The sequence below is a fragment of the Manacus vitellinus genome, unplaced genomic scaffold (assembly GCF_001715985.3).
Source record: "Manacus vitellinus isolate BGI_N305 unplaced genomic scaffold, ASM171598v3 scaffold_4_pilon, whole genome shotgun sequence".
Classification (NCBI taxonomy): Eukaryota; Metazoa; Chordata; class Aves; order Passeriformes; family Pipridae; genus Manacus; species Manacus vitellinus.
Genome location: NW_021940604.1, coordinates 24410845 through 24482933, shown reverse-complemented (window position 1 = coordinate 24482933; position 72089 = coordinate 24410845). Strand labels below are relative to the sequence as shown.

Here is a 72089-nt window from a genome sequence, read left to right as displayed (position 1 = left end):
GTCATACACAAGAAGTTACTGTTTCACATTTCTTAATGACAGTTCTTCACAGGAAATTTTCTCACTAAATGGGATGGTTATATAAAATCAGCACTTAAAGTTAGTAGTACTGTGATGCTGAAAGGTAGACCTAAGTGTCAGTGACTTTGTAAAATTCAGTATACAAACCACTCAGTGTTGTGTTTTCCAGGCTTCCAAAAAAAGGAAAACATATATTCCCTGATATTTCCAGATATGCATGTTTTTCTAGTCTTTTCTAGGAATCAGTGAGTTTTTAAAGCATTCATAAATGCTGATCAAGTATAAAAGTAAGTTATAAAATTATTTTGCAATGTCGAGATAGCAAATTAGTTTTACTGCAGATCTTTCAATCACCCTCAATTACCAAGAAAATTAAACAGGTGTCATAAAAAAACAAACAAATAGTCAGTTCATTTTTAAGATATTAATTTATGGTAAAGCTCTACAGTGATATTAATGTTATTCAGTGTTCCTTTTGTACACAGTGTGGTACTGGCAACTAAAGTCCTGATTTATTGATGACTTCCCTTTATATAAGATGGCTTATGGTTTTCTTCTTATCGTCATCATTGGAGGAAAGTTACTAGCTGAACTAATTAATCCTACAAGGCTTCATAGGACAAATAATTTTGCAGCTATTTTTTCTAACTGATACATATGTGATTTAAACTGGTGGCAAGAGGCAGGGTAAGGTATGGAAATGCAGACAGCTGCCTCTGAAAGAAACAAAGCTTCAAGGAAGCTTAACATGCTGAAATCAAGGGGGGCGTATAATCTCCATCCTAGGGTGCTAAAGTACTGAGCGTCACATCAGTCCAGGGTTATTAACAGCTTTTACTTTGGGATATGGACTTAGGACTAAAGAATGCTCATGAAAAAAGGACATAAGAACTGCAGGCAATGGCAATCAATCCAGTCCAATCTCAAAATATGTATGACAGCCTTGTATCCTGGGAAGACATGGGAAAATTATAAGAAGCGCAATGTTAGTTTATCAGTTGCAAATTGTGCTTTATTTTTATTATTTTACCTTGTATGATATTTTATTAATTAGATTATTTTCTTAGATGATGGAAATGTACTAAAAGTAGTCTTATCTTCAAAAAGGATCTGTTACAATGTGCAAGGAAAATTTATCAGTTAAAAGAAGGTCTACCACATGAACTCTGAAATTGGTAAAAAATAGTTTACTGAGCCCAAGAGCTTCACTTGGTTTTAACCTCCCCATGCTCCCCTATAATTTGTTATTTGGAATTAGAAATGTTTTTAACAACACAGTGAGTATAAAAGTGCTGTGCCTTGTGCAGCGTCTCCCACTGAACCACCTCATACCATCTAGGCAGTCTTTAAGGACAACCAAATTAAAGAAATATTCAAGTTAAAAATAACTTTCCTATGTTGCATCCTACTGTTTATGTAAAAAATAAAAGGGTGATGGACAGAATTTAAACTTTTGACATTTGTGGGGGAAAGCAGAGATTATCATGTCCTACCTTTCCTATTGGTATATCTGCTGTGGTCCCCCTTGGTCATTGGGGAACATTTGGGTTGATTGGTCTTCCCCTTTTGCAGCCAGCCATGGTTGCCCCAAAGCTTTTCTGTCAGACGTAGGAACCCCAGGAAGGCGTTTGACTGGCACTTTTCTGAGTTTGGGGATCATGTAGGATGGTGGAAGCTGCTCTTCCTGACAGATCTAGAGCACTCTGGGGAAAGAAGATAACAGAAACTGTCAGGTCCTTGACACCTTACTCCAGTTTGTGCTAGAGCAGGCTCAGTGCTGCTAAGCTTTAGATGCTTGATGACTTCTCTTTTAAAGGCGCACAAACCAGCTGGGAATGGCAGGGATATAATATATTTCAATAAGTAGCATGTCGGATCTGGTAGTGGGATTTCCTCCCCTTCCTCACTCAGCCAGTGTAGTGCAAAAGCAAGTCACTTTGAACAGGTCAGGGAATTTGCTCTAAAGTATTGATTATGGCTTCTAAACTCTTTTAATAGCCTGATCAGCCTCAGTGTTGCAAAAACCTCTGCGTAGTTTCAGTAACAACAAGTAACTGTTTGCAGCACCCCCCTAATACCATTACGAGTTATGCTACTGCACTGTTTTCAGGAGCCAGTATGTCAAAGTTCTCTGGCAAAGAGAGAGACACACTGTTTGGTGCTTGATGGTACAATTCAGTAATTTCTGGCTGCAGCCTCCTTTTTTTTGAGGTGCGGTTTGGTTTCCTGATGGCTGGCCCATTGGAGAGGAAGGGCTGGAAGGATAGCTTTGTGCTTTTCTCATCCTGTTCAGAACAGCACGTACCACAACTGGAGTAGACCGGGAGAACAGCACTCTCCTCTCCCAAAATTACAATATCTTGCACCACAACTGGAACGATGCTGCATCATGGCACAGGCAGTGTGAGGCATCATCTGCTACATCACAAGCACGGTACAAATGGGTCTTGGAGTGTAACAACTTGCAAACATCCCATTATTTCTCTGTCTGAGTCCTGTCCTGTGGCCTGTCTTTACTGAAACTCCTCTTGCTTCCATTTTCATCCTAAGGGCACTAAAGGGGTCAAGACAGGGAAATTTGATCAAATTTTCAGAAGACAATGATCGTGAAGAAAAATTATGCAGTCACATGTTACCTGGCTTTGGTAGGAAAGAAATTATAACCTGAGTATTGATAAAGTCAGTGATGATTATATGTGTGACTAAGAACTGCTGGGGCAGGGTCTGAGGCTGTAAGAGAGGGAGAATCAGACTTTTGGTGAATATTTGGGGCAGTGAACCTGAGGTAATGTATGATCTGCTACATAGGTCAGAGTTAGGTTTGGTTTCCCTCAAGAACCGACAGATCAGGATTTTAAGAAGGGCACGGGGAGAATAGGGGAGTAGAATGGACCTGCTGCTGCTGCTAACAACCATTAAAAAATACAAAGCCAGCTGCTCTCAGAGCAGAGCTTGATCCTTTCAATGCCTTCAACGGCACAGTATATATTCAGAGGAGAGGAATTCATGAGGCCCTACAGACCTACACCATGGCATTACACAAAAATGCAAACCCGAACAATGGGTGGCCTCAGCAGTTCCATCTGGCTCGCCATTAACAAGGTTAAAGTAAAGTGGGTTTCCTTGGCTGTGTCACACACAATTTACACTTCAGATGCTTTAACTTTGGAGCCAGACTGAAGGGAGCACCACTCTAAACGCATGCGTCAAGGGTTGCCTAAGATCTGTGGTAAGCACATTTGGTATTGATGTTCTTTGAAAGATACAGAGGAGTAGCATTTAGATATTTTTGGCTAAATAATTTAGAAGAAAAAATCCTAATGGCAAATTAGAATTGCAGTCAAGTATTGTTTGCTCAAAATAATCTAAAGACACAATAATATTAGCAGCTAGAAGCAGCTAACAGCAGAAGTTATTAGAGACCTGGGAAATGTTGCCACCAGCATTTCTGGTATGGTAACCTCAAAACTCCAATACGCTTTTAAGCTAAAGAGGATATTGATACATGTAAATGTATTCTGTTGTAAAGCATTCTGCTTTCAGAGCCACCAAAATACTTAGATAGTTAACCATGGCAAATAATGACCTTTAAAACACTGCTGTAGAGAGAGAGTGGTATATCAACAGGTATGTTGGTCTGTTAATTTCTGTGCCATTGATTCATACAAGGCATTGGATTATCACAGCATTTTGCAGAAATCATGTTCTTTGTCTTGGCTTTGAGATGTTTCAAGGGAACCCAAGAGTCCTATAGGGTGTCCCATTCTTGAAGAAAAATTAAATTGTTACTGAATGAGTATCAGGGTTGATAATTCAATTGTGACACTGCTTTATGATCTATAAGCCACACATTTGAGCAGTTAAATCTGTGATAAAAATCTAAGGTGATTTACAGAGAGAGGATATACCTATTGTTACCGCAGAGGTATTCAAGGCATTCCTCGGAGCAGGACAAGTGTTGCCCTGGATGACGAATCCTACAAGAAACCTAGCCATCCTGGTTGCCTTTGACCATAAATTGTAAGTTCAGTAGCAGAGCAGAACTTCATACTCCTCCTAAAGTTAAAGAATTAAACTTGCATACCATAAAACCAGCAGACATTGTTGACTTGCAGTTATCCTAGCAACGTCAGTAGTCTTGTGTAGGAAGGCCTTTAGCAAGCATAATGCCATGCTGAACTTCTTCCTTGGTGAGCTGTGCAGTACTGCTGTGATGGGACACACTTCCTCTTCAGCATGCTCTCAGAAGGTTAGCATCAGTCTCACCAGTGTTGAACAGCCCTGCAGTTGCTTTGTGCCTCCCAGGGTTTTCTGGCAAGTGAGCCAGTGTCTCTGATGATGGTCTCTGTTACGTGCCATTAATATGGGAGTTGGTGTGGATGGCTCTGTGCTTGTTTATGCCTCTTTTTACTCTGTTGTCCAGCTCTCTAACCCATCCTCATGGCCCCTCGGTGCTACCTTTTCATCTCTCTGACAAAAATAGAAATATCCTTAAACATGACACCTTAGTTTCTGACTGTATGCAGCAGTCCCGTAATCATAACCATGATTATTCTAAGATGCCATTTGACAGGAATGTCAAATTTCCTGAGCTCTTCTCAAAGACTTCCTGCCCACTGCATCTGAGGTAACTACAGGCAAAATAAATGGAGCTGAGAAGTCATCTCATTAATAATTAGTGACAAACCATTGACATTCCCTTCTCCTTTTCATTTTTAGCTACCAGTCTGCTCTCCTTTGATGAGCAGCAGCTTTTGACTCAAGCCCTACCTTAACAATAGCCTCAGATAAGTCAGAGAGCTATTCTTGCTGAGCCCTGACAGGTGTAATGCTTCCACACCAAGCATTGCAGTGGCAGGAAGATGAAGAATAATTCAGCAAGGCAGAACCCGTGAAGGAGGTGGAAGGGAAATTGTCCAGCTGCATGTATGAGCATATGTCCAACTGCAACTTGCATGAGCATAAACTGAGAAATGCCCCAGCTATGCTGTGTGTTCATAGCATAGGGAGGGAAAGTTCACAAAAAAAGCATTAGTTAACCTGAAACAGGGATGGTTGATTTATGGGGAATGTGTAAAAGAATGGTGTAAAAACATATTTCTTTAGAGTAGGGATATTATGCATCTCATGTGCTATATTTAGCGTGTATTTAACTCAAAGCACACAACTCAGCTACTTTTTGTCAGTTAAGTTCTTTTCCAGCTCATTGTCTCTAATTGAAGGGGAATTCAGCCAAAGCCACACAAAACTAAGTTCAACATCTGCATCTTGTGCCTGGACTTGGAATGCCTGGACTTCATCCACCCTTCACATATACACACCTACTGGTGCAGATCAGGCAAATGGAATATTATGATTGACAAATTCATGAAACCAGGTAGAAATCTGGTATGGATCTGTGTGAAGGCCACATATATGCTGTGACCAGGGGTAAGTGCCAGACACAGTGTGCCACTCCACACTGTAGTTCCTCTGGTAAGAGCATTTGAGGACAGTGGGAATTTCACTGCTTAATCTACTCCCTCCCACTTCCTGATAGTGTTTATCACACCCACAGTTGTGCCAATGCAATGATTTATGATTTTGCCTCAAAACTTGAGATGTGATATGAATCAAGCTAAACAAATGCTACAAATTGAAAAAAAAAAAGTAAATTAATTAACTGAAATATTTTCCTTTGAGAATTAGCTAGCATTTTAGTTACTGCACGGATCATCAAATGAATCATCCTTAGGAGTTTTTGAAGGCAGATCATATGCCTTTTGAAGTATTGTCCGTGGAAAGGGGGCTGTTTACTTTGTAATTATCTTCCATTTATTTTTACATTACCCAAGGAAAAGCTATGAATGAAATGTAAAATAGTTGAGCTGGAGTCCTGGTCACTGCTTAGGGTTCTGGATGGGTTGCAACATTCGAGCAGGATCCCTGACAGTTCACTGCATTCTGCCTGGCACAGCATACTGTTGCTGGCTTGTTTCACAGTACGGAGTATGAAAACAGAAGGGCACCCCAGAAGCTGTCTCTGATGCTGCCAAGACAGCAAGCAGCTGTGGTGCTCACTGTGCAAAGTTCTGCAGGAAACTGGAATGAAAGCTAAGCACGATAGTTTATTGAGTACATTCTAATTCAGATTTTTGCATCACATAGAAGGTGTGTGTTTTCTTCATCTCATTCTCAAATTTGTGCTTCCTGCCAACAGGAAATGAAAAGTACACGGGGAGGGCTTTTCGGCATTTATGTGAAGTCCAATTAAGCTCACGATAGCCCTCATTTTCTCTGTAATGTTTGGATTGTGGATGTAATTGAAATTACTTTTCACAACTTGTCTGTGACTTTTCGTGCCAATAGTTGAATAGCAGTGAAAGAACTATAACAAAGAAATCAGTTTCAAAATCAGGTATTTTATGCATTGTCCAGGATGTGCTTGATTCCTGCACTATTTCAGTGAATGGCAGTTTGTGGCCTGATCACCATATGGTTATACTCTGTTGTAAATTGTTTTTTGTTTCCTTGGTTTACCAGATATAATCTCGAGGGGCACAGACTCGGATCCTCAGAGTTATGAGGACCTTGCTTGCCTCTGAAGTCAGTGGGAGTTATGTATTTAAATACCTGTAAACCTTTGATTACACCTAACAGAGTTACACAGGCTGCCTGTGACAGAGAAAGAAGGTAATGCCACACTCTGCATCACCAGCTTCTGAGCCTGGGTAGGATGAGACTTTTTGTGAGGGAAATTTGTGTCTCCTGGGTGGGGGACACAGTCTCCCTCTACTCTGTGGTTATGTGGAATAGTGTATTTCTAGGTATTTTGGATATTTATAATAGGAGGTTCATAAGGAGGAGGGCCAAAGGGATCTTGATTTTAGGAGCAAAGCTTTCTGTCCTTTCAGGTTTTCAAGAGTGAGGTTCATTTAATAAACAAACAATTGGTTTGTTTCTGGAAGTATACAGGAATAGTTTAGGAAGTGACAGACTTCTAAAAGTCTAGTCCCTTGTCTGCTATGGCTAAAAGTGTTCAGGTATGACTATTTACAACCTCACAGAAGGCATTTGGTTCATAGATTTGATGTTTAGGTGCTGCCAACAACCTCAACCCCCAAATTTTACTTGCTGTCTGTGTTTTGTGTCAGCTGGGAATTTATACTGGACAGCCAGCAACTCAGTGCTCTGACTTACAGCTGAGCTCCTCAAGAATTACCAGGTTGGCTCCTGTGTTCACCACTCCTCTACCCTGGCTATAATTCTTCAGTTTTCTTTTTTAAACTTTGTGATTTATGCTGTATTCTGCTTTCAAATGTTACATCAACCAGCAAACACAGATTTCCAGGTGGAACTGAGTAGCTTCAGCCTGCACTGCTGGGTTGCCTCACAGCTTGTATCAGCCTGACCTGTGCAACCAGCCTTGGCTACTGCAGTGTGACTTTTCTGTATTCATACACAGTGGGAAATTCTTTTCTCTGTTACACCATTAAAGTTAACAGAAAATAAGCTCAGTGAAGTCATCAAAATTGCTCTGGATGTATACCCATGTGATCAGAACATTCAGATGCTCTGTTTCTGGGAACATGCAATATTTTAAAAAACTTCTGTTGACCTCATTGTTATAATTTTACTGGAGTAATATCTTTTAATCTACATAATTCCAGCCAAGAGGGTTAAAGTGATCTTGTTAACCACACATGGGGAAACTTTTTCAGTTATGTTCTGTTATTTTTAATTCTACACAGAATTAATAGAATTCAGAGAAATAAGTATTAAACCTGTGCATAAGATTTGCTGTCCTGAGGCCAAACTAAGAAAAAGGAAATGCCAAATTTTCAGTTAACAGTGTTTTTATATGCACAGATGTGCTTTTAATTTTTATGTACACAATTATAGCAAGAATTAATAATGTGGATAAATCTGGTGGTGAGACAGGGCAGAATAGTAGAAAATGGCATTAATTCTCTTATAATTCGCAGGGATCAGGCAGTGTGGGACAACAGAAATACCTGCCTCAGGTGGGAATTAAAAGCTTTAACATATAAGGCTTAATCCTGTCGCAGCCGGAATCCTCTTTTCACGCTTTACTGTTGCTTCTGCATGTTGATGTGAAAAGTTTCAAAATAATTTTTTCTTTTAAGATGTTGAAAGCCTCTTAAAAATGTGTTACAGAAAATGCTTAGCACAACCATTTAGTAATAATGTCAATATATGAAGCTAGTCCATTTTAGGCATCTTAAGATGCCAATTCAGAAAACTGAATTAGGAAGTGACTGCTTTCTTTCTCAGTCAGTGCATCGGAGTGATGCAGATTTTCCTTACCAGTAAAATGTGGCTACAGAGCATCTGAATGATTTAATTGTTCTTGCGGGTATTGAATGTGTGAACTTATAGGTGCTATTTCACGGGAAACCAACCACCACATTTGATGTCCTTTTGTTACACAGTTGGGAAAGGAAGCCCTCCGTGTAATTCATGTGACATGACTTTATCAATGTCATGAGCTTTGGGAGGAACCCCTATAGAGATAGCTGGCATGGCCTCCTCATAGAGAGTGTGTCAGACAGTAACCATCCCTTTATTTCCGAAGACTTAAATGAAAATGTGAGCTTCTGGTCAAATCCTGCAATCCTTAACACTTGTGAAGCCTATATTCATGCAAGTCATCTAATTCAGTGAATGTAATGGGAGAATCCATTTCAAGGCTATGATCTAAGTCACTCCATGCTCCTGTCACCAGATATTTCTGAGACCTTGTGAATGATACTGACTTATATGTGATACCTAAAGTCATATGACTCTCAGCTGGTATTTGGGGAAGAAGAATATGTTTTGAGCTTCCAGAGTAGCCTTCCTCCTCCTCTTCTTTCTTTACCACTACTTGCTTCAGTGCTCCAGCCTACTGCCAGGATGCCATTTGCTGTTTCCAGCTGTTGAGAGGAGTTGGCATTCCTTGTATTTGCTGCTGATGTTAGTGATAAAATAAGGACCAAAAGGGAAATGGCAGTTTTTAACAACTGATTCCCAGTTACCTACTGCCCTTTTATCTCATCTGTGGATTAACTGATCAGTGGATGTAGAAGCCCTGGAACCAGCTCTGCTGAGAGGCAGATAAGGTCAGGCATGCCTCTTAGCTCATGAACAGCACCTCACTGACCCAGAAAGAGTTGAGCCGGTTTTATGCAGCGTGCATCCTTATCCACATGGCCAGGAGGCTCAAGCCACCTCTGTGAAGGCTTCTAGTGTTACTGAACTATGCTTCTGTAAACAGGGGCACCGAACAGTGCTTTCAGACACAGGCAGACAAGGTCTGCTTAGTTCTGGCCACTCCCACACCTGCCCAGCCCTGCACCCCAGCTGACTCTGGCAGTAGGCTGCAGATGTGGGTACACATTGGAGCAATACCCAGAGCAGACCTTGGGCAGCCTTTCCACCAACATGAAATATGGAAAATACTTACTTTTAAAAAAACTATTGCATAAAGAGCTGTTTTAATTTAAAAACCATTTTCTATTATTATTCCCACAGAAACTGAGGCTTACAAGGAAAATTTGTAGTTGAGAATATTTGTGTGTGTGTTTTTATTGTGCAAAAAGATTACAGTAGTAGACTCACTTGAAATCATGGTATAACCTTTCATGTTGGAAATGCATGATATATGACAGTTTAAAACATAACTTCCTTAACCCGTTGCTGATCTTTATCTGGATGGGTTAAAGCCATTAAAATATACGCATTCTTTCTATACTTTATTAGAGCAAAACCATCTTTCATGTTATTTACGAAAAAAGACTTCACTTTGTAAATTGTTAATTCTGGAGGTTTTAGCTCTTAATACAAAGAAAACCCTTTTGTTGTAATAAATGAAAGTACATCCAAAGCATTCCTCTGTGAGGATGCATTTCCTAATTTGTGAAAAATAATTTTCCTCCATGCCTATAAAGAAGGCTGAGTGGATAGTAGAGGTAAGTTTTGTGGAAAGGAAGAAAGAATGGAAACGACATTGTTGAAGTTATTTTATTAAGCGGTGCTGTCTATTGTAGTCCTTTCCATTTTTATGGAGAAAAAAGACTGCATTTTGTGCATTTTGAACCACCTCTCTGTTTCATTGTTGTTCTTGGTTCTAAAAAAGAAAAACAAAAAGCCAAGAAAAACACCCACCTTCCAGTAAAATTGTATTAGCAGATTTTAAACAATTTTATTTCCTCACAAACTGAAGCTAAATTGCATCCTGACAGGCCTGATTTATCAGGCAAATGCCCCATGTTGTTTGTCAGCTTCTTTGTTGGGGGGGAGGGGGAGGGGAAACGCAAGCAACAAAAGACCGTAACCTATTGATATTACTTCTGCCATACACTGGGGGAAATAGATTGATTTAGAACTATCCACAGAAAACTAGTCGATCTGATGAGTTTACAACAGACCATTTTTATTTATTTATTTGTAACAAGAGTAAACATCATCAATATTCCACCGCGTGTCATTGGAAGCCTTGCAGACCGTGAGTTTGTGTCAGCGTGCTGGGGCTATCTGTAAGATGAAAGAAGGCAAGCTTAAAAAATGGAGGGACCTTGTTTTTCTCACAAAATTGAGAGTCTTGGACCTCTGGTACATTATCATGAGTTGTAAGATTTGCAGGATAAATAGATGAGCATTTTTAATTTAGTTCATCTTTATTTCTTTAGGAGATCAACTTTTTTTAAATTATATTTCTGTTATATATCTCAAAAAGCTAGTAAAGCACAGGAAATTTTCTAACTGAATTTTACTGAAGAACACCAGCCTGCAATTAACTTTCCCAGCATGTCGCCTCTGCACAGTGTTTTTGCATGACGGAGGGGTAAAGAGTAGCAACTACTCACAGGACCAGCACAAATCTAAATGTGGCACTGAAGTGCCATTTTCTGAATTGGTAATACTCCGTTTTACAACATTCTTGGATAAAAATAATTGCAATTTTAAAATTAAACTGATCTTTTTTTTCACCCATGGAATGGTAAATGTGAGGGTATTAGTGAAGTCTTCTGCCTTGATGTGAGCCTGCTTGGTGGACACACCATAAATGCTCTGATGAAGATGGTAAATGTTCCATTCTCTAGTTTATTTAACAAGATAGTTTCACTTGATCTTAAATGATTTTTCAGTAGTATTTCAGTATTCACTGTTTTGAATACCAATACCTTATTAAAGTGTTTTCAAAGTTACTTGTATTCTCTCCTGCATTCAGCTACAGCTTAAGAATTAAAGGTTGATAAACAGAATGCTGTAAACCCTGGCTATGTGCATGTAAGCAGGGTATGAATCTCCCAAAACAATACCTGCAAGGGAATCCCCCAGTAAAAGTGGTGAATGAAGTAGTGAAGTGTCAGCAATGCCCAGTGCAGGGGTCACAACATCTCCCCTGTTCTTCCCCTGCTAGGGGCTCCTGCAGCTAACTGCCCTAGCAACTGACCAAACCTTTTTTATTTTCCAAGAGCAGTTGTTGCTTGATTTTAAGTTGCAGTGACTGCAGCCACGTTTCGTTTCAGCATTTCTTGCTCTAAAAGGATGATGTCTGTGCACTGTTTTAAGGCCTAAGGGTAATGGCCTTTTCTAAAAAATATTCAAACTGTTTGGCTTTTTTTCACTTTTAAGTGTAGGCTTCTCAACAAGGAGGATTTTCATATTATACCTGTATTAAGTAAAAGTGCTTATTCTTTTTATAATACAGTAATATACGAGAGGTGCCTGTTCAGCAGCAATCACCTGTGATCCTGTCAGTCTTTGGGTGCTGCTGCGACAGATTTGATATCCAAGATATGGTTACTGGAATATTTAAGTAATCCATTAAAATGTATTTGTCATAGAATCATAAAATAGTTTGGGTTGGAAGAAATCTTAAGGACCCTCTTGTTCCAACCCTCCTGCCCTGGGCAGGGACACCTTCCACTTAGACCAGGTTGCTCAGAGGTCCCATCTGACCTGGTCTTTCAAGTTGTCTCAAAAGCCATCTTGAAGTTAGCAGATCCTCAGAGTCTCAAAGACCCCTTGAGTCCTGCTGAGGTTGGAGGTCTTTCTCACTCATCCCAGGTGGTGACTGAGCAAGCACATTCCGCCCTTAGCTTTTCTAAGTGTTCACATCCAGTAGCAAGAAACGTCCCCTTACACTGCCTCATGGCCTGATCTTCGAGACAAGTCACTGAAGCTCTTGAAGAGTGAAATAGTTATGTCTAAGAGTCATATTTCTGTTAGATCATGGATATTATAACCTCCCTCTAGAGCCCTTTAGAGGAGTTGAAGTGATCTGCTGCATTTTCCATCTGCCTTTCTTTAAGTATGTTGTGAAAGTAATGGCTAAAAAAGACAGCACATATAAGTACAAGTTTAAACATTTCCTTTATGCTTTAACTTCATAGTTGGCATTCAGTGAATTGTAACAGCATCTCACATGCACACGTGCCATTTTTCAAGGCATTAATGTTGCTAGATGGAGTATTGTCAGCCAAGAAGCACTTTTTTTGTTTTCTGATAACATTCAGAAAGGAAAAATAGACAAGGAATTGGTGTGGGGTATATCCTGATGAATTATTTTAGTCTTCCTCTGACTATACCCCCTTTACTCCCTTTCTTATCCCTGTTAGATGTTGACCCTTCATTCCCTGCTCCCCCACCCCTAAAATGAGTCATCCAGGTAATTTTAGAGCTTTTTCTCTCAACAGATAATAGTGTGGAGCCACACATATTATTCTCTACTTGTCATATGTATTGGATTATCATCTAAATTACATTATAAAACAGGACGAAGCAAGCAGTTGTGTTTGCCCTACCTACTCCTTAGCTCAGCTGAGCTGATAAGTTAATGTGGTGAACATATCTGCAAGGTGGAGGTATTGTTTAAAAAAGTCTGGAGCTGGGGTTTATTTCCTAGGTAGGAGTTGAGTGCTGGGATGGGGAAAAAAGCTGAAAACTAGAGAGTATTTTATTTTGCATTTGCATTTGGTTGTGAAATTGAGTACTTCTAATGAATTTCCATCATCAGCTTATTGCAATTAATACAATATAGCTTATGTTGAAATCTATAAACTTTTTGCTCGATCATGTTTCTTTTAATATGTATAGTTCTGAGCAATCACAAATCCATAATGAAAGAGAATTTAGGAGTGTTTCTTTAATCTTGCTACATGCTCTCTTCTTTCTTTGTTAGTAGGTATTAATGTTACAGTTTTTTTGAGAGTATTGAAATACAATGCTGGACAGGTTCCTCAATGTGTTCCTTTATTAAAATGTTCATCTTTTTTATATAAAAAAATCATTCTGATTCACCGTCCTGTCAGTGCTGTAGTGAAGAAAGGATTCCCTGTTAGGATAATTGCCATCTCATTATTTTTTTGAGCCTGAAGCTACCTAGTAAATCATGGAAGCCTACTGTGAGAAAGACAGTCCTATTTTAACAAATCCTTCTTGCTTTTGCTTCTTTGTAAGAGTTGCTTCTATTAAAATTGCACTTTTAAGAGCTTCTTGTGCTTTATTCACCTCATGATGTAATTTACATATAAACTTTTGTGTTGTATTTAAGCTAACATACATTTTTTCTGTGGTGCTTCTGAAGTGAAGAAATACTTGCTATGGTTGTACTAGTCTAGAGTTTCTAAGAACACAGTCAAATGAAAATTCACTAGTTTTCTTCGCAGGAGTCAGTTTGTATATTGTTCTATATATTTATGTATATAGAGATGTGAATGTATAAGCTCCTATGTGCATATCGGGTTTCATTATGTTGTAACATAAGTACACGCAGCAGAGAGGAGCAAAGAGCTGAAGTGTTTGGGACAGAAGGGTTAATACCATACCTTAATGCGTGTGGATGATGCCATTTGTGAGTTCTGAGGTGTCTGACCACTTCCATTTTGGTGTAAATCCCTTGAAAGGGAAAGCATTTCAGAGTGAGGTGTGATCTGTTCTCCTGGTAGGAATGATTGACAAGGAATGAATAAACAGTTAAAAGAACTGAATAAATACCACCCTCTTGTTTAAGTCCAGGCACACCCTGGCTGGCACATATATATTCTAATGCGACACTTCAGCCAGGTGCTTTAGTTGTTTGGTAGCAAAAAACATTCCCAAAAAGCCAAATCATAGTTCAATCTTAACTTCTTCTGATAAGAGTTTTCTTTTATAGTAGCATTTTAGTGGTGATTTGAATAAATACAGGGAATTACAGTATTTTGCAAATAGGATGTGTTGATATATATATATGCAAGGCGATGGAGACCTCTTGAGTGAAAGCAGGGGCTTTGACTGCAGGTTCTTGGTCAATTGGTGAGGTGAAATGGTTCACTGAATTGGATAACACAGTGCATACACAGTGACTGATTAAATTGATTTGTCCATGGCTACTGCCTACCCTGCTACAGAGGCCCTTTAACCTATTTTCAAACTTTTTCTTTTTTAAACCATTCTAAATACATGTGATATTAAGGGGAAAAAAGAAAGTGAAAATGCATTCACAGCTATAAAATTCTATATTCTGAATTAAGGTAAAATACACAATTTCCAGAATGTCTGCACACTCCCATGTTACACCATATTATACTATACTTATCCCAGGGACAAGTACACTGCTAGAAACCAATGATAAAGATAATAATAAACATCATTCTAAATTGCAATCAATACTACATTTGTGAATTCTTAGATGTATTTATTGAAATGGGAGAAAGTAAAACACTTAGGGTTTTTTTGTTGATGGTCTTCTTTTGTTTCTCTAACTGCAAGTTTTACTTGCTTCCTTATTATTTTATCCAGAAGGTGTTTAGAATGCTTGTAGTGAAAACATAGCAGAATGCCAGTTAAGAAGACCGAATGCTACTGTTAAATGTGGGGTACCTAACTGAAAATATCTGCAATGATTTGGGGAAAAGTAGTCAGATAGATATTGTTTAATAACTTGCAAATTACTTTTTTAACTATAGAAGAGAAAAGCTTGGTATTTTGGTCTTAGATCAGTATGCTTGTATTTTACAACATATTTAGCATGTCATTTCCCTTCCTATGCTAGGGAAATCAATACTAAGTGATAACGGGGCTTGTACATGCTATTTTCTTTGTGATTCAAGGGGAGCTTTATATTGTGTGTCTCTTCCTGGGTTAGTCTGTAGTATACGCAGACAGACAAATTCCGTTGAAAAATCACATCAAACTTCAGTGCAATGGTGACATGGAAGCAGTTCACCTAAAATAATGTTATCACCGTTGTAGAAGTGCAGAGTTCTTTGTACTGGATTTGGTTTCTTGTTTCGTGTTTCTTGCTCATTTTTAGGGAAGATAGAGCAATGTAATTACAATAATTTCTGAAAGGATAATGAAGTTCTATTCATCATTTAACCTGTTTAAATTATAGATCAGTCTTGTAGGACATGACAGCATACATACAGCATGCCATGAGTAACTCGTGCTGTATTTTCATTTGTCTGTTGAAATAAAGATACAGTTAGCATCTTGCTACTAGTAATGAAGAGATAAGAAGAGGTAGGTGCCAGGGATTGTTTCTTGGAGTGGATTTGCAAATGTTAACAGCCATTTTGCAGTCTTTTTTAAAATCATGCAGGTTTTATCAATAGCATTTCTTTACAAGGTAAAGTTCAGTAGGTAAGACTGGCTGTACATACGGCTTTGCATGGACTAAACTTCTTGATTTTGGATAAACTAGTAGTGACCACTTCATACTAGGTGAAGTAGTGAAACAGTGCATTGTAACTTCCTGGGAATCTGAAAATTTGAAATATTTTTATGTGGGCTGGAGCCAGAACATGCTGCATTATTTTGTACATATAGTTAGTTATAGTTACAGTCTTTTTTTTTAATCCTTAAATTGACTCCACAGCCTAAATCTATGTGCAGTCGGATTTTTTTAAATTAGTTGATTAAGGGAAAGCAAAAAAAATTATCTATTTGTTTAGTTCTTTCCAGTAGCATGTTAGATTATTATAAATCAAATGTCTATGCATTCAGTGCAAGTTTTATAAAACAAAGAAACAGAAACCATACAAAAATAGCCAAAATAGCTCAGTGGTGCACGTAAGGTCACCGTGCCAAAGGCGTGTAATTATTTCTTTGTATCTTGTGTTAGAATAATGTAATCCAATAACTGGCGTTCCTGGTGCGTGTTACAAAGGATTCAATAAGGAATAGCTGGAGATTTCTTCAGGACTCCCCTGCCTTACAAGGTTAATAGAAGAGTCTTTGTGGGTTTCAGCCATGTTTGAGAAGTGCGGCTGAAGGAGGCTCTGCACCCCTCGGCTCCTGGGCAGCGCATCCCCTGGAAAATTGGCACCCCGGGTCACAACCGTGTGGCTTGGGAGTTTTGAGAGAAAACAAACAAACGCTGTTTTATGACTCTTGCCAGGGCTTTGCTGATTTTGTTTTGAATTGAAACCGTAAATGCCATTACAGACCCCCTGCCCCCGACTGTAAAGTTTTGGGCCAGAGCCTCGCCTGGCCGTGCCTTGGCTGAGCCAGAGGAGGCGAGGTGCCGGGCCCTCGGACAGAGCCAGAGCCGGGCTCGTGGCAGGGCCACCGCGGCCCTCCTCTAGTTTGGGATCCTGCCGCAAAGCGACCGTGTCCATCGGAGCGCCGACATCTCCGCGCCGGCGGCCGTTTCGCTGCGGCGCGGTCCCGCGCGTCGGGGTGGGCGCTGGTGCCGCCGCTCCGCGTCGCCTCCGCGGCCCCGCGGCGTTCGCATCCGCGCCCGCGGCGTTCGCTTCCCGCGCCCCGCGGCGTTCGCTCCGCCGCCCCGCGGCGTTTCGCTCCGCGCCCCGGCGCGCTTCGCTCCGCGCCCGCCGCGGCGTTCGCATCCGCGCCCCGCGCGTTCGCTCCGCGCCCCGCCGGCGTTCGCTCCGCGCCCCGCGGCGTTCGCTCCGCGCCCCGCGGCGTTCGCTCCGGCAGCGCTGGAACACCGAACTCGCCGCCCCTCGGTGCTGCAAGCACCGCGGCGAGCAGGGACAGTGGGGCGGCGATGGCTGGAGATCTGGTGCCCTCTAGTGGGGCCGGAGCCTACTCCCGTAGAAAACCTTCCCGCTTGACGCTGCGTTGCATAACTCTCTCTCTCTCTCTCTTTCATTTTAGATGCTACAACTGTGGTGGCCTCGACCACCACGCTAAAGAATGTAGTCTACCTCCGCAGCCAAAGAAGTGCCATTACTGTCAGAGCATCATGCACATGGTGGCTAACTGCCCCCATAAAACTGTCTCACAGCAGCCCACTAGTTCTCAGGGAAGACACGAAGCTGAACCGCAGCCTTCCACTTCTGCCTTCCTGAGAGAAGGGGGAGGAATGCACGGCTACTCGTCTCCATCATACTCTCAGGAAGGCAGGTTGGAGGTCTTGGAGCGCTCAGGCAGGTCACCACAGGAAGCTTCATCAAGTAAGTTGTCTGCATCACCTGAAGAACCAAACAGAAAGGGGCCTTCTGTTCAGAAAAGGAAAAAAACTTAATACATTTGTCATAATGTTCCATTTTCTTTACCCTCTTGGGATGTCTACCTCATGCAAGTACAGGGGAAATAATTACATTATCGGTAGCTGACCTGGAATTTTAACTACTGTTGAGTAACTGTGAATATTTTTTTTTCTTTAATAGACAAATCACTCCAAGCAAAATACATTTGAGCAGGGTGCATTATGTTTTACCGTCTGTATGTGTGTATGAGTGTGCATGTGCGTGTATGTATGTGTACATACCTATAAATATATATTTTTCCATCAGACCATTCTCCAACTCCCACAGGACATTACTGTGAAGCAATAGGCACAGTATCCACAAACGTTCCTGAACTCATTCCTAGAACCTGTTTCCAAACATGTTCAAAAAACAAACAAGAAAACCCAAAAAAATCTCACTCAGAAATAAACCAAACCTGATAAACCACACCCAGAACTGAGACTGAGACTGTTACTTCTCTTGTAAATGAAAGGATACTTTCATATTTTAAAGCTGCCATATGGTACTAAAGATACTAAGACATCCCCCATGCCATCAATTTGAGTTATTTTCTTTTTATCTCCACAAAGCATCAAAACCCCTCTCCATGCCGGTGCAGGGCAGTGTCATGACTCAACATGGCTCTCATTGCCACCACCGGTTGTTGGTGAGGGGTTTAAAGCTCCAGAAGAGACAATGAATGTGTAGTTTCTGTGCTGGTTTCTCAAAACGTTTTGTTAAGTTAATGTGGTTGTAACTGTAATTTAGATGTCTGTTGTGTAGGGGAGAATGTATAAGTTGTTACCAAACAGACCCTTTTGAGTGGTATCAGGATACCATCCTGTTTAGCCCTTTGTATTCTGTGAACATTTAGGGGACCTTGGTGGCAGTAGTAGCAGCAGCAGCAGCAATTTCTCTTGATCCCAAGTAGTACCCCTCAGCTTGAAGGGTCTTCTCCCTTGTTTTTTGCTGAAATGCCATGGAGAGACCTCCCTAGGGATTTTTGTTGTTGTTGTCTGTTTGAGTTTTAAACAAAACAAAATACAAAGTTAATGAGATCCTGGGCTAAATAGTTTCTTAAGAAGAAAGGTTGATGGGTACTTAGATCAGGATGTTTGGGATTGCTCGGTCAGCCTTCCTTGCTGATGATACAGCATGTGTGCAGACCAGGCTGAGTGAAGGGACCTGCACATTTTTCAGAAGCCCTGGGCATCATCTGCTTCTTGTGAACTGGAGGCTGTTGTTGACCAGCCTTTGTCCACAGTGCACTAGGACCACACACTTCTGTGTTAAAGAGGAGAAAGATTGGTGGCCTTAGAGTGAGACTCCCTGGGCTGCAGGCCTTGCTCGGGGTTAATAGAATTGGAGCCTATCAAAACTTCAAGTCGCTTTCCATTTGTAACTTCTGAATTACCAAGTCATACGTAAGATAACGTACTCTGACAAATCCCATTGTGGATGTAAGTTAATTAGAGAAACCTGTATAATCCTTAACATTGGCAATAAACACAGGCTGTTAAAGCTTGAAAGTGTCGGGTAGGTTTAAGCTCGGATAATCAAACTAAAGAAACAGCCTGCATGAAAGGCTGCAGTGAGCCAAAGTCCCACCCGTGGTAACTCTTTTGCAGCCGATAGTTACAACAGGTATGCAGCTGGCTCATTACGTGGCCTTCCCCTTCCCACTTGTCCTGCCAGATGAGACTTTTACTGGTGCTGCTGCTGCTTCAGTAAAGAGGTAGTAATCAAACGCCTCAGTGAAGGGCACAATTTCAAGAGAATTATTTTGTGTGAATTCCTTGCCAGTGTTTGTGAGAATCTTGAGGTTTATACTGAAGTTCTCAGTATGCTAATGCAAAGCTTACCTTTGACGATATTGAATGTGATATATCTATAGAGAACTTCCTTGCCTTACGTAAGGATAGTAAACTTATTTAAATTATGTAGACAAATCAAAGTGGCATTGCTTAACCTTCTAGTTGGTGTAAAAACCAGGTTAAACAGCAAAGATGCAAAACTTAGGTCACTTTGAAATTCTAAACCAAAGTTCCTTATAGAAATAGGCAGTTGTGGATTTGAAAACTGGTCATTCCCTGTTTATATGTAAGAAGTTCAGAGCTGTGATAAGGAAATATTTTCAACATGCAGATTGTTATTGGTGCTGTTTAAAATCACTGTGCACACCAAAGTCAGACTGAACTGCTAAGAGCACATACCAAACCCTATCTTATTATTAAAAGCTTGAGGTTTTATTTTTATATATTAAAATGTTATCACTGTTACATAACATACTCAGGACAAAGAACTTTGCTCAGGGAATATACCATGTAATATTGTTTTTTCTTTACAGAATAGTCTACAGACCTGCTTACTCAGAACAAACCAAATAGTCTTATACTTTTTTATCTCTATATAAGTATTATGTACTGATATTAGTAACTACCTCTGAGTTGACATAGACCTACGTTTCTGATAATCAGATCTCAACATTTTGTATTATAAGTTCCTGTGAAATGATAAAGTGGTATTCTGTACTGGTTGTTTATGTGAGCATCTGTGTCTTTACATTCACAGGGTCTGAGTTTTCAGATATGCCGGGCAACCACAGCTCCCACTGACTTTCAGTCGGAGTTACTGGTGCTTAGCTTTCTAGGAGGGGAGGGATGTAGGACGGAGGGGTGGAGGGGGAAGAATAAAAACACTGAAACATCAAACCTACTTATTTACATAGGTGACAATAAAATTATTTTTCTGTTTACAGCAAAAGGCTACCTCATATTTACTGCATAAACACACCTTTGTGCTGCTCTAGCCTTAAAGGTGGCTGTTGATCTATGGTACATACTTTTTATCTGTACTAAATATGTAACTGTTAGTTCACCACTGCAGACATTATGGCAAATACTTGTTTAAGATGAAGCATCCATTTGAAATTATGAGACGTTTCCAAACATTTCTTTGGCAGTTTTTATTTTTCTATCTAGAGGATTATGGGCACTGTTCACAAAAATAAATATAGCTCCAGAAGAGACAAAAATGTACATGCGTTAAGTTAAACATATATAGCAGCATAAGCTGCAGCAGGGAACTACTTAGCACTGGGCTGCAGTAGGAAAAAATCTAGTTATACTCCTTCAATAGGCTGATCCAAATAAGCAAAAAACCTTTTAAAGGAGGAGGAACAGACTAAGTTTAGGGTTCTTCCTTCATGTCTAAGGACAAAATTAATATTCTGCAGCGTTTGCTCAGGCTAGATTTCCCCCTATTCACCAGCTTGTCCTTGCCAGAATGCTTCACAATAAAACTCGTTAGAGTAGAAATAGTTCAAATATCTGCTTAGAGAGATGTATTTTTCTCCTAACAATAGTGGAGATAAGGTTAAACCCGGAGCAAGAATCTCTCTCCCTCCCATTTCCCCACCCCAGAGTACTCAATTTAATTGTAAGAGACACTGTGAGGTATTTTTTACTCTTCCCCAAGGAAAGGTCATGATATTTAATTACATGCTACGAAAGTTAGGCCATGAGGAAGACTTATATTTGGAGAAAGAGCCAAATAACTTTTTGCTGCAATTAATGGTAAATCTGGCATTGTAATACCATTTGCAATATTTTGCTTTTAGCCAGCTTTCAGGGAGTGCCAAACACCACATTTGGATCCTACAGCTTCCCTTTGCAGGCCACCTTTTTCAGCCATTTTATTCTATACCAGTGTTATCCTGGAGTTCCTTATTGGTCATACTTAGTTTTGTTAATAGAGCCCCATAAAAAAAATGTGCTTATAGATCTTGTAACATTCTTTGTAAGAAGAATTATAAAAGAACATGGGAAATCTCATTGAGTCTTAAATTTAATTTAATTAATTTATCTGTAAGAAATGTTTATCATAAAAAATATATATGTATTCCCCGGTGTTAGATATAAAAGTAATTGGGAAGATATGTACATGTGCAGATGCACTGATTTTAATTTTCTAGAAGTCTTAATGAGATTTGAGTATTGCTTTAGGAACAAGAAGAGCCTTGTTAAATGCATCGGTCTTATTTTGCTTAGTATATCAACAGCCTCTTCTTTAAGATCCGGTGGTTGTGTTACCCCTGTTACAACTGTAGAGGTTGATCTATGAACACATGCTTCTTTTTTTCTGTATAAACCGGAGCTGTATATTAGCAGCTGTGGCAGTGTTTTTCTGAGAATGTTGAAGAGTAGCAAGGTATTTGCTACCATTGTCGTTGAACGAAATGCATGAGCAACCATCTTTACAAAGGATAATGGTTTTGACTACCTCTTGAATTACTAAGTTAAGCAACAACTGTCTGACAAACATCACCAGACTGGCTTAAACTAGTATGTGTTGCTTGTGGTAATAATAAAAATAACCATACTAGAGACCAAAGTGAACACTGATTTCTGTATGTCTTTAATACTGTGTCTTATCTAGTGTTTTTAAATTATCTTCTGTAGTATAGATTACCTCATTGTCCATTTTGACTTGTATGTTGTTTACAAGGTGAAATAAAAGAAAAATCACTTGAATTTTGTGTTTTAAGAAAAAGACCGCAAGTTGAAGTTTTGAAGATCATTTCACCTGTTTACTGTCTTGAGGGACTAAAGCACTGATTGCCTTTCTACATATCATGTATTTTATATTCTCATTTCATGCCTAATGTCTTTTTTTTCCTGTCAGTCATGGATATTGTGAGGTTTAAAAGATTTACTTGATTAAAAATAAAACATATAACGTTGGCATTTACAATGAGCCTTTGAGATTTGCTTTATTTGCATGGTAAAAACGCACTGCACAGCCACTGGGCAATTTTCATTTGCACCTATGCTCACTTAGTTTTGGGATATTGCCTTCAGAAAATATAATTTTAGTTACATAAGCTATTGTTGGGAGGAGGGAGGAATAAATGATTAATGCATATGTGGATCATACTAACAGTGCTGCAGCAATTGCACCCCAGACTCCATTCAGCTATCGAAGTTAAACTGCAAAATTATAGCTTTTGGTACTATGAGAATACACTGGTCATTAAAGTTATCAGGCATTTGGCTTATTCTCTGGGATGAAAAGCTTCTGGTGTTTTAAGCCTCATCCCATTTTAATTACTTCTTCCATAATCTGTAAGCTTGTACATACCTATTTCATGCTAATTTAAAATGAATTGGTGTTTCTTTTTTAGATAGGAAAGTGCTGTCGTTTTTCATTATCTGGAAATTCCTTCTCTAAATTACATAAAGTCTATTAGTGAGTTGGATAGCAATAGCTCATCATTTTGTATTAAAATATTTAATGGCTTGTGTATGCCAGCTCCAGTGCTTCTGTTTCTACACATGTAGGTGATTAATAGCAAAATTTAACAGTCTCTGCTAAATACAGGGCAGAAAATATTTTTTTCTATTTGTGCAAACACCTGCATGAAAGGGTTACCATCTACTACTCTTCTAGTCATGAAACACTTCCATTTACTTCTGCTCACCTCACCCCTCTAATTCTTGGCCCTAAAAAAGAGTGAGCTGTGAAGATGTGTCCAATCACATCCAGTCATGTCTGCACACACCCCCCCCAACCTGTGGCCAAATGGTTTCGTCACTTTCCTGGAATGTGGGAAGAGGTAATTCAATCCCCTTGGTTAAGATCCCCCACGTGACCCACTTCTTGAGTCAGTCACGAGCAGCGAGGCTATCTTTAAAACATCTGATGAGTGTGTTCTCTGAAGAACACAGTTCACACCATGTTGTTACATGTGCTCCTGGCCGGCCTGACCCCGGTGCTTCAGGGAATGGGAAGGGACTCCTTATGCATGCCACCATCCCACTCCTAGAGCACCCTACAAGATGACACAGGCAGGAGCAAGCCACCTCGGGGAGCAGTGAGCAGCTCTGGCCATGCTCAGATGTAAGAAGCCCTTGGTACAATGAAATGGAGAAACTTCCTCTCCAGCAATATCTAATGCTGACTGAAACCAAAGCACCTGGAAGAGCAGCAACACCTAGTTCTTCCCACGTGTGCAGGCCTCCCTCCCAGAGCCACTAGAAGTCAGCAGTCTTTATTCTTTCAGCAGCTCCCCCAGGACAGTTCAGAATACTGTCTTCATGTTATAGCCAGGAAGTATTGTCCTGTGCATTAGGCAAAGGCAGATCAGCAGCAGTACCTAAATCCACTGCTACAAGCCAAGGCCTCCTAACCTTGCAGAGAAGTTGTCACTGCCATGTGGCATTAACAACAACATTGATTCATGCCAACAAGAAAAAATCCTTGGGTTGAAACTTCCAAATGAGTCAACAGAGTAACATCAGAATCACAGCAGCCTTTTGAAATAGTAATAAAAGCAGTGTGTTCATTTTCAGGGTCTTGGGATGCATGCTTCCAAGCTGTTTCCAGCCTTTCTGTAACCCTAAGTGCCAAAACAAATGCAGCCATTTTTGGAAGAATTGTTTTTTGCAATCTGTTTGGACCAGGAGCCGTTTACACAAACCAGTCATTTCAAAATTACTCATAATTTATGAAAGACTCTGTACCTATCTCTTTCGCTCCACACCAGTCCACTTTTCCCTGATAATAAAAATATCCCAGATGCAAATAATTTCGCGTACTTTCAAGTTGTTTACATAATTAGCACTCTCATTTCCTGAATAGTTACATAGGAAGACACTCTGTGGTGGAGAGGATGTTCATTCTATGGATGTCCTCCTCTTGTTTACTAGTATAATCTAGATGATGCCCTCATTAATTAAACACCTTTTCAGCAAAGCGCTCTGCTGTTCCCAGTGTCATCTGCTGCCTGCAATGCTGTTGACCTCCAGGACAACCAGTCCCCTCAAGAGCAGGTTACCCTGCACCGGTTATTATTTTTTTACAAGCATTGCCCACTGTATGATTGCAGAAGAGTTGCCACAAGCCCCAGGCACCTTTTCGGGCTGCTGATGCTCAGTTAACATGCAGCTGGTCAATTTTTGTTTGCTGGCTGTTCAATATTTAGCCCCAGGCTTTACTTGCTGCACAACACTTAGCCTAAATACTCAGAGCTGGAGCAGCCAGACAGTTCAAAAAACAACAAAATGGACTGGTGGTGTTACTCCTGCTGTAGCAGCCAGGAGAAGGTGGACTAGGCAGAAAGAATAACAAGTACTGACCTTAGGTATCCATCCAGGTTTAGATGCTTACAACTCATTTATTTCTAAATAATCCAGAATTCAAAGTGAGGAAGTACCAGTTGTTTATCTAGTTTGACCTGCTGCGTGGCACAGGCTATTAAATTCAGTGCAGTTACTATAGCATTGAATTTTAGCACTCAGCTTTAACTGGAGCCGTGTTTGCTTGGGTGCTTTAGAGCATATTTTCCACTTGGGCTTCAGATCAGGCCTGACTGCTTTTGAGAAAATAAGAGATGCTCTGCTCCATGACAGCTTGGTTTAATCACCTGCTGCTAACAAGTAGTGCCTATTTTCCAGTTCCACTGGCCTCAACTTCCAGCTCTTTGTCCACTATAGTAAAAAGTCCTATGTGCACCAGTAAGAAAATTCAACCCTCTTTTTTTTTTTCTTTTTAAAATTATAGACAAGACATATTTTTTTTTTGAGCAGGGGAGGAGGGACTGGGGATTTGGTTTTTTGTTTTTTAATGTGGAGCTACCTCCTCATCATAATTTTGAGAAACTCTCTACTTGCCTCCTTCACAATTCTTCTTTATGCTGGAATAACACATCAGCACTGGCTTTAAAATCATCCTTGTTGCACTGTCACACTCTTGGTCTTCAGTATCCTATATCCTAGAAAACTAGTTCTTTTGTCTTTTTTCCCTTTTAGAAATGTGCTGGATTATCATGCACTAGCTTCTTTAAAGCAATTAGCCAAAAACACCCCACCAAAACCAAACCAAACAAAATAGTAATTAAAAAAGAAAACCAAAACCACTTCACTTTGAGCATCCAAAATGTTTGCAGCAACTAGAAAAAAGTATAGAATATCAGAATAATGTATAAGTAAAATTTGGAAGTATTTTGGGAGCTGCCTACGAAAGAAAGCCGAAATGCCGTTTCTCCCCCAAGGCAGCACAGCAAGGGTGGGGGCTTGAAGCACAGCAAGTTCCTTTCCATTCACTCCCCATTTCTTTCATCTCTCCTTGACCTACACTGACAGCTGTGACAAAAAGTCACAGTCAAGCCTGCTGAACCGTAACTTCTTTGGAGTTTCAAGCCTGAGAGTTTCTGAAAAGCAGCTGTCTTGCACAAAGCTGCACAGAGAGGAGCAGAGGCTGCCCCCACAGAGACTCTCTGCTCGGCAGCCACAGCGTGGGAGGGTGAAGGGGACAGGCACAAGCGCCACTCCAGCAGTCCCTGAGCCCTACGATCTGTGCCTCTGTCAGTGAAAGCTAAGGGGAATTAAAGTAAAAAGAACTGCAGGAACAGACATATGGTTTCAGCACCAGGTGATTAAAAAAAAAAAAAAAAAGAAAAAAAGAAAATTAAAGAAAAAAAAAAGAGGGCAAGGTTTTCTAGCCCCTCTGACCCAAGAATATGGAAAATATAGGATTACTGGCAGCTCCTGGAGTTTGAGGATAGCCTATCAGGAGGCTTCAAGGAGCAGCAATAGGCTCAAATCCCCTTCCATCTGTTTCAGTAATGCTCCATTTTCAGACCAGAGACTGCAGTTTGCTTCTCCAAATGGCTCATGAAGAAGTGATAGCCCTGAGTCGACCTGAATACTAAAAGCTACAGCCTTTCTCCCCTGCCAGTACTGGGTTTGCGTGGCAAGGTTTAGGTTGGGGGTGGTAAGGGAGCAGTTTACACAGGTGGCTTCTGTGAGGAACTGCTAGAAGCTTCCCCCATGACTGACAGAGCCAAGGTCAGTGAAAAAGGAGGGGGAGGAGGTGGTCCAGGCACCAGAGATTCACCTACAGCCCATGGTGAAGACCACAGTGAGGCAGGCTGTGCCCTTACAGGAGGTCCATGGTGGAGCAGAGATCTACCTGCAGCCCATGGAGGACCCCATGCCAAAGCAGGTGGATTCCCAAGGGAGGCTGTGACCCCATGAGAAGCCCACACTGGAGAAGGCTTCTGGCAGGACCTGTGATCCTGTGGAGAGAGGAGCCAACTCTGGAGCAGATTTGCTGGCAGGAATTGTGACCTCGTGGGGGACCCAGGCTGGAGCAGTCTGTTCCTGAAGTTTGCATGCCATGGAAGGGATGCACACTGGAGCAGTTCATGAAAAACTGCAGCCTGTGGGAACGACTCATTTCACTGGAGAAGTTTGTGAAGGACTCTCTCCTGTGGGAGAGACCCATGCTGGAGCAGGGGAAGAGTGTGAGGATTCCTCCCCCCGAGGAGGAAGAGCAGCAGAAACAACCTGTGATGAACTGACCACAGTCCCCATTCCCCATCCCCCTGCATCACTGGTGGGGAAGAGGTAGAGATTTTGGGGAAAAAATTAAGCCCAGAAAAAGGGGTGGGGGGAAGGTGTTTTTAGGATTTAGTTTTATTTCTTACGAACCTACTGTGATTTGACTGGCAATAAATTACACTACTTTCCCCAAGCTTAGTCCGTTTTGCCTGTGACAGTGACTGGTGAGTGATCTCTCCCTGTCCTTACCTTGAACCACAAGCCTTTCATTACATTCTCCCTCCCCTGTCCAGCTGAGGAGGGGAGTGGGAGAGCAGCTTTGGTGGGCACCTGGCATCTAGCTAGGGTCAGCCCACGACACTGCCCAAAGTCAAGAGAGGCTAAGAACATTTCACCTTGAGCCAGTACTACTGAGAAACAGCCACCTCTACAGAATACTCCTCCTCTGGGTGCTGCACTCTACGTAAGAGCTCACCAGCTGGATGAAGGCCATACATTGCAAAGAGAAAGGTAAAAACTTGTTCCTAAAACCTCACACAGATTCCAGAAAACAGCAAGGGAGGGGCTGAAAATCCAGCTGCTAGACCAGATAGCAGCATCTTTACAGGCAGTGATGTAAAACCTCTCTTACTTTGTCTGCTCACAATTTCCTGCTGTGCAAGTTGACAAAGTAGCAAAGGTAGGCCTAGGGATCTTTGCAATTTGGCTGCAAGATCACATTTTCTGAGCATTCTGGCAACTGGTAAGTTTTTGGGGCTTGGAATGACAATACGCTGACCTATCTCTGAGACTTAAAAAGGTATTTTTCTCCGCAAGCACAAGAAGTTTTTCAATTCAACATCACTGACAGGGCTTTCCACGGCAGGAATTAGAACTGATTTCCAGGCAAAATTTTTCAGAGAAAAAAGCCTATCTGCCTCTTTTTTCATGGTTACATGGATTTGAAGCACTACAGCAAGGCATAGACACAACAGGAACAGGGAAGGTAATGAAAGAAAACACACCAATCGGCACAGATCTTGAGCCCTTTAGTAGCACAAGGCATTTATTAGCTTGCAGCTAAGACCTATGAGCAGTTGCTAGAAAAACCTTGTCACCTTCATGAGTCACACAGGGACATGCTACACTCACTCAAAATCAAAACAAAATCATCCATTTCCCGGAACACTACCAGCACAAAGCATAAGTGAAGTGACAGGATACAAGAAGAAAGGGCTGATGGAAGAATAAAGAAGGTCAAGAGTCTCTTTCAATTGGTTTCCTCTGGCTACAGAGAGATTTTGGCAGGTCCCAAGAGCCATAGGGCTCCTGGGGTCACCCGGAGCCCCCAGCAGAGCTTCCAAGGCCCGTGCCAGCACCGCCAGAATCCACCCGCACTCATCACCCGGCGTCTCTTAAGTGTCCATCTAACCTATTGCTTATGAGCCTGGCTTTGTCCCCACTGAGTCAAAGGGGGAAGGATTTGGGTCACTGTGAGCTTTTGTTGGAAAGGTTCCCTAAATTAGCTCCTCTATTTGAGATAAAAGAAAGAAAGAGGTCCATCTTTATTTTCCCCATTCACTCACCGTAATTACTCCATCTCATCCCTGTCTGCTATTCACTAGCTCTCAGCAAGGCCCCGGCAGCCAGGTCACAGGTCAGCGTGGAGGACAAGTCCCTGCTTCCCTGAAAAGGATTGAAATGTCTTAAGCACAGCTCCAGCAGCTTCCAGAATGTGCCAATCCCTTCTGAAAGAGCAGGCTTGGTGAACCACACCAGCAGTGACATGGTGAGGAGACCACAGGTCTGGAAATCACTGTTCCTGCACTTAATTCTCTGGTCATCACGTGGTTTGCTCAGGGACTCAGGAGAACAGTTAATATACCCCAGGTCTCTTTATAGCGCGTTGCTTTATTTCTCCAGATTATATAGCAAAGCTATATATAATGTGAATTTTCAGATGTACTCATCTGCCTTGTTTGTATCTTTATTTTTAATTCAATGCCTAATTTTGCTGTTGTTGTTATTAATGGCCAAAGGGCAACTTTTCCTTTTTCTCTAAGGCCTGGGAGAAGATCTTACCTGTACATTTAATATTAGAGCTAGTACTTGACACGTGCACAGATGTCTAACAGCCATTCTTCTTATGACACTCTTCTTATGACACAAGTTCTTCTATTTTGAGTCTTTTACATAGAAAGGATTTCCTGAAACAATTAACTTTAACAATTATAAAAACACTTCGAGTTCCCATATAGCAATAGCTGCACCAGAAGCCAAACCCCAGATTACACTCAGCCAACCAAAAGAATCGTGATTTATTATTCCTGCATTGAGTCACCACCTCTGCATTCTGATACCTGCTATGAAGAACTAGGAAAACCAGATTAGCCATAGGAAGTATTTGTAACAAACTATTGCCAGTTTGGACACAAGTTTGGACACATCAGACTGCTCTCCAGGCCCACAAGTTTGGACACATCAGACTGCTCTCCAGGCCTGTGTTTGCTGAGGCACCACAGGGTCAAGGCTAACGTCCCTGTAGGATGAGCTCTTACTTTTTACTTCCACACTTCACTTATATTCCAACACAGGCACTGTACTATTTTTCTCTTCTTTCTACTATGTTGTCAGCTTTATCCCTGATGGAAATTGGCGATAGATAAAACAGGATAACTGGTGTTGTTATTACAAGACATGTATTTTTGTATCACTCTTCCAGACAGCTCCTCTCCTGAACCACATCCAGAGAGATATTCTCCATTTCAGTTGAAGCTCAGGATGGGATTTGCATTCAGCAGTGAAAATGCCCTAATGAGGCTAAATCTCACCTCTGGTACTTACATCAGTGACCTTCCTCCTCTGAAAGGGAGTCTAAAGCCTCAGTCATGGGTCCAGCCCTGTTCCCCACTCTCAGTACTGATGGGAGGATGGAAAGTGCCCTCAGATGGCATGAAGCTAAAAGGGATGGCTGCAGGCACTTTAGAAGATAGGATTAGAGTAAGAACATATGCATTTAGCAGGGTGGATTTCAATAGTGGCAAGCAGGGTTCAGTACCTTTCCAGAGGACACAGTGTACCTGCAGATAATTTGGTAGCACTGGGATAAAAAAATAGAAAAATTGTGATGGGTCAGCTACTGCATGTGTACCTACAACACGTTTCTGAAAGAAGTTTGTTTGAGAAGACACACATCAAAACATCATAGAAGACAATCTGAGGGAATTCTGGCATCAGTGCCAAGAACCCAGCTGGAGCAGCTTTTCTAGTTGAAGGTACCACACCATAAGGTGACAGCCTCAGATACAACAAATAAATGCAAAATAATGCAGCTGTGGGTATAGGCTGAAAAAAGCAGATGTTGTTGTCTTTCTTTTAACAGCTTCCTTTAGCAGGGAAGGCTGGCTCAAAGGGACTAACAAACAGTTGTTCTGCAAGTCCAAAGAAGAGTGAAAAAAAAACAAACACAAAACCCAGTTTCCTTAGCAGCACTTTTAAGCAGGTCAGCAGCAGGTGAGCACTGAACACCCACCTCTCTGACCTTATGAGGGGATTCCTGGGTTGGGCCAGAGAAGCCCAGGAGAAGGAGATTCATCTTTCCCTGCCCCATTCTGAAGGGATAGGGGCCACTGGGGAAGAGAAGAGCTAGATGGAATCTTGAATGCCTTAGGAGTGCCACAGCATTACCTGCCAAAAATGAATCTGCTACCTCGATGCTAGGCTGCACAGTGTACCAAAACCCTAACAAGACAGGTTTTGATGAGAAATATACCATTTACCTGGCCATGAAAGCAACACTCTGCAAGAGCTCCTCTGCAGACGCTGAAAATTTCTTTAATAACAGCTCAGTAGATATTATCTTTTCCTCTTCACAGTACAAGCCAGAGCTGGGCTTTGATATTAGTGCATTACAGCTACTATACATAGAATTCAGTCAACAGAGCTGGTAAGAAAAACAAAGAGATTGTGAGAAAACACATAAGAAGGTATGTGCATAAGAGGGTTTGATTTTTCAAACTGAAGTTTAGTTTAGTTTAGTGCTGGAAAGTGCCAGATGACAATGTAAATTCTCCAGAAACATTTCTCCCTTTGGAAAAGAAGAATCATTTTTTTTCCTCACTGCAAGAGCCATTAAAACATTTCCCATACTGCTTGTATACATCGTCTCCTTCTTTTTCAGATTGACTCTGTTGGGAATTTCCATTAATTTCAGCAGTCAGCACTTTTTAGTACTTCTAAATGCACTGTATAGCACGATAAATACGATGCTGGACAAGAGCAGAACTCAGATTAGCTGCTTCAAGACGCAAATAGCTGAGTGATCATTCTTTCCATGACATGATTAAGTGACTGCACAATTGATTTTTTGCCTTGTCTTTCCTCAGGAGGCACCTACCTCAGAGAGGCAGAGAAAGCATCTCCAAGCGGAAGACAAGAGTTGAGAAGAGAGATGGGAGATTTAGTTGTGCTGTTGCCTGTGGTACACTGTTGTAGCTATAGGCTTCTCTAATGGGAAGATCTGTCTGGGGAAGTTGTGCAGGGGCACCTTACAGATCTACCACATAACAGCACAGTTCTGTTCACTTTAGTAGTTTTCCCCAAAAGTCTGTGATCAAAACTATACTTAGGCACCCCAGCCTAGAGCAATGTTGTCTCAATTGCTTACTTTGGGCACCAGGAGACATATCCTAAGCTCATCTGGCTCATCACCAAGCCTGAAGCTTGCGTGGGCTTCCACAGTCTTTGCCATATCAATGTATTTCCAACTGTAATTTTTTTCTTTTTTGCTTCCCCACTGATATCAACAGCATTTGCAAAAAGCATGGGAGGTTTCTCCCCAGCAGAGGCTGCTGTTTGTCTGCATTCTTTAATATGAGCAATTTTTAAGATTGTTTTCCTCTGATGAGCAAAACTGCACAAATTCCAGGGTGCTCTCTCACATAACTTGTCTCTGTTATGTTGACTGACAGTCAATCAGAGCTCATCTGTATTCATACCATCAGGCTGCGCTGGAAGAAACACTTGTGCTGGCTGAGTGCACTCTGGAAGCAGTTTAGGGACAGATTTGGCCTTAATGCAACCTCCAGGTTTACCTTCCCTGACCCTGACAAGGTACCTGTAGCAGAGAAAAGTTTCCAATTCAGTTCTCCTTGTTTCTTCCATTTTTAGGGCAACATTCAGAAAGCAATCAGTTTTTTGAGAGGTTTATGATGAGTGGAGATAACATTTAAAAGCGGTTTCCATCCATTACAATAGTCAACGTAAAAATGAACTGGTTTGAGTGTGTGTGATGTAAAAAATTGTGGACAAAGTGTAATTAACTCCAACTGACAGAAAAATGGGGAAATGTCCACAAAACAATAATGCTGTGATCTTAACATTTACTAATGCCTAAAAAGATGTCTCTAAAGTTCTGCCTCTCAGCAGTACAAAGGATTTCTATCTTCCTCCCCGGAAAGTGACAGCATGCCTCATGCCTCCACACTCATCCCAAGGCCCTTAGGGGTCAGGATAATACCACCTTCAGATCCAATTTAGCCAGGAGCAGGTGTGCTACGCGCCCTTTCTAAGGCTTAAGCCAGAAACTGAGCCAAAGACTAGTGTCACTTGCCAGATCTCCTGAGTATGCCTGCGTGGAGAAGCAGCCTAAGAGACCAGGTTGTGAACTTGACTGGAAAATCAAATTTGCAGTCTTTTGAAAGGGATTCCCTCCTCCCTTATCTCTTTGTGGACCCATGACAGCTTTTGAAAAATTAAACAATGCGGAAATGGAGAGAAAAACATAGATTATTGTTTGGTTCTCTAAGTAAGCCATAGTCCCCATAAAGTGTTCCTTGAAAGCCTAACTTGCAGACGTAAGTGATGAAACCCTGGAAATTTTTAGCCATAAAAAGTTTTTATAGAAAAAGTTTTTCATAAAGATTTGGAGAGAAGTCCGAGTACACTGAAAGATAAAAAAAAGCACAAAGTAAAACTCCAGAGCGTTTTTGCACGATAAGGGAAGTAATTTTTAAAAAACTGCAGGAGAACACGCTTTCTTCAGCATTTAAAAGCTCAGAAGATTCATATTTTTTTACAGTATTTTGGCAGACAACATCTATACTATTAACAAATGCCTTAGTTTACTGGAAAAGAACGCTGAGTGACAGCAAACACAACAGTATTGATGGAATAGCATACAACTGGATGCAGATAAAGAGGCCTTGCCTTTGATCTGTTCTTTGCTACGAAGGATGACAGGGAGTTGTTATCCCAAAAGCACTTTGCACAGGAAATAGGATGTGGCTGTAACAGATATTAATCTCCCAGGAGAAAGCTAAGGAGGAATTCAAGCATGGTAAATTGCAGTGACTGAACAGTATTCGGCTACAGTAGGTGTCTGGAGATTGTAATACTACTTACACTCATCCCTGTGCAAAGCCCTAATTTCTACTTTACCTCTGACTTAGGGGTCTTAAAGAGCTTCCTGGAAAAGAAAGCTCTCAAGGCTTCTAGAGGTACTTAGCAAACACATAGGCATAGCATGGCACAGCTGTATCTTAGATTTGTAACTTATTTTATGTGCATTAAGTGCTAAGTAGAAATTCTTGTGAACTAAAATGCAACTAATATTTAAGTTCACTGAAAATGCTTTATTTTACCAGTAGCCATAACATCATCAACTGAAAAGCAGTTTGTTCTGTTCAAAGGCCCAACAAGAGCCCATCAACTTTTGCAGTGCTGTTGAGCCACTCCATGGTGCTCTCCTTACTGAAAAAAAAAGAGTACAGAGACCATATTGCAATCAATATCAAGTGATTCCAGAACTTTTGCCTTTGTACTGCATCTCTGCACTCGCTAATGACTTTCATATTATCATCAGCATGGTCTCAGGAAGTTTACATGCCAGGGCTAATTAACTAGGATGGTTTGTCTTCTCTTATTAATCCCCTAAGTACTGAAAACCCATTCCCCTTTAAGCAGAAGCAGCTGTGACCAACATGGCATCAGAGATGCAAACCCAACATTTTACTGGGAAGTACTTGCTACCACATTTCCGAGAGAATAATTAAAGTAACTGTTGCTGTAATTCCAGTAATAAGGTTAAAATATGTCGCTACAGTTTCGCTTCCCGAAACCCCATTCAAATGATTTGTGAATGTACCTGTGGCAGCCTTTCACGCCCAATGTTGCTCTAGAAATTGCTGCCTTCCACATGTGAAGATACTTTCCAAGTCTAAAATTTGCAATAGGCTCTACCTAGATGCCAAAAATTTTCTGAAGAACCAAGCCGTTGGCTTCTAACTGTATAACTGTATCAGTATTGCTGCTCTTTTATTTTTTTTGTTTACTGAAACATTTCTTTTGTTAGATCTTTGTTTTGCTTACTAAAGCAAATGTAAAGTAAAGTAGCCTATTTTCCATAGGGAGATTATAATTCAGTTATTCTTATTTCTTGAAGGGAAATAGTATAGGGAAAAAAAAAACAAACCAAAACAAAGAGGCATTTAATGTTTGCATACCAGTTCAACACATTTTTATTTTTTTTTTAAATTTGTAATTTTGGCTTGCTTGTAAAATGACCATTTCAAAACCAGGGTTATCTAAACTACATTCATATTATTGAAATAGTTTTGATTGTTGAATTAACCTGTTCTACACTTGCTGTTTACTGCAAATATCCCTCATGGACTAGAACCTGACAGCTGGTTTTCAGCCTGTGAAACATCATGTGGTCACAGCTAGTGTGTTTCTTCACATTAATTGAGGTCTAGTAGTTCACCAGCTACATCACTGAAGCATTTTTTACATACATGACTTCCTGAGCCCTGGGCCACAGCTGATTTTCTGAATCCTCTCTAAATGCCCAGATTAATCTTTTGAAGCTTTGGCCAATTTCTTCGAAGCGGATTTACCTCCTGGGGTAGGAGCACACAAGCTCTTGTGGGTGTGAGTTACAGCTCAGACAGCTCCACATGAGGTTCATTCCACACAATTTAAGAGTGAGGCAAACAGTGCTTTGCTGTGAGTGGGACAGATCCTTAAGTGTATCTCTAAGACAATTCTTAATAGAGCTAATTGATATCATTTAATTCAGTCTCTCTGACAAATGTGGTACTCAAGATGCATTTTTTTATATATATAAATTCGTTGAAATCACAGAATTCTTTAAGAACAATACAGAACATTTTAGTGAAGTACCTTCCACTTTTTTCCCACAGGCATTCTGATCAGCAAAAACAACTGTTTGCTAGTATAATTCACATCTGCTGCACAGTTACAATTATGACCAACAGAACATGAAGTTCTGATTTAAAAACATATATTTTATGTCTGATTTACTAATCAGACCTTGAAATGAGCTAACAGTTGGTTGACAGCCCATCCTCTACCCCTGCACACAAACACTCATCTTTTAAATCTGAATAATTACAGGGTGTTTTTCCTTAACTTCTGCAAAAGCAATGGAAAGAGGTACCTCATTCAATACAGAAAATCAGTCTATAGTCCATTTTAACTTCTGTTGTCTGAGAAAAACTCTATTTGAAACAGCAGGGATAGAAGTAAACAGACTCTGCACGTTATGTTTATCAAGTGAAGTTACTTCCTATTAATTTTACCCATTTATCAAGAATTTTAAATTTCCATTTATATATTTTCAGGTAATAAAATGTATCACTTCTGATAAGCTAACACAGCTATCATACTTTGCCATGTTACTGCTGTAGCAATCCTTAGCACGTGTGATGCTCTGAGGGCATAAAGATAACTTCGTTCTTGTTCCCAGGCAGCAGACAAAGGTTCCTGCTCCTGAGCCAGGGAGACACAATGGGTACACAGAGCCCAGCTCCTGCAGGGCCTCCCTTAGTATTAAGACAAATTCTGTTCAGGAGATGCAGTCTCTCCAGGCACTGTATATTAACTGAATTGATAAAAATACATGAGAAACAGTTCTGGTGGAGAAGGAAGAAGTAGGAACTGCTATTTTTACATCAGTCAGTCTGGGTTTTCTGGTTATTGCTAAACTGCATGAGCTCTATTCTACCAGCCTGGTTTTCCTCTTTGAAGGGGTGTCACAACTAGCAGAAGTTTGGGAAAATTACATCAGGACAAGAACATGGCTCCCTCTATCTCCTCATAAGTAAAATAATTCCCATTTCCTCTCTTACTCTCCCACTAGCCAAAAGACAACCTCAGAGATATGGCCACTGTCCCTGAGATATTGAACTAACAATGCTCTTTACTACAGCACCTCCAACAGAAGTCACTGTGCTGTCTTTTGCATATGTGTAGTCTACAGCTATTTTACATATATTTTCACAGATTAGTAAGTACATCTCAGCTCTGTGTGCCATGTTTAATAACACAAAACTGACACAACCACAAGACATAATGATGTAATATTCAACACTAGATTTAAATTCACAGAAGCAGGAATGGCGACAACATAGTTCAAACTTCCAATTGCTTAATGTGCATTTTGATATTGCATGAGCTTTTAAGGAGGGAATACGTGGGTTATATATATTGGATGCAGGCTGTTTCAAAGATGCTCTGTCAGGATAAACTTTAGAACTAAAATGGAATGACACAAACCAGAAAAATCCAGACTCTGACACTTCTAATTGCTGGAGAGTTCACACCAAACTTCTATTATTCTACTTATGAGGTTTGGGCAATTCAATAATTGGAACAGTAGCTATTTTCTGTTATATTTAGTTAAAATATACTATTTGTTGCATAATAATTTTCAAGAATTGTCAAAGCAAAGTAGTACAGCTATCATCTACATGTCTCCACCTATCACAGACAGGACTGCTACAAGTGCCTCTTATAAAAGCTTCCCCACGCCTCCCTTTATAAGACTGTGTTTGACTGTACTTGCAGCTACCCAGTTTTGAGGTTCAAATGGAATTTCCTACATCAAGTATCATTTATGCGTCACTTTGTGGGAAGGTTAATTCAGAATAGCTCAATCAGTCCATGGATAAGACTAAGGGAAAGCATGGATTTCAGTGTAATACAGTTGTCTAAAGAAGAAGTTGTTAAGCTTGAAAAGGCAACATTAAATTTAAATCTTTAGCCAAGAAAAACTAAAATTGAAGTCATTATTACAAGTATTACAATTGTAGAGTCAATTATACAGTCAAACAGTCAGGTTGGGAAACACTAGAATTAAAAGCTAATATTTACCAAAAAATTTAGAGGCAGAAGACAGTGTGTAGTTTTCATGAGACTGTCACAACAATGATGACAGGTAACAGCAAATGGCTTTGTAAACAGAGTTTCAAAATATCTCACCGAAAACAGTAAGATACAGGCTTCGAAGAAACTTAGGGAAATGAAACTGGGGATATTCTTCACCAAAGAAGTCTAGAAATTTCAGTCTAGTCAGCAACTTAATACTAAATTTATAATGGCAAGAGTCAAAGTAGGAATAAAGCAACAACTCATGTCAAGGAAACAAAAAGCAATACAAGTTTTATTTATTTTATTTAGAAGTAAAATAAAATGTGATATTTCCATCTAGAAGCCACTGGCATATGCTGTGGTAAATTCAAACATGGAGAGTGGGTTTAGCTTTCAGATTCCTCCCAAATTCAACTTCTTCCTTTTGCACCCGAGCTTTGTGCAAGCTCTGATACACCTGAGGATACATCTGTTTAAGGCAGCCGCTGGAGCTCAAACTTATCAGCAGATGGTGCTTCAAAAACATCATCTTCAACACTTTCTTCTATTGGCTTCATCTTCGCTGAAGTTCTCAGGTAGGGAGATGTTCGGCCTGGGCCTGTCACAGTTACAAAGAAATTACCGATTAGTTTAACAACACATGCCTGCTAGGTATGCCTATTTGTGACAAATTGTACACAATCTGATGATCCCAACCTAGTTGCCTCATGAGAGGATTTTATAAGCGAAGGTTTTCTTGTTACCTCGCCATAGGCACCAGGAAATTTTAGACATGGGACAGCCACACAGCTATGAACCAGCAACATCTCTAAGGTTCAAACCCTGTTGTTAACCACAGACACGGTATTCTCCCCAAATTCAGTGCAGACCCTGACCGAGCAAGGTGCCCACCACTTGTGCCCCTGGTGGTCATTTCTCACCATGACACTCACCCACAACAGCAACATGGATGGCTGCCCTAAGCACAAAAGGTGGGTACATTTGCACACTTGCTTGGCTGGGCAAAAATTCCTCAGCGTATTGGGCAAACCTCAGGTGGACACATGACACAAGCCCTAACTTTGCTGTTAAAGCATAAAATCATAGAATATCCTGAGTTGCAAGGGACCCAATAGGATCGAAGTCCAGCTCCTGGTCCTGCACAGGACACCCCCAGGAATCCCACCATGTGCCTGAGAGCATTGTCTAAATACTTCTTGAACTCTGCCAGGTTTGGTGCTGCGATCACTTCTCTGGGGAACCTGCTACAGTGCCCAAACACCCTCTGGGTGAAGAACGTTTACCTACTATCCAACCTAAACCTCCCCTGACACAGTTTCATAACTTTAACACAGCATAGTAATATAAAACTTATAGATGATTTATACCCCCATAAACAAACACAGAGAAAACAAGATTAACAGGCAAAAGCCACATAACTTTTGACTGATGATGATTTCACTGCAACAAAACTACCTTTTAGAAAAGCAGTAGCTTGTCTACCAGAGCAGAGCGCACACCACAGCTCTAAGTGACAAGACATTAAATGGAGTTTTTGTGCAATTACCACTCCAAACTACCTCTATTGCAGTTAAATTTTCAGCATGAGGGTCAAACCAAAGAACCTTTGACATCGGCTGAACAGTTTTGTTTTCCATTGTTCACTCTGAAATTGCATCTGCACTTGGACATGTTTTTCTCTCAGTGCCCTCTTCTAGAGTTAGACCACTACAATGGTACAAGGCTGTAAACTGCTAGGATATGATGATCAAAAAGATTATGTAAAACTTCAAAATACCATTTGAGAAGAAAAGAGCATAAGACAGTCTGTCAGCAGGATCGCTGTTAGCATAGAAGCTAAAAATTCAAATATTCTTGAAAAAAAATACTGAGAGCCATAGCACAGTCTTGTTTTTAAAAAAGTTTATCACATATACAGTAAAGTGCTGTGTTAAGGAAGTCTATTTATGAGGAAGGACTTGTTTGCAATGTATGTGTTATACACAGAGAACAAAATACAGCTACAGGCAAGACCAGCGGGTTATTGTATAACTGCATTTTTAAATCACATTCACAAAGACACTGTTTGGAATTAGCTTTTTGGAAGTTTTTATGTTAAAAATTTATTAGCATTTTCTTTTGACATTTAAAAATTACTTAAACTGCCATGATACATAGTTACTCAAACACATTTTTAAGTACTGGAATTGTTAAACACTTCTTTTCACACAGATGGGTTTTTATGGCCTAAGCAAAGGATAACTACATCCAAAGTTTCTGGGTACACTTGGATATAAAACAGACTTTTCAGGGAGACACCAACAAATTACACTCAAAGGTAAAAGTGTGCCTGACAATGCTGAGTTCGCTTCAGCTTTTTTTTTTTCTTTTTTTCTTTTTTAGAGTATAGATTATTACTATTTTTAGAATATTTTCTTTTATTTAGAAGTACTTAGTTCTCTCCAGAAATCAGAAAGAAGAAGCCATAAGTCTGTTTAATAAGATATAAGGTCTAATTCTCTCACCCTGTTTGTTTCAAAGACATGCTCTTATTTGCTCTAAATACACAACTGTCTATCTACTGATGCTTCTATCCAGTGTTGGACAGATGTTCAAGTGACTGAGTCAGACCTTCCATCCACTACATTCTGTTGCCCTAAGCCAAAATACATATTAGAATTTCCATGAAACCACGTCCTGCTTTTAACCACAAGCTGGGTATAACGTAAGGAGCATATAATTTGATAATACCACTAAAAGCATTACCAAACCAAAACCTTTCTACATTCCTGCTTAGGAGTTAGCAAATACAGATTTGTAGACCAGTAAATCTGAACTATTCAAACTAAGTACTCCAGAAAGAGACTGTATCACTAGTAAGTATGTGAATGACTACCAAGCAATAGAATCATGGAACAGAAACTACTACCAAAATATTTTTAAAGGACTGAAAGTCAGGTGAAATTATGCTTGTGATCAGGTTGAACTATTTTTATTTAACCCAAATTTTGGAAAAAGAGATACATCTATTTCACTTACTAATGAGTTACATACAGATGGATCATGGATGTCAAGCACAAGTGTCACATGATAAAAAAAATCCCACTTTAATACCTTTTTGAGGATGCCTGCTGAGTTAATGTGATGTTATCAACAGAAAACATCATGCTGCAAACGACTCACTCCGTAAGCATTATAGAACTCTTGTTGGTTATTTCCTTAATATAAAAGCAAACAGTTAGTTGGGTTTCTTAGTTAATTAAATTCAAAACAGTTTTGTTAGTAATCATAGTTTGGGATCTACTAATGAGTATTTTTAATCCTTTCACTACTAAACACTTTGAGAATAGCTTTATATCAATTTCCTGAGAAAATGAGCCAAAGCTTATTGTTTGTAGCACTGATAAAAGAATAACTTTAGAAGTTGGGATTATACAAAAACATAAATCCTTGTTTTTCAAGAATATGGAAATAAAGAGAAGAAAACTTATTTGTACTGCACTAGTAAAATATCATACTTGTAATGGGAAGCTTTTGTCATTGCCAGGTGATTGTTGTGTAGACAAAACAGTATTCCTGTAGAGCTCCCGTACAAAAGAAAAAGTTTGTAATTTCCAAATGTTTCTCACAAAGTCTTCTGAGGATTTTGGATTGTGTTTGTTTGTTTTAAATAAACAAGTGTATGATTGCAGAAGGGAGACCAAGGGAACACCACTAGGACTGTAACCCTCAGCATGTGCCTTATACTGAATCTAAAAAAAAAAGAAAAAAAAAATCAGACAAAAAACCCCCCGACTGCTGCATTGAGAGCACCCAGGAGAAGGTTTTTGAAAACAACAGAGGTAAGGTAAATGGCAGCTTTTTTGTTTGGTTTTCCCTGTGATCTGAGAAAAAGTGCATACATGGCCGCAATCCACATTGAATACAAATCTTTAAGCAGAGCTCACCTTGGTAGCAACCCCATCACTTGCAGTGACAGTGCCCAGCAATAACTAACAAGCTATCTCGGCAAAAACAAAGATTGAAGCATTACAGTTCAAGGTGATAAATAAACTTGCATCATGAATTTTTATCAACCTTTTACAGAAGTCAGAAATATAAAATAAAAATGCAGAGAAGATATAAATGACAATATTTCCTGAGATGTATATTGCACTGCTGTATGGGCAACTCCTCTGCCTCCCCAAAAGTAAGGGAAAGTATTGGACTCAGGAGGCTGCTGCCTCAATTGAACTGAGCGAGTTCAGAACATAAAAGACATTTAAACCCCTCTTTTGGGGGAAGTATACCCTGTACACCAAAAAAAGGTACACAAACCAAGGAAAATACAACAGAGAAAACTGTATTTATCAAGTATGTGCTAAGCACTAATGCATCTTGGGGATTTACCTAATTACAGTTGAACATGTCATACATTTTAACTACTTTCTCCCAAAGCTGAAATAGTGATGTGTTTTGCTGTTAAGCCTGAAAGAGACATTTTAATTCTAACTAATTGCACAAACACAGTTTTACTGTTTCTTTCAGGCTTCTGAGTGCACAAATTCATCCAAGGGCTCTCTACGCAAAGGAGTGGCTTCAATTTCATGGAATTTTGCTGTGCGTGGAACAGGTGAAAAGCCACTCGAGAGTTTGTGGGTAAAGAACAGACCAACACAAGAGACTTCATGGCAGGTAGCTGCTACAGGCTGACTGATCAGGAAGAGCAAGTAGATGGAAGCCTTCTTTCGACAACTGGATCACAGGCCTTGGTACTTATGGGGAACTTTAACCACCCCAGTGTCTGGTGGCAAGGCAACAGGGTTGGGAGCCAGCAGTCCAGGAGATTTCTGGAACGTAGCAGAAAATTTCTTCACAGAAGTGATCGCTGAGTCAACTAGGGAAGGCACTCTGCTGGACCTGTCACTGATGAACAAGGAAGAACTCATCAGGGAGTTGAAAGCTGATGGCTGCAGTGTCCAGGAATTGGTGGAGTTTAAGATACTGACTGGTGTGCAAGACAAATAGTAGAAGTATAATCCTACAGGACAGGGGACTCTGGCTTGCTCAGGGTTTTACTTGGCAGAAACCCATGGGACATGGCCAGCAAAGGCAAAAGGACCAAGGACAGATCTTCAAGGACACCTTCCTCAAAATACAAGGACAGTCTGTTCCAGTGCACAGAACGTTGAGCAAGCGTGGTAGAAGGCTGGCATAGATGAACAGGAAAGTCCTGACGGAGCTCAAACACACACCCTAAGTGAAAGCAGGCATGAGCTGCTTGGGGGGAATACAGAACCATGACCCAAGCATGCAGTGATGAAATTAGGAAAGCCAAAGCTCAGCTAGTTCTGGATCTCATGAACAGCAATAAAAAAGGCTTCTACAAATACACCAGCAACAAACGACAGACCAGTGAAACTGCAAGGCCATAGTTCAGTGATGCACAGGACTCAGAGACATGAAAAATTCTAAGATATTAATTTTTTTTTTTTTTTTACTTCTCAAGTTTCTCCTGAGGCCACCCAGGTCTCTGAGTCTAGTGGTAGAAACTGGGAGAGGGATGCCTGACTTACAAAAAAGCCAGAATGAGTTAGAGACTATTTAAGTCAACAGGACAAACACAGGACTGTGGAACCGCAAGGGCTGCATCCAAAGGTGCCAAGTGTTGGCTGATGCAATTACAAGACCACCTTGGAAAGATGATGGCAGTCAGGGGAGGCAGAAAAAGGCCAACATCGCAGCCATTTTAATGAAGGGCAAAGGGGAGCACACAGGGAACAACTGGTCTATCAGCCTAACCTCAGTTCCCAGGAAGATTATGGAGCTTGTCTTCCTGGAAGCCATGTCCAAGAACATAAAGGATGGGAAGGTGACTGGGAACAGTCAGAGTGGGTGTACCACGGGCAGATTGCATCTGACCACTCTGACCACTTAGGTGGTGAGATTACCTCTGGATGGTAGCAGAGCCCTTCCCAGTCTGCAACAGAATCCTTCCAGACAAACAGGTAAGAAACAGACTGGATACATGGACTGCAGCTTGCATGAATAATCTGCTGGACTGCCAAGTTCACAGGGTGGTGAACAGCAGTACAAAATCCAGCTGTCAGGTAGTTAGTTACCCCTCAAGGGCCAGTGCCAAGGCCTGTAATATTTAATATATTAATGACTGGGTGATGGGATGGAATGCACTCCCACTGAGTTCACAGCCAAGTAGTGAGGGAAACTGCAGGCCAGAGGGGAGGGCAGCAAGTCAGAACAGACCACCAGAGACTGGAGGAAAAAAACCTGACAAACTACAAGAAGTTCAAGAAAGACAAATCCCTGCACCTGGAACACAACAAACCTACACAGCATTACAGCCTAGGCACCAACTGGTTGGAAAAGCAGCTTTGCAGAAACAGACCCGGGGGTCCTGGCAGATACAAAATGGAATATGAGTCAGCAGAGTGCCATCCATATATCGGGCCATATTAGCAGCATACTTTGAGCCATATAAGCAAGAGCATAGTCAGCAGATCAATGAAAGAAATTAATTCTCTCTATGTGGCACTTCTGAGACAGGATCTGGAGTGCTGTGTCCAGTTTTGCACCTCCCTGTACAAGAAAGACATGGACATACTGGAGGCAAGTGCAGTGGAGAGCAACCAAGACGGTCAGAGGCTGGAGCAGGTGATGTACATGGAGAGAGGCTGCGAGAGCGAGGTGTGTTCAGCCTTAGGAACAGAAGGCTCTCAGGGGATCTGACTGTTGTCTTCAGCTACTTAGTGGAAGGGTATAAAGAAGAGAGAGCCAGACTCTTCTTGGAGACATGCACTAAAGAACAAAGGACAACAACTATGAGCTGCAATAAGGGAAATCTTTTTCACCATGAGGGGCGTAAAGCCCTGGAACTGGTTGCCCTGGGAGGCTGTGAAATCTTCCACCTTGGAAATACACAAAGCTTGACTGGACATAGCCCTGCTCTAGGTGATCTTGCTTTGAACATGAGGTTGGACTAGACAACCTCCAGAGGTTCCTTACAACCTCAACTGTTCTGTGATTCTAAATGTCCTTGCACAGAACAGAGGAGAAAAGGAAAACAACAGCAGAATTTTCATCAAACTATATCCCAGGTTGTCACCCTTGATGTTCTAGTAGGGTGAAACACTCGCAGGGCTTTTGCTTCCTTCTATCTGAGCATGCAGACTATACCAATGTTAAGGAGTAAAAACAGATAGGCCCTCCAAGTCTGAAGGAGTTCCTGGATGAGAACTGTGAGGAACACAATGGAAAACAGAAAATTAAACAGTAAAGTGCAAATATTTGCAAACACTTTCTCTTCATAGCAGAGACTTTAACCATAACAAAGAACAGTTGTTGGCAATGATTTTTCCCCTCATATATTTGAATTCTAATCACTAAAGAAAAATATTCCCCAAATTAAAAGAAATAATCTCATATGATCCTTTTAAATTCTGTAAACTAACAGTTTATGCCAAATGAGAAACTTGAACATCCCTTGTTTTTTTTTGTTCAAAAGCTGCTTTTAGAGTTCAGGTTAGTGTTGAAGTTTAGATTCAGAGGAACTGAAAATAAACAACAGTAAAAGCCTAGAAAGAATCGTTTAGAATATTTCTATAAAGAAATAAATTCCAAGAGTAGAAGCAAAAAAAGTCAGACATGATTTCTTCCCTCTTTTCATCTGTTCTCTACTACTCCTGTCATACAAAGCACAGGAGAGGAGAGCCTGACATGATATCTGGAGATTTTCCAGGTGACATCAAAATATTGGTTATACACCACATTTGTCAAGACCCTGCCAATACAAACTATCTCAGGAGAAAATGCAGAACATCGAGTTGCTGAGGGGTAATGTTTTGTTAAGGTTTTTAATTTCTACAAGCGCCAGTCACAGAATAAAGCATCTACTACTGTGATAGGCACTGGACATTCAGTTTTGCCCCACTACTATAAACATTCCATATTATGTCTACACATAAACACTACGTCAAAAATTATTACCATACATGCTGGGGTTTTTGCCAGTATCTACATGAGATACCTTCAGTTAGCACACGAAGCCCCATGCATCTTATGACTGCCCTACAGTTAGGTCCTTTCATTTAGCTGATGCACAGCAGCATCAAAAAAGTTACAGTCTGCTCCCATAGAGTTCTACAATAATCTCTAATGGTCAATCAAGCTGTGTTCAAAACTGGCAAAAACTATTCTGAGCACTCACGAAGAGAGGATGCAGAGGAAGTCCCACGAAGAAACATCTGCAAGCCATCCTCACTGTCACTGGTACTGGCCATACTGTTTCTCATCTGCATCACAGACAGCTGAGAGCAGAGACTAGGCTGCCGATCAATCTTTTTTGAAGCCTAAAGAAAGAAAAAAAAATTATTTTTAAAAATGTCAGGTAAATTAAAATAAAATGGAAAATGACTAATTCCCCTGCAGTAGATGCTCTGGTCTCAGCTATGATTATCCAAGAAACTTGCTAGAGCAGAAGATTCTATGCAGTGTACATCGACTGGAATGAAAATAGAAAATGCCAGTAATATATTGGAATTGGAACACTGACAAGTATGAAACCTCGTATTAATTATTCAATTTCAATTTAGTTTTGCACTGGAACTTTCATGTGTTTTCTTACAGAAAGAAGAAGGAAAGACGAAGGGAAAAAGGAAAAAAGGCAAGGTGAGAAAGAGTGTGCAGAACAGCAGTCTCCAGGAGAGAGCAGTATCCCAATACAGTTCTTAACACATATAGGAGGCACACTGCTACATATTCCTTCAAGGTGCCATATTCCAGAAATTACTTTCTGCCTACGTATATACGAGTTTTATTACAAAAAATTCCCCTGTAAGTCTTTTTTTATTGCAAACTTTAACAAATATTGCTTCTGACAGAAACACTGCACTGACTCACATCTTGGCACTAAAAGGCCATGAGAGTGCATTCAGCAGCTGATAACAGCAGGTTAAAAAAGGTGCTTTAAGAGCATTTAAAATTGAAGTAAAAACACATTTTGTGTGGAAGAAAAATTCCCAAACAAAACTCCAATTGCTTACCTTGTCATTTAAGGTTGGGTCATTCAATGAATAGAGTTTATTTGTAATATCTTTGCCAATAAGGTACTTGAAGATCTCATAAAGAAATGGTTCAGACTCTAGAAAATAAGTCAGCCTTTCCCTGGACCAGCACAGGAACTTGCAGTTATCGTCTGCAATAATAGTGACCTGAAAAAAAATACATGCTCAGAATTAGCACATTTAAAAATGTTTTAAGATTAGCACATTTAAACATGCTTTAAAATAAGTGATACCATTTTATTTGTGTCTCCAGTTAAAATAACTGTTAAAGCCATAAAACTTTTTGGTATCCCTTAGAATGTTGTGTTTATAAATATAAAAAAATCTCAGATATTTATTATCATTGTATTTTTCACTGATATGTGCAGCCAGTTTGTTTTTCAGAAAACCCAGGGGGAATTAACAGGAGAAAATCTCTCACGGGTTCCCAAACTGTAAAAGCATTTATGTAAGAGGAAATTTACATATAAAGTCAGTCCTATGGTGATGACACTACTTGAATCCTAATAGGCCCACATGTTGCTTGGTTTTATTTTATGTCTCCAAGTAGGAGCAACTTGTATCATCCAAAGGTCTCCACCAAAGAATTTTTAGTGATTAAAAAAAAATATTTTCACCTTTCTCTCTTCGCTGTCATCCCTGTTGATCCCACAAGTACCACTTTCTAGCAGTAGAGTTAAGCAAGGCTCTGTTTGCTCAGTTATTGGTAGTCCAGTTACGGGTAGTTACAAGGGAGCTTGCAGCCCCTCATGGGAGGCTGGACCTGCCAGGTTTGTCCCCCTGTGCCATCAGAGGGCAACAGCACACTGAAACCCACACCACTTGGTGATATCCAAAGGCATGTTTTGAAGGGGGAAGTCAGTCGCCTACAAAGAAATCAGGTGCTCTCTTCTATGACAGGATAACACAACCTCCTGAAAAAATTAAAAACCTATAAAGTCCAAGAAATAATGGGAAACTGTCACGTATCCATGGATTTTTTACTTCACAGTCTGTAATATAAGCCCACTGGCTGAGGAAGAATTCACCAGCATTGCCAGCAGATGGGGTCCTTAAGATTGAATCTGTGTACTCTTGAAATGGCAGCAGTGGCAGTATTAACACGGCAGCAACGAGCACAACTCACAAGTAAAGGATGTGCATTGCACCAGACTGCAATCATTTTTAAGGAAGGCAGAAGTTGAGGCATGAACCTTTTCCCTTGAGAGGGATGAACTCGTATTCAGTCCCTTACAGGGAAAACAGGCTGTGCCAACAGGGCAGCTGTGCTGTGGGACACCTCGCTGTTGCAAAATGAATGCATCCCCTGGCATTAAGCCTAGTATTTGACTGGAACATATGACCTCAATCACTGATTTTAGAGTCTACATTGCTCTCCCTCCCTCCCCTTCTGCCAGGGTATCAGTGTGGATGGACCCAGTCGGCCACCATCCAGCCATTATTACACACATCTAACTAAAGAACATCAAGTAAGACACAGCAAAATAGTCATTTCTATGGGGAAAAAAAAACTTCTCTAACAGTATTTCCACACGCCCCCACAAGGCTATAATAAAATATATCCTTTAATGCACTAGCATAATTACACTGCTAGAGACACATACCCTTATTGTCCCTAATATGAATATTTTTATTCAAAATATTGAGATAACTTTCAGATTATGCTGCTTTAACAACTTGCAAAATGGCAGAAGCATTAATATGCTTTGATAAGTACCAATTTCCAATTACCAGTGCCTGAACTTTTAGTCTTTCATTATTACAATAATTATTTTTGAACCAGTGACGAGACCTGCTCATATCATCTCTTTGTCCAGCAAAGCCACCTCTTAAATTATTTGTCCTGAACAATCTCTTAAAATAAAATGAACTTGGAAACAGTAAAAGAGAGCAGAACAGCAAAAGTCAGACTGCTCAGTCAACACCATCATAATACTGTTTTGTGGCATTTAATTTTAAAAGTTATTCTTGATATGGTTCATCGTCAAACACCAGTACGAGAAAGTCAGCAAAACTGTGCAAGTCAAATAGTTCACTGTTGATCAAATTTATATTCCGGTTTTCTTAATGATCTCATCAGCTCATATCCAGTGACATTTAAAACAAAGTGTACCTGGAATTTCTCACCCCGGTTCATCTGTGTTGATCGAAACTCAGGAGAATCTATAAAGGCACAGGGGTAAATATTATGCAGAAAATGCCCTCGATAAGACACCTTCATTCTGGAAATAAAAATGTATGAAACAACATTTTAAAATCATGGAAGTTTGATTAATTTTATCTAAATTTGGATATGACTGTTGACAATGGTAAAGCAGTATGCAACAGGAAAAAAAAAATACATTCATCTTCTGGAATATCACACCCAGAGCTACCCTGTTTTCTGCCTAAACCTCCACTGATTCCAAGCATAACAGGCTGCCAGTCAAACAGAGATTTGATGAACATGGCGTGTATCCTCAAAACACTGTTATCCAACAAGAAAAAGGTGTTTTGTAGAATTATGCTATACAGCCAGAAGAGAATTTAGGCTTCTTCTACATAGCTTTGTGACAATGAGTAAGAAAAACAATGAAGTCTGACATCACTGTTACTGTCAAGAGAAACTGGTTAAAATATTGACCAGAATTTAATGTGAGTTTCAAGATTACAACTTGGCCACTGGCATGTATTTTATCCTTTCTCATCTGGGTTCTGTCAGCCTCTGGGCAGTGCACCTGCCCCTTTCTACTTGCATGTACATGTGCAATGAACCAATTCTAATAGGCCTGCTGTTTTAAAGTCTACTGGAGGGATATTTTTCCTTCCCTCATGTACAATATTTTTTAACTTTAAAAACTGAGAATGCACTGAGAATATAACTTAGGTATCTAAAACTCAGACAAAACTCTTGCTTGTTCTGCAAGACATTGCCTTTGGTTTTATACAAATATAATTCCCACTAAAATCCATGCCACTGCACATATAGGTGGATACATAATACGCTCCCAGTAAGAGACATCACTGTCATCTGAAAAGAGTGTCACAAAATATTCTATACCTACAGACTATTCGGTTATAGACTCTTTGTCATAGACCATAACATGCTACAAACAGTAACATTAAAAAAGCTAACAAAAACCTCAACAATTTTTTAATCTATTCAACCATCACACAAAGCATAAGACTGTCCCCAAGCTTTTATAGAACCTACTTCCCCTTCAGCAGGATGCTTAGCCTATCATCAACCGATGTTTTATCTTCTGCTGCATAGGCTTGCCCTGTCTTTAAAGTCTGAATGTTGCAGAATTGTCCAGTTAGCCTTTGGAAGAGCTCTGGAGGCACATGGAGAGGTTCAAACATTCTCTTGTAGAGGCTGCTAAGTTCCTTCTCTATCTTGATCTAGATTGGATAAACAAGAGACACTGATAAACACAGATGCAGTTAAAAAAGGGTAAGGCTGCACACATGCTTCAGTTGCTATGCTTGAGGAACATCTTTGGCTTCATTTTGCTTAAGCAAGGAAAGAAGTGGCAAATGTGTGACATCTATCCACAAACACTGCCTATAACAGGGTAACCAAAACCTTATCTAAAATTAGCCAGGCTGGCATACAGGTGCTTTAGAACGGTGTTCCATCCAAGTGGCACATTAAATCAGACACAAGGAGTCTTCTGAGACTTCTGTTGATGTAACACTGAATAGGACTTGGGCAAGAATTACACAGATAGCCTTTCACACTACATACATGCGTCACTCTGGCTATCTCTCAGCCTCTCCCGGGAGCCCCTTTCATCCCTGAGCTTCTTGGCTTACTTAGAGTAGAAAAGCAAGTCCTGAAAAACAAATCCATCATATTGAAACCACGTGTGATGAAGGAGGAAAAAAGAAAAACCAAAACACTGCCAGCTGAACATCCCACATCTAGGAGCCCACCCAAACTCTGGCAACCGCAATGAGGGAAAGGAAGTTGGCTGAAATCCCAAGCCTGGAAGTCTTTCCTGAATGAAGGCAGGGATTAAGACAGTATTCTGGCCTTCCTGAAAGCTGAGGCAGCCTGAACAAAGCCTGCATATTTGCTGTGAGGAAAACAAATTAGAACAATAAGCATCAGATAATGAAGAAACAAAATACAAAGAGAATAAGGAAAAGCAACCAAGAAAAAAAATGGCAGAAGAGGCACATTTCTGGCTCATGTTCAACTTTTACTTCAGGACATGCAGGTCTTTTTCTACAAAGCTGCTTTCTAGCTGGCTGGTCTGTGGCATATGCTGATGCATGTGGTTATTCCTCCTCAGGTGCAGGACTCTGCACTTTTTGCTGAACTCCATGAGGTTCCTGTTGGCCCATTTCTCTAGTCTGGTGAGCTTTCCCAACCTTCTGGCCTATCAGCTACTCCTCCCAGTTTTGTGTCATCAGGGTACACATCTGCCCCACCATCCAGATCATTAATGAAGATGTCAAACAGGACCTAGCACTGGCCCTGAGGTTACACACGGCTAGTGCACACACCACACACTAGTATATATAATACACACCTCCAACTAGACTTCTTACCCCGATTACCACACTTAGCCCAGCCATTCAGCCAATTTCCAATCCATCTCACTGTGTCCTTATCCTGCACACACTGCAACAGATTTTCTATCAGGATTTTACAGAACATAGTGTTGAAAACCCTAATGAAATTAAGGTAGACAATATTCACTATTTCCTTCATGCACTTCTCTCGGTCACTATGATTATTCCAAGACTATCAAGAATAGCCTCCCAGTGACATCAGCTCTTGTAAGTGTGTGTCATTAAGGCTCATGGACTTACTGTGTCCAGTATGTCACCTGATCTAAAGTTCGACTGCTTTCACACTGAATCAATTACTAGCTAAATCTCACACCAGCAACTAACTTTATATGAAATCCAGGTTAGGAATTTCCTGCACATTCCCTGTGCCACAGTCTTTAATATCTCAGCAGACATCTACACATACAAAACAAGGAATAAAAATTATCCAGCAAGAGAAACTGTATTCTGTTGGGGATTGTCCTGAACTATTGGATTTCAAAATATGTTCCATATAACTGTGAAGCCAGATGACTATTTGTTTTGCTGGCATGTTCTCCAGGAACTCTTTCATTTTTAACAGCTATACCAATTTAATTTGCACCTCTTTCTATACATGACCGCTGCAACTCAAAGAAATACATACCTTCATCTGAAAAAGGAATCTGAGTAGCTTCCAAGACTCCTGAATTCATAATCATGCAAACAGACATGAGGGCAAATTTTGGCCCTGGAGTGTTAATGCAATCCCTTAACTAGTACATAATTCACATTTTCTGATCTTCCTGTAATGAATAATACTTAGAGAGAGCAGGTGTAACTACTTTCTTAAAGACTGATCAGGCTGGAGACTGTAGCTGTACTTTGGATGGTCTCCCTTAGACTATTCACTCACAGGCACAGCTGACTGCTCCTCCAATCATGCTTGTGGGTCATATTCCAAATGAGCCATATGGGTAGGTGTAGTGTTTTGTTCAGCAGTGGTTGAAATATTCTGGGGTGATGCCAGATCTCCAAGTCAGACACTGATTAGACTCAGCTTCCACTCAGACTACAAAAGCCAAATTTGTGAAGCTCCAAGAAAACAAAACCACAGAAATAGTCTTCTGGTCAGAAAAGAAACCCACTGAGATTTTGCAGGCTCCATTTAATAAAATAAATATTTAACAACCAAGAGTATCAATTATTCATTTTGTAATACGACTAACTTGTAATTATTCTTCCATTCCTTTCTTTCCTTAAAAACATTATTTGAGAGGATGACCAAAACTGACTAAGATGGGCAATACAATAGCTGCAGAGAGAAAGTCTCCCTCAAAAATTAGTTCTTAAGAATTTTAATTTTTTTCCCCATTCTTTATCTTCCTGTAGGAAAAACACTTAAAAACAGCCTTTGAGTTCATAGTAAACATGTAAGACAGTTAAAAAGTCATGTGTGACTACTAGGCATCACTTCAAGTAAGCTTGTTGATCATAGTCTGTAACAAAGATTCATATGATTTTTTTAAATAATTACTGAAAGTACTATGTCTTACACCAATTAAAATAGTACAATATTTTTCATACAGTGTTCATAAATACTGTGATTTCTTAGTGGAAAGAAGACTATTGAAATTAAGTCTTAATATACTAAGAAACAGCACTACATGGCCAGTCAATCAGAACTAATTCTTGACTAAGCTTTTAAGTTGTACAGGTCATGTAGCTCTCTTTTGATGGTAACCTTCAGATGAATCTGTGCTCCATACTGGAGGAACAGCACTGTAGGTAAAGCCTTTGTTAACACGTGTACTCAAGTAAATGTACTCAATTTATCACCTTGTTGTAGACAGATGCAATTTAACCTTCATCCTCCTTATATATGCTGTGGTTGCCTACTGGAGTTTGTCCTGCAGTTTTCAGTCATGCTGGTAAAGATTTCAGTCTTTCTACCATCTCTTTCATTTCCTTTAAATTCTTCCTCCTTTGGCAGCTTGCTCTGCCTCTACTTAAGTTGAAATCCTCAACATGCACAGTATTTTAGTACAAGTCCAAAGTCTATTTTCCTACATTTCCTCTATCACTTTCTACTGAGAATTCTAGTTTATTCTAAGAACAGTTTTGCCCCACATGCATATGGCACACAGTCTGTGGGAGTGCCAAGTACCTCAGTTCTGCTGTGGTTACATTGCTAATGGGCAAAGGCTACAGAAATACAAAGAAAAGTTAAAGGCAGGTCCTCCAATTTCTTCTCTCTTAGATGTAATTTTTTTACAAACTTCAATGACTGAGTTTATCAGTCAAGTTTCATGTCCTTACACAACTCCTTCTTTTTAAATCCACCTATAGAGTAGGACTTCTACCACTTAACCTAACTCCTACAAATAATTCTGCTAATAAATTTACTAGAGGATTTAGTGAAAATAGCTGTCTCTTCAATAGGATGAAGTCTATACCATGATGCACAAAATACCCCAGCCTATGCAAACACAATTGTAATTACAATTGTAGACAATTGTAATTACAGAAGAATGTTTCTTTCTTAATTCAGTATTGATTTACACATTGTAAAGTAGTATTTTTTTTACTCAAGGACAAACCAGCACACCATCCTCCTGAGATGCTTCTTCACTCTCCCATAGCCTTTTATTTATATTTTTGGAAAGGGTTGGATAGGTACAAACCCAAGGACCACTACCCACATTTAAAGATGCATGTCACAACTCACTTTTAAAAATACAAATAAGTTTTAAGGCTTGGTTTTCTCCAGAAATGGATTTCTATTAGCTGTGCATTCCAGCCTTTTCCAAGAATTTCTGACATTGTTGGCCAGTTCCTGTCACATCTGACAAGATACTAGAGGCCTAAAAATGATACAGTTGGTGAGCAGGTTGAAGGGGAGCAGGACATGCTAACTTGGTTGGGGGAAAAGACTGCAACATGAACTTGTCCCATATTAAAAACCAGAGTACCTGCATGGGATATTTAACTGCAGACACAAACACATTTCCTTTTCTTGCATCTCACTAGACTGCTTGTGAAATTTAGCTGTTATACATACCGGTCTTCTTTTATACACTAGGTATATGAAATGTAAAAGGTTGACAACCAAAAACACAGAATTCCAGATCATTATGTCCAATGCACAACGATAGAGTGTAGCCCAAATGATGAACAATGCACATCCTGCAAAAATTAAAAAAAAAAGAGGAAATTAATTCCACCAAACAAACATTCCTACAAAACCATCAAGAATGCATCCACTGACCATAATTACAATGAAAAGCAATATATTCTACAAGCTGTACTACACTTTGGTTCTTGGGATCATCGCATGCAATGGCAGCTAAATCAGCACAACACTGCAAACAGGCACTGAGAGTAGGTTGATAGCATGGGACTGCAATACTGAAGCGACAGTAATTCAGACCAGGACTGGGGAAAGTAGAAAGGTGCAGCCCATGATGATCCATTACTAAAATGAAGTAGAAAAGAGATGTGGAAAATTCTACCCTAAATAAAAGAAAAAAAACAATTAAGAAACTTTATCCCTAGTATTGAATTAATTAGATGAACAAAAGCCTACAAATGAATGCTTATTGTCCATATCACTAACCTTCGTATCTAATTAGAGACCAAGAGTTGCATAAAAACTTCCTGGAGTCATATGCAGATATTTTTGAAAATTAAAAGGAACTATCATTGCAGCATTTTGACAAGGTCACAGAAGGAACCTGTATAACTGAACAGAACTTATATAAAATCAAATAGAAAATTTCCAAACACTTACTCCTTTTTTAGTTGCCTTACTTTGAATAATGAACATTGCTTTAAAAGGCATGCTGTATGATTAGCAATTCCATTTTTAGCCTACAAAGACAATATTTATCAAATATTGTCAGTGAGTCTCTCCCAGATAACTGTGAGCCTACCAAGAGATCACAGATATATTTTCCTTTAAGTTTCACACGAAGACAAAAAGGAGACAGTGCCAAGTTGAGTGTTCCTGTCCCCATTCTCCCTGAAGATGATATTGAATTAATGAACTCAGTATTATCTAGTCTGTCTGTGCTGTTAACTGATGAGGCAGCACTTACACACGGATTAGAAAAATCAAAATATAGTGGCTTTCAATCTGCTTATTAATTAGACTGCAAGGGATGGGAGAATACGATGTCTGGAAGTATTGAAGAGGAGCAATATTTCAAAGTAGCACACAGGGGGACAGGGTCAAAGCAAAGGGAACAGATACCTAGGAACTCATGCTGCCTACCAAGCAGATTTGAATCCTGCTGCCACTGCAGCTTGCAAAACTCTGATTCCAGATCTGCTCAAAATACCACAAGAACTACAGATCAAAACAGTGGGTTCAGCAAGTGCAGAGTTCCCTTTGCTTTTAAAGCCAAGCACTACACAGATAAAAGGTCCTGCAATGCTGGGACCTTCGGTCATCTGTGCAGTTTGTTTTAATAAGTTACCCTACAAAACTATAAAACAGAAAAGGCAAGATCATTGTAAATTTAACAATAGAAGTTCTATTATAAAATTGGCCTGCACTATTATACCAGCAAGCACTCACTTAAAAATACTTAAGTATGCTCTTGTTGGATGGGATATATCTTTCTTGCACTGTAATAACTCACTATTCCTTCTTTGATCACAAGGATCTTGTCCCACACAAGGCAGAGGGGCTTTGAAATAGCTGTGGGACTGCAAGTGTTACAAATGAAACCACACTTGCTCAGTCTCAAGCATGCCAAATTTAGGTTTTCCTCTCAAGTCAAATTCTGGTATCACAAGATTCCTACAGTGGTAGAAGAAACGCTACTGACTTCAGAACACAGACTGCACTCCCTATCAAAAGGTAAACTGGCAACAAAAATAACTCTGGTGACCCGCAAGTGCCACATGTTTGAACTCAAGATAAAAGAACATGTGGGCTGACAGCAAGCTTCTCAAGGAAAACCTCACCTTCTGCAGACATACTAAGCCAGTGCACCAGCCAATATATAATCCCAGTATTTCCTTGAAACCTAAAATAAAGGTTTTAATGATCCATAGACACAACTATGATCTGAAATTTAGTGAATTTTAAGCAGCCAGTCACATCTGAAGTTAACGGTGTCCACTTGTTTCCAAGTTGACATATTCATAGGTTTGAAACTGTAAGTTACAATTCTGGGAAGTTTTAAGAGCCAAGGGTTATATCATCTTTCTAGAAAAGGTATGTTGGGGTCAAAACGGGCCCCCACTTAGACCAAAACCATCTTCAGAGTACAACAACCATTAATATAGGCAGTAATTTCACCATAAATTGCAGGGACCAGCTCCGTAATGGTCAAGAACAGCCATTTCTGTCACAGGAAGGTTGCAAATTTGTCCAGAATAATTCTCCTACCTATGGTGAGCAGGCCTCGCAGAAAAATCATATGAAGATTCAAAGTAGTTGGAATAACCAGTCCAACTGCAAAGCAAATATTTGCCACGTGGAAAACAAGATGATGAATCTCTTTCCAGTTTTCACATGCAGTCTCATTAAAAGGCTCAAGGGTGGCATTTTTAAAGTCTGGAACAAAACCTAGTGGAGTAACAGTGAGTGGGCTCATTGTTGTAGTGTTCATCTTGGAGACACCTGCGCGGAGAGGAAAAAAAAATCATCATGCATTAAACTGAAATATAGTAGACATACTCAGATAGTAGACAGATTTTAGGGTTATTTTCTCTCTTTCCAGGATATATTTTCCATTATCATTCATGAAAAATAAATCAACAAACACTTTAAAAAGGTAAGCTAGATCTGTAGTTCAGTAATGCTTTGCCATCTCTTTCACTTAAGAGCTAGGCTTGAAGAATGGAACATTTCAAAATTTGGACTATATGCACATAATCAACAGTAGCTGCTATGACCGTCATTGCTCAGGAAACATCCTATGTGCCCTTCCTAGCCCTACAAAAATAAAAATCACAATTTGATATTCCATTTATTGAACAGGTCCACTATCCTAGGCAAAGTAAATACCTTAGAGAACTTAACCTAGATGAGAATTGGAAAAGAAAAAAAAGAAGAGGTTTATGTAGCATTAGTCTCTCTTATGGCACATAAGTCTCCTTTATGGCATTCTTCTAAATAAGCAATGTAAGATCTTGGAGGAGGAACATGTGCTGTTTGATTGATTTAAAAAAAGTCAACCAACCATATCAAAATCAAAGAACCTCAACTTTTGGTTTTCTTGCAGTAAACTTGGAGGTCTCCTAAGCCATGCATCATCTTGCACACATTAACCAGAGTACACAAAACACCCCCAAAACACTTTGAGGACAGTAAATAAAAAACCCACAATTTCTCTTCCCAGATGATCAGATGCTATTAAACCAGAAAGGGAGATGACCAGGCTGCTACATCTTTTAAGGAAATAGTTTGGTCTACCTAGTATGAGCAAGCTTACAAGACCTTTGTCTGTCTGTGGAACTCCTGAAGAAAAAGAGACAGTTAAAGACTATTTTGAATCTAAATATACATAAGGGGTTTTGTTGTTGTTGTAATAATAAAATATAGCATATATTCCTCTCACACCAATTAAAAGGGAAAAAAAATAACTGTGGGCAAATACCTTGCCAATATAAAATAAAAAATTACTATTAAAAACAAACTACAAGGAGAACATAGAAGATTTCAAGACACTACCTTCAGAATCTTAAAAGTTGCACTCTTTAGGGAACTGCAGTCAATGTTACAAGCATTCCAGGAGGTCTTCTCAACCCAAAACAGTTCCCAGCTGGAGGAACACGACTGTTCCTAGACAGACTGCCAGAAACACAGGAGAACCCTTCTTCCAGCAAGGCACATATGGTATCTCACTGCCACAGCAGTAGAGATCATATGGAGCTGAGCTTGAGTCTCATTAATGAAATATATGCACTTCATCACTGAGCCAACATGCAACACGGTGGGATTTGCATTCAACTAAATTCTGTAGAGACAGTGCACATCCCTGCTGTGTGTGATTACTAAATGTCTTGTAATTAATCTGCTCAGCAGACAATTCTGAGTTGCAGTTACTACAGTTAATATTTCCTCTAGACTTGAATATACTCTGAAGCATCTCTGCTGCTTGAGAGTGCTTCTTGGGGCTGTGAAGTAATTTTGAGTTGCTTCATCCATTCCTTTTATTATTGTCTCCCAATCAACCTGTGTACAAGGGATAAGCAAGCTGGACAGTTTCTAAAATTAATCCCCTTTAAAATAGTGGGAAGAAAAAAATCCTCAACCCTCTCTGACAGTTTCTCTCCGATGCCCAAAGGCTCTCACAGCTAAGGTGTGCTACAGAATATGCAGAGGCATCTTGCAGGATCAAACACTAGCATGGACACAGTGTATCCATATCTGGATTTAAATAATTTTCAAAGACAAAAAATTAGATAACTCTTTACCAAAATACATAATTCACATTTCTTAAAAGATCGCTTTCCTCTTTTCATTCCTACATTAGTTATTCACAAATATTAATTAAAATGTGGGGTTTTGTCAAATAAACTGTACACTTAACTGTTATCAAAATCAGGTCCATCCAAACACAGTCCTACTGTCTTTCAGCTCTTCCAAATGAATTCATCAACAGAATCAGGAGAACAGTTTCACTGTCCTGACAAAGACACACACACACAGAGCCAAAGTGTGAGCCTGTGCGAGGTTGCAGGACTGGCATTTTAACATGCTTATAAACAGAAGGCAATTGCTAACTGGATAACTATGTCTGTGCTCATCTCACACACATCTCATCACAGTGCTCCCGTTGTTTTCAAACAATATAAACTCCCTACACTGGAACAGCAGGATCCCTAGATCTTTTACAAAAAGTTTTCTGCTGAATTTCTACCTATATGCAGCCTTTCACTGCCCAGTCATCCGCCAGTAAAGGCACCACTTAATGTGCCAACAGAACAAGTAAAGACAACCAAACTCACATACAGACATAAAACCAGCCTAAGTCCTTCAAGTCAAGATCAAAACAGGCTGCAAGAAGCAACTTCAGCTGCATCTGATCATAAATCAAAGAAGCCTTCTGGATGCTTGATTTTTTTAACAGCAAAATTTTGTACTACATCACTGTGAGAATCGAGGCTACCTTACTCTTTTAAGACTTGGCTGTAAAGCATCATACATTTGAAGACTGGAAACCAAATGAGCCGAATTAAATATACAGCACAGGACAATCTCATTCTCCTCCCAGCCCAGCAAAAACACTGCTCCCCTTGCTCTTCACATATACTGATGCCTCAAACCACCAGCCATAAAGTGCTGTAATGTTTCTCCAACAAACATAGACCAAGTCGTTTAAAGCATCTGCAGTTGTAAGAAGATGTTCAATGCTTCTGAAAGTCTGGGCTACCTACTTAATTACCTAAATTACAACCCAGGAACCTAAGTCTACCCAGCTCCACTTTTTTAATAAGCTGTTTTTAAAACCTCAAAGCCTTTATATGAATGCATTCAAACTTCACTTACTACTCAGAAACAATGACTGCAGCTCCCCTAACATACTGGAAAACAACAGAAACCTGCAGAACTTCTCTGTCACAATGGTATTTTAAAGCTGACAGAAATAGACTGCAAAGTGACACAAGGACAGATTTTGACACTGGTTCTGAATTTCAACTATGGAGCCTGCTTGAGAATGAACAAAAAAAGGCAGACAGGCAGAGTTACAAGCTGTAATGTAAAGTGTTTATCTACAGGTAACACTACAAAGGCAAATATCCAAAAAGTGTCATAAACAACATTGCTGTAACTTTTAGATCAATTCTTTAGTCCTAGCATCTACTGTTGTCAAATAATACTAAGGAGTGAAGAAAAAAAGCTGCAGACCAACAAATGAACAAATAATTACTATTTCTTATCTTCTGCTACTTCAGAGAGCCAAAAATTCATTTTGAAAGTACAGTATCAGACCTCTAAAACTCTAACTTAGGGTTATATCTACTAAGGATTAATATAGCACAAGACTATATAGTCATATGCTTAAGTCTTCAATGCAAAGACATGTATTAGTATCAGGAGTTAAAAAAAACCAACCAACATAGTCAAATAATTTTGGAAATCTTGGGTAAATAGCCCAAGATTGAAATGAAATGAAAGCTTTATGGAACATAAGACAAAACATTAAAAGAGTATTTTTTTAATATCCAGTAGTTTGTCCATCATATGGATTTAGATTTACCAAACCAAGAACTTGAAAACTCAGCTGATTGTGAACTCAAGCCTATTTGCTGTCCAAACAGGAGGAGGGGGAATAAACAAACAAACAAAACACAACCAAAAACAGACAAACAAAAAACCCCTCGGTCACACTTTAACATTACACCTATCCAAAATTAGGACTGTTAACAGCAAAGCCTGTTAATTCTTTTTTTTTTTTTTTTTGCATGAATTTGATAGAAAGTTAAGATAAAACATTTTGGGTTTAGGTCAGAAAATGCAAATTCTCAGAACATAAACGAGGTAGCTTACTCCAAGATTTTGCTATGCTCACAACATCTTTATGCAAACAGCCAGACTTCTGAAAGTCATTCCCAAAAGATTTAATCTCCAAATATTCAGACACAGAGATGACTTTAAAACAAATGGTGATTTTATGTATACCCACACAACATTCACAGAAGACAGACACGGCAGAAAAAGTTTAAAGCAGTTGGCTCTAGTATGAGAACCAGTCAGCCAAGCTGATACGGGACAGTGCCAAGTGTCCCATTCACATCATTATCCACTTTATTGAGATTATTCATATCCCACAGATTTATTGGTCAACATTACTCAAGTTAGCTTCTTAAATCTTTGCCTGAGTATGTTTGTATAACTTTATAGTCAATTAAATTTTACAGTCCATCATTTATGTAGATAGATTTTGTGAGTCTAAAGGAAAAAAAATAAAATTCAAGCTAAATTTTTTTTTTAATTATACTTGCAGAATTTTTAACTACTTTTCTATGGTCTTGTAGTACATGAACCGCATAGAGAATTTAGGCAATCAATAATTCTTTTGCTTTTGTCAGCTGAAGACAAACTACTAGAGCTAACATAGCTGAGTTAATTACAGCTTAAGTTACCAATTTCATTTTTTGCAATGCCACGGGAGCGAATGGGAAGTATAAGAAAAGATGTATATCGATATGCTCCTTGTAGCAACTATAATTTAATTGTATTGACTACAGAAATTTGTCAGTCACTTTAGTCACTTTCTGCAGAATGAAAATATTACGTTTTCCTAGAATAGTCAACGAACTATTCACGCAGTGAGAAACACTCCCAGGTACGCTCGACTTGACAGCAGCGGGGCTGCGCTGCGGCGATGGAACTTCAGGGGCGTTTGGGCTCGCTCTGCCTTCTGGTCACACCGCTCACAGGTGCGCCGAGAGCTGAAATTGAGGGGGGCATCCGCAGCTGCCACCCCGCAGCCCTGCTTTGCGCTCCGAAGCTTCGTTTTAGCCCACAGCGTGCGAACGCCAAATCCACCATTCATACAAAACAATTGCGAAAGTAATAAAAAATTGAAAAGTACCGAGCAAACCCTCCTTTTTCCCCCCAGAGGGCCATTTCCAAAGCTGCAACCCCGCCAAGGGCCATCGCCCGGCCGTGCTTTCCCGGGGCCGTGACCGAGCGGGCAGGACTGCCCGGCAGCCGCGCCCGCAGGCCGGCACGGCGGGACCCGAGTGCCCTGGGAGGGGAACGCGGAGACTGGGGCAGGACGGCGCCTTCTCCCCCGTCGCCGGGCAGGTCAGTAGCGAAGCTCGGCGCCCGCCCCTCCTGCCACCGGTGGAGAAGGGCCCCCGGCCCGGGGGGGGGAGAGGCCCGAGGGCGCTGCTCCCCACCGCCGCCCCCGCGCAGGGAGTCAGGAGCGCCCCTTACCTGCCTCGCGTCCTGGGAAAAGTTTCCCGGCCGCCCGGGACAGGACAGGGACAGCCTGGAGCTGCCGCTCCTCGGCGCTGCGGCAGCGCGTCCCGCGGCGGGCACGGAGCCGCGGCCGTGACTAAAATAGGCAGCGGCGGCGGGAGCTGCGGGCGGCGCCAGCGCCGGGCGGGCACCGACACCGACACCGAGCGGCCGCAGCGCGCAGGCGCCCTCCGCCCGCCCCGGGGGCTGCGGGCGGGGCGGGGGCGGGGGCGGCGCTCCGAGCGCCGGGGGCTGCGAGCATCGCCCCGGGCAGCATCGCCGCGGGCGCCCCCGCCCGCCTCGGGGCCTGTGCGTACTGAGCAGTGCCTGACCGAGGCGCCCAAAGCAGGTGGGGAGAGCCACCCCGCAGAGGTGCAGCCGTGCGCTGCAGGGTGAGCCCCGCGCCCGGGCAGCCTGCCCGGCTGTTGAGTGGTTAAAATTAGAAGAGCTGAATTCTCCCCTAAACGTGTGGCAAGCAGTATTGCCCCTACATGGAGCCACAGCAGCCCTTATAAAACTGCTCTTCTCAACTTGGCACCTGCGGTGGGTCTTTGTCACGAGCATGATGTTTAAGAGATGTCACCAAGTTCGCTCGTGTGGCAGTTTGACAGCTCCCAGAAACGACGTGCCTCCAAAGCGGGACGCCTGTGTCCCTGCACGTCGGCAGACGGCTCCGCCGATGTCCTGTCTTGCCCACTCCTGGACCATCGGTCTTGCAGGGCAGGCAAAATAGTCACCGAGCCTGCCCTCATCCCCAGGAGGTTGATGAGTAGCATCCAGTGATGAAAGACATTCCAGATACAGCCTATGGGCAGCCCATCCCATCCCAAAATCTGACTGTCAATGATAAATTAGGACTGCAAAGGCAGAAAAACCCTTTCAGTATGTTCTGATGAGCTAGCTACAAAGTGGGGTTATTTTTTCAGCAGCCAAGAACATATGGTCAGTATTATACCTAAATATTTTTTTTAAAGTATACAGAATCCCGATTAATTTTTGAAGTAACTGTTTATACATGTAGACATCAACATGTGTCCCAGGAGGCTCTACCTTTGGTTGTTCTTGGCTTTACACCTTGGAGAAGAGATCTGGATCTTTCCAGGTATGCGTGCATATGAACAGGGTTTTTTTGAATCTTGCTGCCTGATCCGATTTTCAAAAATATATTATGAAATGATTATAAAGGACTTGATTTGGGACTATGTTTCCTCTGACTGGCCAGCCATTTTTATGGATGTACTTGCTCTTTCCCGAGATATGCAGAAGAGTAAAAGAGCTGGAAAAAGGGTAGGAAGAGTGAGTCAGGATAGCATGGCTACAGGAATGGTCACAAGTGATTGCATCTAGCACGTGTTTGAGATTGACAGTATTCAGCTATGCTTGCTGGAGCAAAGCCAAGTAGCTTCCAAAAGCAGCACAAAGCAGAGCTCCTATCCCAATCTAAACTGACATGTAAGCATTTTCTAGCACAGTACTGAACATTATGCGTTGGAGAAGCACAGTTTGCTGTATCTTCCATAAAGTCTTTGTACTTCTCTGATTACCCTCTAGGTCTTCTCTAATTTTGGGCAAAGCCTTAGTGGTAAACAGCATCTGCTTAGCTCAATGCAAAAAATGTTAGTTAGGAAAGCTTGGCAATGAACTAGTATTTGCAGCCATGTGAGGGTGTAGAACTTTGTCCTGACTGCAGCTAGTCTCCTGGGATCTTTATATTTCAGTATATTTGTGATTAAATGCCATTTCCGCTCTGTAGCAGAGCAGTAAGAACCAAGACTACATTTACTAATGTAAGTGGTGGTATCTAGTACAGCTGTCAGTAGAAAGAGAGAAATGAGTGAGGATCTGAGAGCTGCCCCTATATGCTGTCTCTCCAGGAGGAGCATAAGCAGATGGAGCATGTAGACATGGCTTTGATGGGCTCTACCCACTTCTAGAAAAAAACCTTTAATAGAATCACTGGCATTATTTTATATAGGTAATAACACATAGTCCTAGGCAGATATTAATGGCCATGATTTTATATAACCTTTAGTTACACAATAAGACTAGATAATATTATCTATAGTTATACAGATAACAAACTTTCTCCAAGTAAAATATATTAAGTAGAGTTTCTCCTCTAAAAACAAGGTCTCATGTACCATGAGAGAATAGGCTGGTTTAATTAAATTAGTTTAATGTCCTACTGTTAAACCACAATAAAGACTGGCTTAACCTCCTATCTTTGTCAATAAAGTTCAAGTTCATTGAAGTGTGCTAATATAAATTACTCTGTCAGAGGAAAGAAATAAAAACTGTTTGAATTTACATGGAATTGGCTTCAAAAAGACAGATCAATTTTTAGAGATTTGTGTTGAATTGATGCATTTTGTTAGTGGAGACAGGTTTTAATGGTGTTACAGCTGTTCATTGATGCAGGCTTCTCTCTTTCTTCTGCTATTAAAGTCTTGATAGCTTAAGTACTTTCTCAAATTATTTAGTTATTTTCCACAGTAGAAAATGTCACATGGGTGTTACAAATTGCTCAGTCTTGTTCCTTATCTCTAGCAACCAGCTTTGTGATCCTCAGCAGTTATACCCTGACCTCTTGCAGCCTGCCTGTTATCCTGTATTTCATGGAAAATATCATCCTGTTGATGATGCAGGGAGGTGTTGGAGGTATCAGGCAGGAGTTCAGAAGCACAGCTGAGACCAGAACCTCCCTCTCCTGCCTCTCAGTTTAGCCTAGCTGAGCATTGGAAGACTTTACTAAGAGGATGATAAAGTAACTTTTCGTAAAATTGCAAGCGCTCTGCCTCTTCCAAATGAGAGCCTGATTCCGTAGCCTTTTTTAGACAAAGTTTTCACTAAAGAGAAAAATTGCTTTGTATTCAGGATCCCAGATGTGCCAGGATGACAGGGCTATTTTCAGACAATGGCAAGATCTATGAAACATTTCCATTTATAGTTTCAGGAAGCGTATTCAGCATCTACTCTAAACTAATCTTTTAAACTCCCTCTATAGACAATATAAGGGGGCTCCATTGGAAAGTAATTAATCCTGTGTGTATTTGACAACTGTCTAGAGTGGGACAAAATACACAGGAAAATCCCATCCCAGTTGCTGAAATTATTTGTCATATAACTGAAAAATTACACGTATTTTCCACAGAAAATTTATTTATATGGATTTTGCTTGAAAGCATCCTCAAGAATTATGTTTTCTTAGAAGGAAGTTTGTATGGCAGAGATTGTGAATGACAAATACTCTCTTGGCTTTCTAATATTCTGGAGGTTTATTTAAAAGGAATATGTGCATTCCATGCATTTTTAACTCAAGCCTCCAACAGACACTTTCTGATGTATTATCAGGCAATTCTTCCAGTGCAACACCTGCAGGGAGTGTGTCTCCTGTTAATACAAGACAGGCTGTCCTCTTGTTTGAATCCAAGGTATAAAACACCATATCCCAGGGCTTCCAGGTATTTGATTTGATAGTATAGTAAATGATTGTTGCAAACTTAGAGCCAGGAGCCAACTTTCTTCTAAAATAATCTGTCTAAGCATGCAAGTTTTAACAGAAGCACTGGTTGTTGTAGATGTTTATCCAACGGGTACATGATCCTGAGGTATAAGGACAGAGTAAAATTGTTTGCTATTAAAATTATCTAAACTGTACAGAGTAAACAATTTATTCAATCACACTGAACAATTATCCCTGTTCCCAAATTATGCATGAGCGGTTCCCTGCTGACACTTTATTTTGTATGTTCATTATTTGAAATTGCTCAGTGAACGATTTCTATGAACTGCTTGCAAGTGATTTTTCTGGGACTTGATGGAAGGGCCTGCTCTGCTTGCTCTAGCTCTACTTAAATCACATGATTCCCCCCCAAAATAGGAGAGCTGATATAAAACAGGTTGGATTTCCTAAAGCAGGGTCATGATGCGCTTGTCACTGCTCTGCCAGGGCAGCTTGCTAACCACACTGGGGAATAGCGGGGAGCCTGTCCTCTGGGGGTTGGCTTTTTTCTGGAAATACAGGAACACCAGAGATGCGGTTTGACTACATTGCTTGTCTGGAACTCAAATTGCTATCAACATGTCGCTCTCTGTTAATGTGAGGCAGCTCTTGCTTCACATAAAACTGAAAGACAAGTAATAGAGCCATGCTTTTGCACTGCATCTGTCCTCTCATCGGGTGACAGCCCATTTTTTAGGGGTCCCCGCTACAGCAGATTTGGCAGCACTGGGTGAACTGACTGTGATTTTTCTGTTCCCTTTTTGGACAACTTCCACGCATAAAGAAAGTTCAAAATGATCATGCAGAGATATCTGTGCTAATCCTGAAATAAATCCATTTCAACTGCAGCTCTCAAAGTTCTCTCTGCAGAGATCCTTGTGAATTTATATGGGTCTGTGTGACTATAAACCAAAGGAATTGTGAATATTGTTGGAGGACAAATGCACGCATGCTTTTGGGTGTTGGTACAATGACAATTAATGTTCTGTTGCAGTATTAGTCCTTTTTGGCTCTACATTTCGATATTCACTGGTGGCTATTTTTGAGAAGCAAAGGCTAGGATTGAATCTCCAGGACATTGCATATTAGCACCATTATTAACAATTTTGTAGGAATTTTAAAAATTATTGATAAGGATTTAGAATTTTATTTAAAGATTAGAAAAGGAACAATATTAGAAATTAGAAAAAATTATTAGAAATTAGAAAAAATTAGAAAAAATAACAAGTGTTTAACACATCCAAAAGGACAGAAAGAACTGAAAAAGAAAAACAAACCTAACTTAAAAACTTGAAGAAGGAGGACAAAGAGAAGCAGGGGGAGGCAGAAGATGAGTCTAAGGAATTATTTCAACAAGCGACAGAGAAAGCATGTAGGATTTGAGAGTGAAAACACTCCACAGTCTGAGGGGGAAGAAAAGGTAAATAGATTAGCTCAGAGGAGCTTTGTATAGGCATGAGGTAGCTTTTATAGATACCATTTTTTTTCTTTTCAAAAATACACAGAGAACAAGACTGGGGAGAAAAACACCAAGGAACACACTGGGGAAGAAAGTAAGCCAAAAGAAATATTAGGAACAAAAGTTTGAGAGCAAAAAGCAAACCAGGAATGCACAAGTTTGGTCCAAATGCACAGAAATGGGTTGATCTAGGCTAAGCACCAAGCAGGAGCATTTTATGCACTTGATCCAATTAGCAGTCCTAAATAAGAGACTTTGAAATACTCCTTGTTTTAAGCATAAACCTCAAGGTGATCATAAGCACCCAATTTTTTAATTCATTGTCTCCTCCACCGTTTCTGAAGAGTCAGCACCAAACAATTGCTAAGGAGTGTCTGGTCTGCCTTTGGTGTGCACCCCATCTATGCTGCCTGATGCCAGACTTCAACTGTGGATATCAGAACATGTGTTCTGAGTTACAGCATGCCACAACTGCTTCTACCTACCCTGATCTTTGAGAGCAAAGGTAAAGACAAATGCAAAAAAAAAAAAAAAATTGGGAATCCTTCTAATTTCAATGAATAAATAAGACCAGTCTTCTGAGTAATGTTTATTATACTTTTTCGTTCTGTAAAGAAAAAAGCAACAAACAAAACCCTATTATATAGAGTTAAAAACAGGGATACAGACTGCAATAAACATACATATATTTAAGATTATTGCTTTTGCATGTAGCTTAAGTACATATACCACTGTATAAAGCAGTTTCAGACCTAAAATGGCAACAAAAAATGGTAAACAAAAAGGTACTAATAATTTGTAAAATAAAAACCAATATAAAATGTTTTATGTATCAGTATTTATTGTTTTTTTTCTACTAGTACTTACTCATTAATTCTTTAAATAATGAACATATATACTGAAAGGACACTATGCTTTTGAAAAGCTGTAACTGAACAAGAAAATGGAGATCCAGTGAGAAACAGAGCATAGTCCTGAATGTATAATTCCTTCTTAAGAAGTACTCCATTCCCCTCAGTAGGAAGATCTGCTTCAGAATATCATCTGAGAGGACATGATCTTTCTGTAAATGAAAACAGGATAGTTTTTCTTCATACTCAAAATATTTTATCTAAGCTAAAATTCTTAGTAAAATAGAATAGCTACTACAACAGAATTCAGCGAAAGTTTTAAAGATTTTAATGTGAGAGAGTAAGATGAATGAAGCACAATAAGGATTTCCAGCACAACAGCTGTTTTATAGAAACTGCTGATACTCATGCCTGTGTATCCTGGCAGAAGTGAACTGGCTTGCCTCACTTTTGTTATGGAGTGAGTTATTTTTCATTTACCCTCATGTGAGAGAATGCCTATGGGAAGATATAGGGTCACACCTGTGTTTTAAAGTCATCCCATATCTTACCTGCCAGTATCCCACCCTTGTAGACATGTCCTGCAGTTGGGCCCTGGAAGTCCAAGCCCAGCACTGGGTATCTACATTGTCCTGTACTCTTATTAGGAGTCCCTAAAACCTACACATGGGAAACACTACACCTATATGTGTGCTTCATCTCCACTGAGCCCAGACTCCTGCAGGCTGCTTGGGATCATCCTGCCAGAATCTCTACCTGGGGACAGGGACCTGCTCACCTCCTTTTCCAGATCTGAGATGCTTTAATGCTTGCCTATGATGGGCAGTTTCTATAGAAGGTGATGGTGGTGCCCACTTCTATACAATGACATAGTTAGAGCATTTATCCATTAAATGGGATTTTTTGCTTCAGTGTCTTTCTTATCCTAATGGACCTTACTCCCAGAAAATTATTATATCCCCCTATATACTACATGATACGGTTTCAGACAAGTTTGGATGGAGAGTAACCATTAGATACGATGAAAATGATGAGATTCACTGCTGAAATATTTACCACTATTATTTTATTGCAATTGTTTATTTATATGACTTTGGTGTCTGAGTTCTTGATCATGTATCTTTTATCATCCTTCATTTTCAAAACCCCACTCAGGTAGCGAAATAGTCCTGCCCCCACGATGTACCATCAATCCCTCTAATTAGGAGCTGCAGTGGAACTGACAACTAAAAAAAAATTGCCTGTGAATCCACAGCAGAAGAGTAACTGCTATAAAATCCTTCTGCTCCCACAAGCTTTTGAGAATGTCCCATCTTTTTTTCCAGTCCAGAACAATATTTAACAACATTTGTAGCTTGCAGAGTGATGATTTGGGTCCAAACCTTCTGCTGGCAGAACCCCCTGCAAAGCTACCCTCTAGGAGGGCATTGCTAGCCATGGTTTGGGACGTGACCCAAAATCTAGAGCTCAAAGATGACATGTTTGCGCTGCCTTTCTCCTACACGCTCCTGCTGATGAAGCTCAACCTACATGGTTTGATTCATCAGCATGAGGTGGCTTGACTCACATGTCAAGTTCAATTAACTCTTTTGATTCCCAGAGAAGCAGAATTACAGTAAGCAGAAACTGAAGGGACACAAAAATCTACAAGAAAGGAAAGTTAATGTGAATTAGACAAACATAAAAAAAAGGGTGTTCTCCCTTGAGACCTCTGAACCTATTATATTTTAATGCATATTAATGTAAACAAAGTAAGTATTTTCAAGAGGGATTAACAAATCAGCTTAAATATGGTATTTATTTTGTTATATAGTAAAAAATATCTGTCATACAGCAACACTCTAGGGAGGAAAAATATGCATTCAATTATTACAGGAGTAGAAAGAAAAATACTTAATCTGTTCACATCTGAATTCACCAAATAGATACTATTTTTTCCCTTTTCTATTTAAACAGGTTTCTTCTATGTAAATAGCTGCAGATTTGTTTCACTTTTAACACATGGTTTGCAATACCTGTTTATATGATCAATACAATACTGTATTTTAATTTTTAATATACATTGAGACCAAATATGTCTTATATTTATCATTTACAATAAGCAAAATCTTTTAAACACTTTTTTTCCTGAAAATGCAGTATCAACATATTATTTAATTACTACAAGCATATGCCTTTTTTGTGGTATAGCAAAACTTTCATCCAATCATGTATGCAGCTTTCCCAGTTTTATCCTAGCACAGATCATATCTCTATATGTATAGTTTGCCATAATTCTTTCCATCACTGAGTTTCCTTTGAACACTGTCATACTTGCTGGACAATTAATTCTTGAAAATACAGAACCTCGATGGCCCTCCTCAGTCACCAAGTCCAGCCTCTGTTATCACAGGCAACTGAATAAAATAATCTTTTTCATTAAGCACTTAAAATTTGCCTTGCAAAAATTATTAACTATAACAGTACATTGGGGTATGTCCACTCTGGTTATTCTGTAGTTTGTGTAGTTTTGAGTGAAATTGCATGATGAAAAGTGTTAGCTGTACTTACCCTACTAGTAGTTAAGAAACTACTACATAATGAAAGAATTGCAGGGTCAGTCTCATGCCCCTAAATAGGCAAGACTTGCTTTGAAATTCTCACTATACATTGCTGCATCCAACAAATTAATTTGCCACAAGCCCGATTTAAAATAAACCTCTCCTGGACAAAACCTGTATGAAGTTGAGTGCTCTCTTCCTGTCCCCTACCTCCCCATCCTGTTTTGGACTGTCCTAGGCCATATATTTTCCTGGCTTGTGCAGTAAATTTGAACCCTTCTGCAGGCTGTAAGGGCTATTCCAACACGATGTCCACAATTATAAAAACTCTGGAAGATAAACTGATGCTGATGAATGAGTAGAGCATCACGTGCACCAGATCTGCCACTCTTACCTACAATAGTATACAAATCTAAACATAACTCCACAAAAGGTTATGGAACTGGTAAAAATGTAAAATGTGAGTAAAGGGGAATCACTGCATAACAAGAAAAGGATTCATTGACAGCAACATGGACTTAAGTATCCATTTGCTTAAACCGATTATGAAGGAGGCTGATCACCTCACCGATAATTGTTCCTGAGTAGTAACAGGGGCTTAAATTGGATGATGCTCAAGTCAGAACTCCATCCTAGCTCCAAATGTTTACTAACCTATAAATAATCATAGAATCATAGAACAGTCTGGGTTGGAAGGGACCTTTAAAGGCCATCTAGTCCAAGCCCCTTGAATAAGCAGAGATCTCTTCAAATAGACCAGGTTGCTCAGATTTTGAATTTGAATGTTCCCAGGGACAAGGCATCCACCATCTCTCTGGGCAGTCTGTTTCAGTGTTTCAACACAGTCATCATAAAAAGATTCTTCCTTATATCTAATCTGAATCTACCCTCTTTGAGTTTAAAGCCAGTACCTCTTGTCCTATCACAACAAGCCCTGCTATAAAAATTCTGTCCTCATCTTTCTTATAAGCCCCCTTTAGTTACTGAAAGGCTGCAATAAGGTGTCCCTGGAGAATTCTTTTCTCCAGGTTGAGCAATCCCAACTCCCTAATGACTGGATGTACAGGATATCACAAAAGCTTGTCTGATTTCACTGACATCAGTCTTGAGTCTTCACTCAGGTAGATTACACAGCCCTCCGAAAACACTGGTTTATGAGATGCATACCAGAGAGTATTTTACAGTATGTTTTAGAAATGCTGTCCAGATTTTAAAAAAAAATGAAACAGAGGTAGAGTAGGCTTGCTGTCTTGTTTCCAGTCCTTTTGTGTGTACTTATATTATTGTAGATATATATGCCCTGAATTCTACAGCTGAAATGTTCTGCTAGTCATAACTCAAACAGATGCTGGAAAACTAGAAACAATTTTTAAAAGTGACTCAAAGCCCAAAAAGCACACTAGCAACAGCTAAACAAGATTAGCTAAGAGTATGTTCAGATATTGACTCAGATGTCCTAGTAGAGATTTCTGACAGTAACCGATTTCAGCAGTGAAAAGCATCACAGAGGATTGTGTTTGGAAACCAGGCTGAAACCAAGGCACACACCAATCACAAAGAAGAAAAAAATTACCAAAAGTATGTCACAAAGCACCTATCACTCCAGAGCAGGTATCTTTCTAAGCAGTATGCTATAGTTTAAATAGAATATAGAAGCTTGATATAAAAATTGGATGCACAAGACTCCTTGGTCTTATTTTGAAGGTGAAGATGATCAAATTAGTTAACTTTAGTAGGATCAGAATTTAGTAAAGACAAGTTTTCTTGATTATATGGGCCAAACCTATATATTCAAGAAAACTGAAAATTAATCATTTATATTGCACCTAAATCTAGAATAAGATCTCTTTTATGTATATAAAATATTTTTATTTTTGTAGATTGTTAACACATGAAACATTGAGTATAAACTTCATATTGGTCCAACATGTGTTATAGCATGAGAAATTTACATATTCTTGTTATTTTATCAGAATGAGGGGTAGAGGGTTATTTTTAAATGGCCTGTTAAAACACAGTGTAAGGTTTTCAGAGCAACTTGGCCAACTAAAGCAGAGAGGGATTGTGAGGCACAGCCCAAGCGACAACACCCAGAGAGATGATGCACTTCTTACCCACCTCAGGCACCATTGACAAATAGGACACAATAGCACAATCACAGCACTGAAGTTACATGAGAATACCTGTCCTGAGTCATACCAAGGCCAGGTAGCCTGCTATCCTGTCCCTTAACCATGAAAAGTATAGGAAGAGGGCACACACAGCTGTACATCCTTACTGCACACTGCCAGGCAATGGC

General features: G+C 40.1%; 2 protein-coding genes across 3 annotated transcripts in view; one reads left to right on the top strand and one right to left on the bottom strand.

Moving 5' to 3' along the window:
- LIN28B (lin-28 homolog B) overlaps window positions 1-18049 on the top strand; it is a 78885-nt gene extending 60836 nt beyond the window's left edge. The window contains exon 4 of the mRNA XM_018077837.1: window positions 17110-18049. Coding sequence (XP_017933326.1) covers window positions 17110-17479 — 370 coding nt within the window. The 3' untranslated portion in view covers window positions 17480-18049. The remainder of the gene's footprint in view (window positions 1-17109) is intronic.
- A 19193-nt stretch (window positions 18050-37242) lies between these two features.
- On the bottom strand, window positions 37243-61592 carry BVES (blood vessel epicardial substance). Of its 2 annotated transcripts, none has more exons than XM_018077973.2 (8): window positions 61415-61592; window positions 55910-56143; window positions 53573-53697; window positions 49187-49374; window positions 48107-48215; window positions 45973-46140; window positions 45138-45279; window positions 37243-37553 (listed from the first exon to the last, which is right to left on the bottom strand). In XM_018077973.2, the coding sequence occupies exons 2-8, from the start codon at window positions 56130-56132 to the stop codon at window positions 37429-37431; spliced, it is 1080 nt and encodes a 359-aa protein (XP_017933462.1). In that variant the 5' UTR covers window positions 56133-56143; window positions 61415-61592; the 3' UTR covers window positions 37243-37428. The 2 variants fall into 2 exon arrangements, with proteins under 2 accessions (XP_017933462.1, XP_017933463.1); XM_018077974.2 differs by lacking the exons at window positions 37243-37553; window positions 61415-61592 and adding exons at window positions 41483-41839; window positions 43678-43729.
- Window positions 61593-72089: the final 10497 nt, after the last annotated feature.

Bases quoted from the DNA above. Each gene is read 5' to 3' on its own strand.
- BVES (XM_018077974.2), bottom strand. From the start codon at position 56,132: ATGAACACTACAACAATGAGCCCACTCACTGTTACTCCACTAGGTTTT. The intron at 46,141-48,106 runs GTACACTTTGTT...ATTTTTTTTCAG, and splicing joins ACCGGGGTGAGAAATTCCAG to GTCACTATTATTGCAGACGA. The intron at 45,280-45,972 runs GTAAGCAATTGG...TTCTTTCTTTAG, and splicing joins ACCCAACCTTAAATGACAAG to GCTTCAAAAAAGATTGATCG.